This window comes from Micrasema longulum, unplaced genomic scaffold (assembly GCF_059751315.1).
Source record: "Micrasema longulum isolate JH-2025_06_02 unplaced genomic scaffold, ASM5975131v1 h1tg002568l, whole genome shotgun sequence".
Classification (NCBI taxonomy): Eukaryota; Metazoa; Arthropoda; class Insecta; order Trichoptera; family Brachycentridae; genus Micrasema; species Micrasema longulum.
The window spans coordinates 46,678-108,534 of record NW_028279706.1 but is presented as its reverse complement, the minus strand read 5'-3'; the positions used below and the strand labels follow the sequence as shown (position 1 = coordinate 108,534).

The 61,857-nt window shown below is 31.7% G+C and overlaps 1 protein-coding gene and 1 long non-coding RNA gene across 3 annotated transcripts; one reads left to right on the top strand and one right to left on the bottom strand.

The window, feature by feature from the left end:
* The first annotated feature begins 5,520 nt into the window (after positions 1–5,520).
* Positions 5,521–41,517, top strand: LOC148271949 (clavesin-1-like). Its single transcript, XM_088240714.1, has 4 exons — positions 5,521–5,619; positions 34,793–34,984; positions 36,143–36,395; positions 39,435–41,517. Exons 1-4 carry the CDS (start codon positions 5,534–5,536, stop codon positions 39,795–39,797), a joined length of 894 nt encoding a protein of 297 aa, XP_088096840.1. The 5' UTR covers positions 5,521–5,533; the 3' UTR covers positions 39,798–41,517.
* LOC148271950 (uncharacterized) lies at positions 5,883–9,114 on the bottom strand. Of its 2 annotated transcripts, none has more exons than XR_015824980.1 (2): positions 8,124–8,779; positions 5,883–6,833 (listed from the first exon to the last, which is right to left on the bottom strand). It is a non-coding gene; the product is annotated as an uncharacterized LOC148271950 (long non-coding RNA). The 2 variants fall into 2 exon arrangements; XR_015824981.1 differs by having other exon boundaries at positions 6,245–6,833; positions 8,128–9,114.
* Positions 41,518–61,857: the final 20,340 nt, after the last annotated feature.

Below are 61,857 nucleotides of genomic sequence, written 5' to 3'. Positions count from 1 at the left end.
CTACGCTTGTTTATATTCTACAGGCGTTACAATTTTAAAAACCTTACTTTGCTTGTTATCATGAAAATGCAGCTTCACCGAAAAATTTCAGAACAGCATCTCAATTGTTTTAGGAAAAAAGCTTACAAAACTTTTAAATTTAATTAACTTAATGAAAATTGAATTTGAAAAGTTAATCAATGTCATCATATTTCATCTGCAGATACGCTGAATTGAAATTTAAATTATATGGGATAGATAAATATAAAAAAAATTGAACGTATTTTATATGTCTGAGATATTTCAAATAAATTAAGCCGGCAAAATTTCCTAATCATCTTTTGAGATTGAATCAAGTCGAGCCGTGCGATTGAGATCTACCTATAAATTACTGTTTCCTTGAACTTCGCGACATTGTCCTACTTATGAAACCGGAATTCAATTGCAAGCTATTTGATTAATTCAGCAACATTCACTTTATTTATACTTGATTAAAATTACCTAATTAAATAATAAAAATCACCATTAAATGTACGTGTAAAACATGTTTACCTAAAATTTTTTAACAAATATTTTTTTTTTTTATAAAAAGGCAAAACCCGTTAATGAATTAATATCTATTCAAGTATTTAATTGACAAAAAAAAATTAAAGGAGAGGAAAGAGTATAGATGAAGAAAGAGAAAGAAAATTTTCTTTTATGCGTGAATTTAACCGAGCAACTGTAAAAAAATAAAAACACCAAAGCAATTATACGCTAAAACAATATTCGCCTACAGATTCAAAAACTATTCGTACTCAAACAAAAGACATAACCCCAACAATACAAATAATATATTCACTAAATTCTCAACACAAAGACAACATAAACAAATACAAACTAATACCTCTTTCGGACAAAGGGATTTTGAGTATTATGCTATTGAAATCTATGACCTATTTCCACTGTCCATAAAAACAATTAACGACAAGAGAATGTTTAAAAAGGCTATAAAAAATAGATTGTAGAGTTGAGTAGAAATAAAATAGATTGTTTTATTCGTCTTAACCAATATTGAATCACCTACCCCACAAACGTATAGTTTATGTAATGTTTTTTTTCTTTTATTGTGCAGTTTATAATTTTTTTATATTATTGTTTATGTATTTATTTAATATACGGCAAAAATCCCTTCTACAATATAAAATATGACAATATAATGAGTAAGTAGGATATACAAAAATCAAAAAACAGTATTAAAACATGGCTATAAAAAGCAAAATATACAAAATATACAAAATATATATTTGAATATAAAATGAGTAAACACCATATCGTTAGCATAAGTAGCCTTTGCAAATAATTCGTTAATCGTTACTATAAAACATCATAAAATATTCATAAAAAAATTATTTGATTTACAGAGACTCGAGTTAAAAATGTCGATATGAGCGGTACATTAATTTCCTTGTCTGTGTTTACGCGGTATGCGTGTGACAAAGATAGTTGGTTTGAGAAGGGTGACAATAATGAAGAGTATTTTGTTTAGTTCTACGTGTTGGTGTATTAATATTTATTAAACCCAGGAGTTTGCAACAATTGAATTTAGAATGAATGATTTTATCTAAAAATATTAGGTCAGTTATTGTCCTGCGATCCTCCAGAGTAGGTATATTAAAAAATTTAACGAAGACATGTAGTTAATTCGTTTTTTAGTAACATGCAGTTTAAAATAAATGAATCTTTAAAAAATTCGTTGGACTCTTTCAACATTATTCTGTGAATTTTGTAAAAAGGGAACCATATTGAAGAATTGTACTCTAATTGGCTTCTAACCAAGGATATATACAAAAGTTTCATTATTTTAACTGATTCCAAATCTTTTACGGTTTTCAGTTATCAAATATAAACATACACGGTTTTCAGTTATTAAATATAAACATACGCGGTTTTTCAGGGCCAGACCGTGAAACTACAGAGGAACATTCCTCATGTTAGCTTCAAAAAATCCCAATGAAATTTTTCCAAAAAGTCATTAAAAAAAAAAAAAAAGATTTTTTTTGCGATAAAAACGTATGTTACCAACGAAGTGATAAGCACCAGACGCGTACAAGGGAAGCGGCTGGGTAGAAGAGGGGTAGGGGTTTGCGGAGGGACTGCTAGTCCGACAAATTAAAGATTTTTTCCGTTGTGAAATCATTAAAAAAAAAAGTTTTTTTTTAAATGACTTTTTGGAAAAAAACTAATGAGATTTCCTCTGAAGTTTCGCGGTCTGGCCCTGTACAACCGTGTATGTACGTAGTGTTAAAATTTAGAAATTTTTCTCCGTATATTTAGTCTTCTTTGTATATTCTCATGTGTAAAAAAAAGTGTTCTTTTTGTTTTGACTTTTTTTTTTTTTTTTTTGCACCACAACAGGCCAGGAGGCTCAATTACAGTGGTGAATTACATTACAGAACAACCAGGCTGGAGAAAAATCACATTTTAATTTTTGTGTTCTCACCGGGAATCGAACCCGGAACCTTCCGTGCGTGAGTCAAGCGTCTTGACCACTACACCACGGAGGCCGCCAGTTGTTAAGTGTTATCGGCACGGGCAGCCCACCCCAGTGAAGTCACATGTTTACTTTTATGATTACAATATGAAAAAAAAATATTTAAAAAATAAAATCAGTATTTGATAGTGGGTGAGAGATGGTGGGTGCACATGGACACAGTTGAGATAGATAAGAAAGAGAAAAAATGGATTGGAATAAGAGGGTGCTTTAAGAATGCAAACGAAGAGGTAAAGATAAGCGTTTGGAAGTTGGGCATAGGAACCCTTACTTTTAAAAAAAATATACTTTTTGGCTTTTTTGACTTTATGACTTTTGGATTGGTATGAATTACATGATTATTACATGAAAATTCCTTTCAAATTATTCTACGACTTACTAATAAATAAATATATATTATTTAAATAAAAAAGGAGGTTGAGGATTATATAAGATAATTTTTTTATGAATGTGCTGACGAATAACATGCTTGCAATTTAGCAAACTTTATTTAAAAGATAAATAAAGAATAAACCAAATATATATTTTTATAAAAATTTTTTTGGCAGGCTGTAAAAATTAGGGTATTTGATTGTACGGTGTAAGTTTCTTATATCAAACATTTTATAAAAATGGTATTGATAAAATTTAACTATTTTAAATGACGTCACGAGTTTTAGTGAATTAACCAATTGAAAAGTGTCGTGATAAATTTCCGGTTGACGAAAGCCCAATCCATCAATCAGCAGAACTCACCGTAGAGAATTTGTGACGTCACAGGCGAAGTAATTTTAAGCTACAAAACTTTAAAAAATCATAGCGCTGATAATGCAATACATAAAAAAATTTAATTGTCAAGGTTTTAGATTATATTAACAAATTAAATAAAAAAAACAAACCACTGAACTTCCTCAATTTTAAAATGAATATAAAAAAATATACACAAAATATGAATTCACCATCTCAAAGACGCATTTTGTTTTTTTTTAAATCGTTAATTTATGAGCGAATAAAATCTTTAATCATCACAAGTTTTAATCAATAATAAAAAAATGAATCAGTACCCGTTTAAAAACTTGCCTTTTTTTTACTATATTGTACTGTATCTTCGTCACTTTTAAATTCACAATAAATTAAATTGTTTATTTTTAATGTTTTATTTAAGTTCAGTATTTACCTTTGGGTAACCTTCTTCCTTCAAATCTAAAGACACCAGTTAATTCAAGCGTGCGCAAAGAAAATGAGGTTTACCTTGTAAAAAACTTAAGATTTCTACTTGAAAAATACACAATAAAAGATCCACAGTGTACTGGATTCAAGCCGACCTTAGGAAAACGAAATTCACGATAAATATAGGTTCTTATTTTGGTATTATTTCGCTTTTCGTAACCAAGAAATCATTTTTAGTCCTGAAAAATATATCTTAGGTAGGTATTTAATAATTTCACATTCACCATTTTTCTTAAGTTTAGTCCTTTTTAGGGCAAATTTTGTAAATATATTTTAACTAACATATTTTTTTACTTTGACATACCTACACACATATAATACTAGACAATAATCACACTACCACACAGGGGCGAACCGTGTATAGAAGCGATTATGCGCAGCGTACCATTATATTTAACCAACCATTATAATCTTTTACTGTAACTCTATTTACAGAAAAACAAATAAATAATTACTATTCATTTAAAATCATTTCCTGGGTTTGTATTTTTATCCTCATATAAATATAAATATTAATAAAGCGCGCCCAGCGCCTGCGGGGAGCCAAGAACCTAGCCGATTATTCCAGCTTATTTTTTCGTAAAAATAAGTATACTCTATTTTGAATGTCTTAACCCTAGTGCGGGTTTTTTCTCCTAGATTAAACAAGCAGATTACACAAATCATTTGAAGATTCTTGATTTGGAAAACAGTATCATATTGGTCCAAGATATTCTTAACATTCTACGGTGGATCCATATTTCAAATGCTTTAAGGCCGTTTATAATATTTACTTTAAGAGTCCACGCCTTTACACCGTACAGTAAGACTTACCGTATAATATATCATTTGACCATTTGTTGTCTCAGCTTAAGGGTTTATATTATTATCGTCACACAGAAGATTTTTCATTTTGTTAAATGCTGTTGGGGCTGCTTCTATTTTGCATTTAATCTCAATTGAGACCTAGATTTCCATATTATTTCTTACTCTAAAATGTTCTCCATCTCTGTTGTAATACGTTAATCTTTTTAACTCCCTATGGGGTTGAATCCAATACTTGTCTATAAACATTTGTACGAACTCAAAATATTGTTATTTTTTTTTCCAAATTTACAAATGAGCACTAAAAGTTAAACAAAATGGTAATGTTTATACGAAAGGAAGGTTTCGGTTCTACAAGATATTGTGTTTGCTTCGACGCTATATATATTGTTTTATTCGATTACAAACTTTCAAAAACGGAAATGACTTTCAAAACGGAATGTAAAGTAGACGAAAGTGAGCAAATTATTATTTTATTATTTTTTAATTTTTTGCACCACAACAGGCCAGGAGGCCCAATTATAGAGGTGAATTACATCACAAAACACCCAGGCTTGAGAAAAATAACATTTTAATTTTTGTGTTCTCACCGGGAATCGAACCCGGAACCTTCCGTGCGCGCGTTCTTAGCTGGTTGGTTCTAGTTTGGAGGCGCCAGAAACTCGCCTTTTATCCTCTCGTTATCTCCCGTGATCACACCGTAATGAGTGTGATCCCATTGCTCAGGGTTCGCGACGTGGACGCTTATGAGTAGGACTAGTCAGTAGTACAAATAGGCGTTTGAAGCATTTTATAGGAACACACCTTCCAGCAAGATGTTACTCACTGCGACTCTACTGATAGTTTAACCCCCGTCATCAACAATATTAGCCCTGTTAAATTTAAGTAAGTTTTTACTGGTTCCGAAGCTGTGCCAACTAAAGTTGTATGTTATTCTCTTTTGTTTGAAATACAATTGTGTTGTTAACGTATTTATTTTTTATTTTTCAGAATCACAATACTTTCACAATGAACCAATTTCCACATCCATTTCTCAATGGTTTGAAGGATGTTCCAGTTGGCAAGGAGAAAGAACTGGCAAACATAAGAGATTGGTATGTCCCCTTTTTGTGCTGTGAAAAATAATCTTAAATATTTTTGAAAAATATTTTTAAATTTTTTTATTTTATAAATACTTAATCAAAAACGTCCAATTTTGACTAAGTCATCATTATTAACACTTTGTCCTCTTATATTTATTTGTATCTGATAATATTATTCGGTTTATTAATGATACTTTTGCAGTGTACAAAGGTTCAGACTAGCTCGTACTTTTCTGTGTATAATCGGGACATTTTTTTGCTTTTGATATTTTATTGGATGATAATACGAAATCAGAAACAGTCATAAGAATAATTAAAATTGGAAGACGAATAGAAATAGAATTTACAAAAATAACGCAATATAAATAAAACAGACAAATTGTTCACCCAGATGTACACTTTCGTAAGTCTGAATTTGGCTGTTTTGTATTATGAATGCAGTTTAACCACATTTTTTTATAATCATTCTTGAGAGACCAGTCACGTATCTCTACGATTTGTTTTGAGGGAGATATACCACAAATTTTAGTTTTCTTTGAAATTAGTCGAGTAAAATATCAAGAAGAATTGCGATAATCATGGTGCTACTCTTCGCACATTTTAACAGTCAAATAAACAAATATCACAAAGATATTAAGGAACGAATAATTATCGGCTTAGTAAGATTAAAATAGTTTTGAATGTAAGATGTATGCAAATCGAATCTTTGACCACTTCGGCTATATCCTCCACTGCTCTACGGCTCCAGTCAAGAACCTGCAGACTGGATCTTCACCCCGTTGGAACTAGGCCGAAAGTGCCTCCCGCTTGACAGACCGCCGCGCCGTGTAAGCCGGATCCTACAAGGGGTGTGTCAAGACGGTTTAGGCGAGATAGTATTTTTAGAAGTTTATTTTAATGTTGAAAGAGAAATTCTTGCCTTTAATTACTACCGTATTTGTATTGTGCAGGTGCAATGGCACACCTTCTTTAAATCGGAATAATTCATCTCAAGTGGTTAACCAAAGCTATTTTGTAAGCTAATATTGCAACATAGAGATAAGTTTCGCCTTACATCTGACATTCTTTTACGTCGAAGCATTACGAAAAAAATAATCTTGCTGTCATAAAATAACGAAAGAACTTTTTATTTACGAAAGCTGTCGGCGTGATCATACCAAATATTTTGTCACTTAAAAAAACAATCCTCATTGTATTAAAAAATAGCCCTTTACTTAAACCCTTATCTGGATTTAGAAATAAAAATTCTTGTGAGTCGGCGATCAACATTGTGATAGATACATGGAAAAATAAAATAGATAAAAATAAGTTTATATTAGCTGTATTTCTAGATTTTAAGAGGGCATTTAAAACAATAGATAGAAAAAAACTAATACAAAAACTAAGAATACTTAGACTATCTAATAGTGCTATCAAACTGTTTCAAGAATATCTAAGTGAAAGGAACCAAATAACAAAAATAGATAACTCAGAATCGAAACCGATTGAAAATGAACTAGGTGTCCCCCAAGGATCAGTGCTAGGACCAATATTGTTCATTATATATATAAACGACATCACACAGATAATAAAGCACTGCAAAGTACGACTATTCGCAGATGATACCCTTATATATATAGCGGGAGAAAACTATGAAGACTCAATTAATAAATTGAATGAAGATCTACAGAACATATCGTCATGGCTAAAGATAAATAAATTGAAATTAAATGTTAGTAAAACAAAATATATGGAAATAGGTAATAAAGCACATGGCATAACAATGAATGTAAACATTGATGGTAAAATTATTGAAAGGGTTGATGAAATGAAATACTTAGGAATTATTCTTGACTCCAGATTAAATTTAACATCACACTTTGAATATATACATAAGAAAATTTCAAAAAAGATTTTCTTCCTAGGAAGAATTCGAAAAAAAATAAATAAAAAGAGTGCAGAACTTATATACAAAACAATAATTGCCCCTCATTGGAACTATTGCTCTACTATATTATATTTAGCTAACGAGGGAGACATAAACAAGTTTGAAATACTACAAAATAGAGCAATGAGAATTATACTGAAAAAAAGCAAATATAATAGTGTTGAAAAAATGAGAAAACAATTGAACTGGATAGGAATAAAGAAAAGACTATTGTATAATGTATTTGTATTTATATATAAAGTGTTTAATAATCTCATGCCAAAGTATTTTATAAGTGAAATTATATTAAATAGAAATGTACATAAATATAGGACAAGAAATAGAAATAGGATAAGACTACCACTTAAGAAAAAAACAAAATAGCTTAATGTATAAAGGGTTAAAACTGTATGATGAGATGCATGAAAGTATGAAGAATGAAAGAAAACTTACGGATTAAAAAAAAAAATGTTATGTTTATTGTAATAATGTAGTTATGTAAGAAATATTTAATAAGTATTTGTTATAATTGTAAATATATTAGTTAATATACAATGTAATATTAACTAACTTAAGTAAATAAATAAAAATAAAAATAAAATAAAAATACTTACAACATAATAATAACGAAAGATCATATTATTGAATAAATAAAACCCGTTACCACAAATATTATGGTAATATTTTTTTTTTATTATTTTGTAAAATAATGTTTCACGATCGACTTTTATACGACTATATTTTTTACATGATACACTTAACGTTTCTATCTCTCTAAAGAAGCAAGATGCTCATGTTTAGTGAGAGAGAATGTAACGAAATAATAAAGTGTAATTTATTTATTTTTCTTTATTTATTTCAATGTACAATACAGCACTACTGCCAATTACATTGTACATAATTTTTACCATTAGGTATCCACAAAAACATTATAAAAAAAGCACAATAGATTATTAAGGTGCAAATAAACAATAGTAAACTAAGACTAATAAGTCACTAATACACATTATGATACATTGTTAGAGAGAAAGAGTCTAAAACTGGTAATCTCAGCATGGAAAAGATCTACCTCTCTCGGTAGGTCGTTAAACAAACCAATCATTCTTCCCACAGGTATCAAGAACGGTAAATTTGTCCTGCATTCTGGAAGAACAAATAATCTCTGTTGCCTAGCTCTTAAATAGTTTCTCGGTACATATTATTTTAGTTTAGCCTTATTTTAAAAACGGTGTCGTCATAATAATACCTATATACTACGAAAAAAAACATGTATTAAAACTACTCTTCATTTAACGAAAGAACCTTCTTTTAAAAACACCACCGTTACTATATGACGAATAAACCTTTATTTAAACACTGCCTTTATAATAAAAAGATTTTTTTTAAAATTAAAAATACGAGTACCATATTTATTATAATAACAATATAACCTTTTATAAAAATATTGCTTTCATAATAAAATAGCCGCAGTTAAAAATTAGTATTGTTTAAAATTGTTTAAATTGTTGTAAAAACACCGGTTTATAAATATATACCTATTTTCATTCAATCAAATCATGTAAAGGTCGATTATCGAGTGCTGGCGCTTCCGCAAAAAAAAACTTACTTAAATACATCATTAATATACAAAATAATAATTTTTAAAATGTTGATATCCTATTAAATGTTTATAAAAATCTTTTTTGGATAAGAGTGAAAAAAATCAATCACTTATGAAAATCTAATATATTTATTTATTTTTAAACCATTATGTTTTTTATTTCATTTATTGTGCTAATTTTAATAATAATTAATACAGTGTAATTAAAATGCGCAGTACAAATTATATAAGAGAAAATATATGTACACAGTTATTAATAAACAATAAAGATAGCACATTTGTTTGAAAATTTTAAATATAATTTTTAAATCAACATCTTGTAGATTTTAAACGCTTTTCTGTGAGTTTTGTGAACGCGCCAGCTTTAGACCAGTAAAACACGTTAATGCTGAGCTGGAAACGGAAAAAATCATTTTGGTGATCTGAAATCAAACTTTAACGCGCGGGTAAGACACGAATCTCGGAAATCTAGTTCGTAAAGAATTCTTAAACTTTGTCTATTATTGAGTTAATGACATTTGTAATAAAATGTTATCGTTTAAGTTGTAATAAAAGTATATATAAAAAGTTAAAATATAAAAGTGTATATTTCATTTTATTTAGATTCAAAATTATCTTAATTACAGTTTTGTGCGAATTAATAGAAAAAAATTCCGTTTGATCAAAAAACATTTTTTATTAATATTTTGAGTTACAGGTGACGTATAATCATATTTTTTTTTATGTATGTCCTTCTTTTGCTTTAATTACTGCCTAAACACGTTTTGGCATGGAATCAATTAAACAATGTTTGAGTATGTCCAAATGCTTGCAGATTGGCTGGATTTCTTCCCTAGGGAGTTATTCATATTTAAATTTATTTCAACAGAGAAGGAAAACATTTTCGAGAAGAGAATATGGATGTCTTTTTAAATTTATTTCATCAGAGAGGGAAAACATTTTAGAGAAGAGAATATGGAAGTGTAGGCATTTACAGGGCTTTTGACCTGTCATTGGCTGGTTTAAGTGGCCACTTTACACACTGTCTAATATTCACCATTCTGCTCATATTCTATTCAATTCAATTCAATTTATTTATTTTAGATATAACATACACATTTCAAAAATATATTCAATACGTACATATTATAAAAAATAAAAAAAATACACAAAAGAGACTCATGTCAAAGTAGTAGAAGAATCCTGCTCCGGAAAACCCCTTCAGATACATGGAACAAATCAATATCCAGAGCGATGTTGTTTAGCATAGCGGTAGCCCTTCCAACAGGCATAACCATAGGCAGGTTGGTCCTGAATATCGGAATATGAAATAATCTATGCTGACGCTGTCTTAGGTAAAATGAGTCCTTAATTGAGAAAATGTAAAAAAAAAAAAACAGATAGTACACCAACAAACACCAATATGAGCTCCCAAAGGGTTATTGAACTGTAAGTCACAATTTTTGGCGCCAAACAACTGTCGAATTGACATACAAGTGTTGTTATAAGTAAAAAATGACAAAAATTACATTGATTCGCACAATACTGTATATCTGTGGCTTGGATCTGTAAGGGCCAATGTCATTAATCGTAATATTACGGGAAAGTAGTTATTTATCCATTTGTGGCGTTTTAATGAATTGTTTGACGTTGTTGATAACAAATATTGTTAAGAAACATGTATTTGTGTATAAAATAGTTCAATATACAAGTTTATTAATTGACATCGCCCCTCAACAAAATGGCGGCAAGAAAAATATTAAATCTGACATTGGCCCTTCTAGAGTCAAGCCACCGATAAACGAATCTACAAGTTTCTGACCTACTTTTTTGCATAGAAAGTACTTTTATTTTTAATCGAACTATTCCGTAGTTTAGAGTTGAATGGTAGTGACGTTTATGTTGAATCTTCTCTTCTCTTCTTCTTCTCCACATCCCCTCCTAAGTGGAGCATGTGGACATCACCAGTTGTCTCCGTCCAGCGCCCTTTAATTCCGCCGAATAAAGTCTAAAGATCGCCATTGACGGCCTTCCTGGACGGCGTGAGCCCGCAAGTTTAAAGAAGAGGCAACTTGGGTTTAGGTTCTCCTGAAGCATGCGCAGCACGTGTTCAAGCCAGGTCCACCGCCGCATTCTCAAGACGCTCGTTATAGGAGGCTGCTGCGTCCATTCTCGGACTTCAATGTTAGTTATAAAATCGAACCTTATACCAAATATTCTTCTTAAGCTCTACTCTAAAAACTCAGAAGTTTGGTGTTTTGAGCTTTGGTAAGGTGCTGAGATTCGCACCCATATAGGAGTACTGGCATTATACAAGAGTTGAATAATCGGATTATGTTGGAAAACAAGCCCCATACTACAATAAAAAATAAGGAATTTATCGGTGCTTCGATTTCCCCAACTTTCTCATCTGAGACATCGTTTCAATTTATGAATACTGGACATTAGACATTAAAAAAAAGAGTTATTATTTTTATATTTGTTAAATTTATATAGCGTCATTTTCGCGAAAATCATCTCAAGAGCGATTTGACGAAAAACGATGTAGGTACGTTTAGCGCATTTACCTGTCATGTTATTTGTCTACGATTGTCTGTGTCCAGGCGGATGAAGAATACACTTCTATGTGTGAAATAAACCAGAGCTCTGAAAGAGTGTTTTCGACTCGATGGCAGCTCTCAAGTAAAAATCCTTAATAAGGATTCGAGTGGAGATGAGTACACTTCATTGTGTAGCCATAACGAAACCTCAAGCGTAATAGGAGAACGTGCTCACAACTACACTACGAGGCGAACTTTTCTCCACTCGATTTTGTTTTTCAGGATTTTTGTCTGAGAGTAGCTATCGAGTCAAAAGCACTCCTCCAGAATTCTGTTTCTACTTCACACACATCTGTATTCTACATCTGCCCGGATTCAGATAATGCAAAAACTTATAATTTACAAACGTTCTTAGATTTTGATTATTCACTGGACCAAACATCTTCTTTTATGATTTTCGTCATAGTGACGTCAATACATCTACCATAAGTTATACAAAGCTTATAGTATACGTATGTTTAAATTGTGACTACAAATGTACAATAAATTAAACTTGAATCAATATTCACATAATCAAGCTTTTAAATTTAGTAAATGACGTAAGTCCTGTTATTTATTTATACCAACCTTTTTTATGTTAATTTATTGAATACAGAAATATGAATGTAATTTTTACATTTTTTTTTAAAGTGATACCCTAGAAAAAGTGTCGACCTAAAACAAAGCGTTGATTTATTTTAAATATTTTTATTAGCTTACACGTTACAGCGTGTTGTGCGCTAGTTCGTCACCAGCCGTCTACCGCAGTCAGACTTCCTGGTGTAAAAGGCAGGGGCGAATCATGTATAGAAGCGATTATGCGCAGCTTACTATCCTTTTTGACTATCCATAATAATGTTTTACGGTGGCTTTATGTACAGAAAAAACAAACAAATAATTACTATTTCTTATAATTCATTGCCACCGTTTGTATGTTTCTTCAAATATGAATAAAAATATGAATAAAGCGCGCCAGCGCCAGAAATGAGCCAAGTAACTAGCCGATTACTCTAGCTTATTTCTTCATACAAATAAATGTACTATATTTTGAACATATTAAACCCCCCGTAGCGGGATTTTTCTCTCAGAGTTAACTTGCAGATTACACAAATTCTTTGAAGATTCTCGATTTGGAAAACAGTATTTCAAACATTATTTCTTAAGGACTATTTATCTTTGAGATAATACTTTTGACATATGACTCGCAACACATGTGGCGCTCGACGCCGCCATTTTTAGCATTGATCATTTCTAGAACAAATCAGCCAGTTAACATTTCAATCGTAATGAAAATACCTAATACTGGCTGAATTATAAGCTTTTATATAAGTTATGTGTTAAATTAATGGATAATATACCCACACAATATAATATACTGGATATGTAATTTTAATATTATCATAGAAAAAAAAAATGCTTGCACAATTTCTTTCAAACTTAGATGGTATTATTTAAAACAAAGTTTTGATGCCGTAGATCTGGATTTTGACTATTTACGTTTATAATAAGTGTACGTACGTTAGTATATTATTAATACAATTACATTTAAGCGTTTTTTAGAATAGGAATATTGGTGTTCAAGAGATGTCATTAAATACATGTTATCTTTACTAATGTAATCCCCATTCCATGCTTGAATGTCTTTTGTTTAGCTCTGGTAGACAAATGGCAATTGTATGAATTTTGTTTTGAAGATATAAAATTTAATGTTAATCCTGCTGCGGCATACGTGTTGTTCAAAGTAATATTCTAGTTGTTGTTATCACTTTACATTACCCTTGTCTTTTCATCATTATGAATATCTATGTGTATAATTATTAAATCTAAGTTAAATATATCACCAAGTTCGTTTGAGTTGATTTCATAGATGAGAGTTGTTGTATCACACAGATCCACAGAAAAAAATAGTAATTTATAGTGACTATACGTACATTATATTTTGTACCTACTCTGTATTTACAAATAGGTGATATTTTTTTATAGCTTACCTGTAAATAAAATCACCGTTTGCCACTGGTAAAAAGGTGGCTGCCCTCCCAAGCAGAGCTAAAGGCAAAGCTGGAAGGTACGAGCATGACTGCGCCGACTGCAAGTCAATTTCAATTGCCCTGAAAAGGACTTTTTGCCCGTTCCAAGTAGTGTAGAGAGACGAAGGCAGTCGTCGGGCAGAACGGAGGCGAAGAACGGGAAAACGGAGCCAAACTTTGGCCAGATCTAGAATAGAGTAGAAAATATATAAAGCATCGCGTTGAATTATCATCTCTCACGGTGTTTTATCATCTGCATTGAAGAACCTAAATATAAACAGTTCAGAAAGATCCATTCTAGCAAGGTGTTTATTAAAAATGCAGTGCTTTCTAAGGGCTATAGTGATAATCTTCACTTGGTTCGGGCTTCGTTAGGTCGAAAGCAAACCTTTGCTAAAACAACATCAGTAGTTTTTTCGTTCGGTGCTGCCCAGGTCTTGCCAGAGCATTATACTCTGCTTCCGGGCCCATAACCTAAATTCATTACGAAAAGCACATTCGGGCAACCCACACTAAGGCTCTGAGCCTATTGAGGCTGTCTCAGCTGCCAGCCTTGCCAATTGAGATGTCGTAACAGGGAAGCGTGTTAAAAAACATTATTTTTGTTTAAAAATATAAGTTTAAGTAATGGCATCACTACATAGCCTCTTCTACAAAATTAAAGATTTTATATCAAGAAAGGAAAAAATTATGATGTACAAAGCCTATGTCAAAAGTAAATTGAGTTACATGATCGCCTTCTGGGGAACTGGTAACAAGTCAGACATAACAAGAATACAAAGACAACAAAATAAAATTCTTAAACTAACATACAACCTACCCAGGACCCTACCTGACCTCTACGACTGAACTGTACAAAAAAACACACCAGTTTGACATAAAATACTTGACTAAAATTGAGACCTTAAAAATTGTGCACAAAATAACACTGGGAAACATACAAGACGACGACATAATATTAGTCAAAAATGCTGACATACACAAATATAACACCAGACAACAAAAACACTATCATATTAAAAAAGCAAAGACAAACACAGGACAGTCAAAAATACTACATAATGGACTTAAACACTACAACGACCTACCTTACTACTTGAAAACTTTAAATGGAGACAAATTTAAAATCAATCTGAAAAAGCACATGATGACTGAACTAACTAGACTAGACGAGACATAAAATGACTAGACAATATTAAATTTCTAATGTAACCCTAACGGGTTTTTTTAAATTTTAAATAAATAAAAAATAAAAAGTGTTTTTATATATAAAAGTGCATCTTTTATAAAACTACAACCAGCATTGTTCTATTTTAGGGCAGCATAAATTAATGAATTATAAATGAATACAACGCACTTTGTAACAATAGTAATTATTACTAATATCTAGGTCGTGAAACCACACCGCGTGAAGTTATATCATGCCGACAGTATACACAGGTAGACTGGATTAGAAAATAATTATTGCCATATGCTTCATTACCCGAACAGTGTCTTGCGTGAGAAGAATTATTGAATTCTTATTGCGATTATCCATAAACGAATTCTTCGTTTCAAGCACGAATCATTAACCCTTAAATGCATAATGCACCTCAGAACTGTTCATAAACCTAACATGCTGTTAACTCATTGCCAAATAAACATGAGATTTGAAGTTTCAATTGACCTCTTCCATATTATGGCGCACGTATGCTGCAGTACGAAATCGTGCTAAAAAGATTATGGCCGCAAGTTGCGGCGATGCATTTACTTTGGTAACTGTCTAAAATTATGTCAAGATTTTGACTTCTAATGAGACCTGTGGGTCGAAAAAGGCATGTAATATTTATTATCCTAATTTGATTACAGCTTTGACGCTTTTTGTCATTAATATCATACAACATAACTTATATTTAAATTAGTATTTTTTAATATGTGTTTTCTTCTTTAAAAAAAACTTAATCCTCAACGCACAACTTTTCTTTCAAGATCTTAATGTGGAAGAAGTTAATAACGCCACCAATAAATAATCTTATTTATTTCATATCGAACTATGCAAATTAGTTATGTAAACAATAATAAATTACAGAACAGGGAGTTGAATAATATTCTATAAAATATAGGTATTTACAGGACTTGCGACCCATCGACCGCTGATTTAAGTGGTAACATTACACACTGTGCACTATGTTTGAATTGAAATCTAGACGCGAGTGAGATTCCGCCGAATTATTTCACTCCTAGAAAAAAACTAAAGGTTACGACCAAAAAATTATTTGCATTATTATTTGCCTAAATATTTTATTTAGCTATTTTCTGTTAGTCGTAAATAAACATGTTAGAAAATATTTTTAAAAAATGGTAAAGTGGATTCGTACCGCAGTCCGCAACACTACCACAGGACCACTTCTTCTTTTAAAATATGGAGCCACTCCACGGTCAGTTTTCATTTTGTCCATAGTCGCTCTAAATAAGGATTTGAAGCTGCAGTGGAACCACTCAAGTTTTTAAGCCAGGAGATACGTCTTCTTCATACACTGCGGTTTCCTTAACGTTTTCCTTGTACTCTGATACGGACTAATTGATACTTCTCTCCGCGCATAAAATGTCCAAATACTCTAGTTTTTATCTTTTTACTGTATTTATTATATCTCTTTTTTATTTCATGCGCCTTATCCTTCTTTGCCGCGAACTCTGCCTACTCATGATATATAAAAAAAAAAAAAAACGTCACAAGAACACAACCCATCTTATTTACTAATTTTACTCCTATTTTTATTTGTGTACTTGCAATAGTTAATAAAGTGGTATTTTCTTTTTTTCAACTTAATTTTGTATTTAAATAAATACAACATGCATTGAAGGGTTTTGTAATCATTATTGACTGCCGCGTTGCAAATTTGTACTACGCAACCTTCTATCATTGTAAAAACGCTTTTTAGCGATTTTCGTGTTAACATGTGTAATAACGACAGTTCATTTAATCTACCAAGGTAATTCATGGCAATATGGCAATTCATGCAGTTTCAAAAAAATTAGCAGTCCAGTAAAAAAACCTCATAATTAAATTCATGTAACGTTCACTATAAACTTGTACTTCGTTTTTATGTTTGCCATGAGAAAATAATAATTATAAAAAATATGTTAACATTTCCTTTTTTTTATTTATTTTTTAATTTTGTTAAAACTGTAATACCTATGTATTTATTTGAATAGAGTTAATAAAATATACAATAACCTTCATAAATATAATATAAAGGCTTTAGAATACATTCGTTAGGTACTTATATATTTGGTATTATGAAATGTGACCACCTATTTGATTATCGTACATGGGATTGCCCTGAACTATTATCTCTCACCAACTTCAGGGTGCCTGGAAGAACGACTAGACAGGTGCCACCGTTTTGTAGCAACAATTCACGGACAGTGTATACTTGTAATGCCGTATTAAATAGACTTCATGAACTCGGCAATAGTTATTCCCACGTATCTGATATATTTAGTGTAGGGTATTGTTCCTATAGAACAAACCTTTTGAACTATTTCAAAGATGGTGAATGGTAATTATATTTATTTATTCATGCATTTCATAATATATATATATATATATGTTTACAGTTTTTTTTTCACTTTACCTAGCTGTGTGAAACAGTACTTATGATTTTCTTGTTGTTTTACTGTAGAATGTTTTATTATTTAAACTTTCTACTGAATTTGCTGTACAATTATTAGGTTATTTTTTAAAATATGAATCTTGTATAATTTTTGGTTTAATTTTTTTTTTGAATCTTGGGTATAATAAGGTTATTCATGTTTTTTTTTAAAAAAAATAAAAAAATATTAAACCAAAAATGTTAATATTATAAATGTTTGTAAAAGGCAGATTTGCCGTTTATGCTTATAAAACAAATAAATAAATCACACTTGACGAGACAAAATGACACAAAAAAAACTTTGACAAAATGAGTTTCTTTCGAGAAACGGGCCCATATACGAAAGGTTTGGCAAGCCAAAAAGTTTTATATGCCTCGAGTTGCAATCAGTTCCTTTATAGGCAATAAGGGACCAATTTGTTGCGGCAAAATCCGTTCTAGGTATGTGTATCGAATATCCAATATACCCCCGTGAGAAATTTGTGGAATCATCTCCCATCCATCATCGAAGATGTTTCTCTATTTAAATCACGCCAGAAGAAACTTATTCTTTCTTTCCCTTCATCTCTCCTCTTTTCCTTCGTCTTTATTCCCCTTTCTCATTGAAGACTTGTTACCTGCGCGCACACGCGCTTGGACCGAAAGGGTACCAGGGCTAGTATTCTGAATTGAATTGCGCGCGAAGTAATTGCTTTGGTAGCGTGTATTTTGTACGTAAATTCGCGTTAAAAATGCGTTTTCTACCCGCGCTTTTGCGTTCAGAATACCACCCCAGGCGGATACTGACAAACGAAATAACCGCCAGTCCAACTATTGCTCTAGTTCCTAGCCTCGGGTTGTGCTAGACCAGACAGCACGTAACTAGCGACAACGGGACCCTTTGATACGTAATGAGACAAATACAGGGACCGTACGCTTAGCATTTCCTTTGACCTTTCCTTTTGGTGTTTTATCCGTGATAGAGAGGTCTGCGGCGCTAAACCTCCTCGCTTACCACCTTCTCAACACTACGTCTAGAGCCTGGCTTACATAACTGTCTTCTGGCAGGAGATACGATCGGACGATACCTCTTACTGCATCGAAGTTACTGCTCCTGGAAGTTTTCAGGGTCCTGAAAAACATACGCGCCATCCTGCCTCCTATATATGGTTCAAAATTTGTATGGATTTCCTTTAGTAAATTTTGAATTATTTTATGCTAAAACTTTAAGAGCATTAAGAAATGATAACAGCCAAAGATCAGAGTGAGATCTGCCGATAATCTGCCCCACAATTGTGCTTTAGGTGATTATTTAAGAATATTCCTTACATTTCGATTTCTACGGTAATTCAAATTTGTTCGCGCACTCCTGACCTGTTGTAGCTGGTTAGGAATTCTCCGAAACACAATTTTTGTACATAGAATTGGCCTATTAACGCTCCAGTAACCATCAGTTTTCGTAAATGTTCACTGATAACACCAACACCAAACATTAATACCCAGTGGTCAAATCAAATGTAAAATATCAATAAACACAATGAACGGAAATATTCAAAAATGGCTTCTTTGCCCAAATAGTAAAATCAATAGAAAAAATAGCGAAACAAACATTATGTGTATTTCTTACAAGTGGGGTAAACCAGACTTTTTTTTAATGAAATATTTAATAAATGTGAAATTCTATTATGGTGTCCAATACAAAATAGTCGATATTCGTTCATTCACGTACACATACTTTGAATTTTATTCTGCCTTGACCCCTTAATTAGTTCCTTCAATTTATAAGACAGTGAGTCACATTTTGTCAATTTTGTGTATTTAATTTTGTTTAGGAGAAAACGATGGCATTAATATTTCTAAAATAAAAAAAAACGCTAAGAGCCCATTTTAGCCGTGTACCCTTCAATTGTATTTCTATAAAAGAGAAAATTAATTGAAAAAATATTAAATAAAAAATGAATAAATAAAAAGAGCCAGTTTTAAACCTGTCTTAAGTCATAATGCATTATTTTACGACCACAATATCTTATTTTCTCATTATTTAGTACATTCGGACAATTATTACTATCAAGGTTGGGAGGAGAAGGTGTTATATTATGTGGGTCAAATTTTAAGTATACAATTTGTTGCGCTCGCTTCGATTTAAGTGAATTAAATAATAGTTATTATGTACGACAACCTTGTCGGAGGCCTAGAACCGTAATTTATGTTTTTAAATGTGTTTTTGTTTTAATTGATAACCGATATTTTTTTTAAATTAATTAATTTATTCATACAAACATGTATTACAAAAAAACACGTATCCCTAACTCTATGAGGCCAAGATCCTTGTGTTGAGTTGGGATACAAAATAATGGAAAGTGGAAGTATACATATTATTAAACTATACTAAAAATAAAAATAAAAATATTGCATACATTAAATTGATAATTTTTTTATTAATTTACTTACATAAAATTATACATGTTTTTATTCCATTACAATCTACTTACATATACGAGTATTTAGTTAATCTCATAACTGTAACTTTCTAAAAGAGGACTAGCTCTTGAATAGCTCTCTATAACTTATACTCTTATAGTTATGTATTAATTTAAAGTTATATATTTTCGAAAATACATGAGAAAAAAAAACAAAATTAAATATAGAGAGAAAAACAGAAAACAATTTATTTATTTATTTATTTATTTATTCACACTTATTATCAAAATACAATTCCATATTCACTTTGCCCAGCTAACAAGGGTACATACCCCGTTCCAAGCTAGGCAATTACATTTTAATATATTATAATACTTAACAAATTAATATAGAGCACAGACAAACACAATATATACTTATTCGGATACACATTTTGATTCATATACATACAGACATACACATATATACACACATGTATATATAAATATACACATATATACATATGTACATACACACACACGTACATACACGCATGCGCATACACATACATACATTCATAAAAACATAGACAATTTATTTATGCGAAACTTCATGGTTGTCATCTATAAATATATATTTTTTAAATTATTCTTTATTTTTTATATTTTATTTTTGACATCCAGTAAGGTTCTCCAATCCGTGGCATGCATCAACTTTTCTGACTCCCTACGACCAATGTCATGAAAGAGCGAGGTCAACACCTTCCGTAACTTGACAACACTCCCGTCTTTCCACGATTCTGGCAAAAGGTTATGGACCTTTTTGCCTACGTTATAGTGTTGTCTCGATGCCAGAACAGTGTTGACCCCTTCACTTAGTATCAGATCCCTATTAGAGTATCTTGTGTTATCTATTATACAGTAATACTAATTAAAGTAGAATGCTGTTCTTACTCGGGTTCAAAAAAATTATAAAACATTTATTTTAATAAACATCTGGACTACACGCTTAATAGTATAAAAATCCATGCAATATCTCGCAGCAGTCTTCATAATACACATATTTTATAGTTTTAAGAGTAAGTGCTTGAGAAGAATATTAGGTATTTATTTTTTATGTTTTTACTTATTTATTCATATTTTACACTTACAAACGATAAACAATAATAAAAATAATGTGCCCTCACTGGGGTTACCCGTGCCGAGGAAACTTGACAATATACTTTTTTGAAATGTTTTCACATTTGAGAATAAGAATTGAGAATAAACAAAGAAGACTTACTTAACAAATAAAGATAATTAACAAAATATGCAGACCGTTTTAAAAACTAGGTATATATATATATACATCTATATTATTTATATTACAAAAACGCACAATGAAAATAAATATTGGTTTGGGCGAACGAGACAATTCATTTTACTTCTACCTAGCTCTACTATCCATTTTTTAATAGCCTTTTTAAACATTTTCTCGTTACTAATTGTTTTAATAGATAGTGGAAGTAGGTTATAAATTTAATGTTTAAATAGAATAATACGCAAAATCCTTTTGTCCAAAAGTGGTTTTAGTTTGTATTTGTTAAAGTTGTCTTTGTGTTAAGGATCTAGTGATTATATTATTATAAGGTAGTTTAATTTCGTAACCAAAATTGAAGTCCGAGAACGGACGCAGTAGCCTCTTATAAGGAGCGATTTGAGGGTGCATTGGTGGACCTGGCTTGGACACGTGCTGCGGACGCCTCAGAGCCTTCACCCACGTTGCCTTCTCTTCACACCCACGGACTTTCACCATCCTGGAAGGCCTTCGATAATGATCTCTCAGATTTTTTCCGGAGAACTAAGGTGGGTCGGGCGTGGGTGAAGGGTATATTGCTAGCTAGCGAAAAGGTCTACTGGAGGCATCTGATGATGTCCATATGTTTAACTTAAAAGCGGAGGAGGAAAAAGAAAATAATTTTAATTATAAAAACCAGTTTTGTTTTATAAACATATCGTAAGGTCAAGTAATGTCATGTCTCGTCTGGTTAGTATAGAAATCATGTCCTTTAAATATTGATCTTTAATTTGTCTTAAATATATCGCATGATGCATTTTAAAGAATACAAAGTGGTCCGACACGAACTTTAAGTGTATGCGTCCATGTACGTAGTCTATTCAAAAAGTATGGCGAATTTCGTGTTTTTTCAAAAAATAAGTATTTATTGATGAATATTTATTTTGTCCCCATCAAAGTTATCCCCACAAGATATTATAAACTTGTGCCATAGTTTTTTCCAATCCTCGAAGCACTTCGAAAAATCATTTTTGTGATCTTGTTCAGCTCTTTTATCGATGCCGTCTTTATCTCTTCAATCGTAGTGTAGCGTCGTCCTTTTACGGGCCTCTTCAGCTTCGGGAACAGTATATAATACGGTGGCTGCGGCATTATTAGTGTGTTGTTTTTGGCCAAAAATGTACCCACAAGCAACGATTTGTGAGCAGGGGCGTTATCATGGTGCACAAGCAAATTTTTTTTCTTCCACAAATCCGGGCGTTTCTGGCTAATCGCTTCGCGCGAATTGCGCATTACTTACAGGTAATATTCCTTATTGACCATTCTACCCTGTGGCAAAAATTCGTGATGCACCATGCCCCTGCAATCGAAGAAAACTGTAAGCAAAACCTTTACATTCGAACGAACTTAATGCGCTTTTTTCGGTTTTGGCTCGTGCGGCAGCTTATTTTGGAATGGTTTCTACTTAATAATCATAAACCTATGATTCATCACCAGTTGTGATCCTCTGGAGCAAATTTGGGTCGTCACTGACAGAGTCTAACAGCGCCTGAGCAATGTTTTTGCGATGCTGTTTTCGGTCGAACTTTCGCGGCGACCCGTCTTATGCCCAAATCATTGGTAAAAATTGAATGGCACGAGCCAATCGATATGTTTAAGTCCTCAGTAATTTTTCTAACGGTGATTTGACGATTGGTCTATACTATTTTCTTCACTTCATCAATGTTTTCGTCTGTTGTTGACGTGCTCGGGCGTCCGGCACGTTCTTCGTCGTTCACATCTTGTTGGCCCTCTGAGAACATTTTTTACCACCGATAAACGTTGATTCGGTCCAATTTACTTTCACTTTATGCCACAGTCAACATTTGAAATGCGTCCGCGCACTTAATTTTGTTTTTCACACAAAATTTGAAACAGATTCTTTGATCCATTTTTTGGAATAGGTAAAAATCGAAGACGAGTCAAAACACGTGCAAGCAAAGCAGCAGTCAAAAATTAACTGAATATCCGAAATGGCCAAACTTTGGCATAAGTAAGAGACAAAAATGCCAATATAACATTACAAAAAAATCGAAAATCAAATATACGTAATCCGCGGAAATTCAAAATTTGCGATGCTTTTTGACCTGATTTCGTACAGTTTGGCAATACGCAGCCCAGTTTTCTCGTACACCGCTTGAATTACCTCGAAACCTATTTTTAAAATATTTATTATACACGACCCGCCGCCTTTTATAGATAACAAGAATTAACAAAATTAAATATACCAACAAACATTTATGCAATAAAATCTGCTTTCTTACAATTACAAAATTCAGTTGTAGAATCATGACTCTCTTCAAAATATTATCAAATGCGGGATATTATATATTATCTCTCATCAACTTCAGGGTCCCTGGAAGAATGACTAGACAAGTGCCACCGTTTTGTAGCAACAATTCACGGACAGTGTATACTTGTGATGCCGTATTAAATAGACTTCATGAACTCGGCAATAGTTATTCCCATGTATCTGATATATTTAGTGTAGGGTATTGTTCCTATAGAACAAACCTTTTGAACTTTTTAAAAGATGGTGAATGGTAATTATATTTATTTATTCATGCATTTCATAATATATATATATATATATACAGTTTTTTGTTCACTTTGCTTAGCTGTATAAAACAGTACTTTGTGTGATTTTCTTGTTGTTTTACTGTAGAATGTTTTATTTTCTAAACTTTCTACTGAATATGCTGTATAATTTTTGAGTTATTTTTTAAAATATAAATCTTGCATAATTGTTGGTTTAGTTTTTTTTTTATAAATCTTAGGTATAAGAAAATTCATGTTTTTAAAAAAAAAAAATATATTTAGACAAGTATGTTATTAAAAATGTTTGTAAAAGGCAGATTTGCCGTTTATGTTAATAAAATAAAATAAAATAATGTTTATCAACAGTCACAAGATTATCCAATGATTCAGTTACTTGCAAACATTTAACAAATCCATGAACAAGATCAGAAGTTACCAAATTACAGTTATCCTTAGATTAAATTGTTTTAGCATTAATATGCTAGTACTAATGTAGTAATGTACTTCAGAGTATTAGTTTTCAAGCATTTGCACGGGGAGATGTGCTATTTATGTCAATTACCACTCAACCTCCCCTTTATTGTATACTGATACTTTGGTTTCTGTCAAATATATATATTAAAGAGTTGGTTAAACCTAAGCTATTCTACTATGTTTCCGTTTGAAATATAAGATCAGTATCTGTATATTTTTTTTTTATATAAATATTATAATATTGTTATAAAAGCACCATATTCTTCAAATCCCAGTGTTACACGGATCGCTGTGTGTAAAACTCTGTAACAGATATATAATATATTATATAATGGTAAAGCAGACATCGTATTACATTATCTCGCAGAAAAGACAGGGCAACTCTTTGCTGGTATTTTCCACAAGAAAGTGGTTTATCTCGTTCCTTGCATCATAGTTTCCGAGAGGAGAGAGAGTTGCTGGTGAAGTGTCTTGATGAGTTTGTTTAAAACAAAGTATACAAATCTTAAGAGACAAGTTTTTTGCCTGACAAAAATCGACATTACAGAAAACAGTCATTTAATAAATGTGTCGGGTTGTAGTTCCGTGCGTACGTATTTAAAAAAAAAGTACAAAAAAAAACTTACAAGCACATAAACCGACAGTACATACAACGCATTTGAAAAATAGGATAAAATAAATAAAAAATCCCACATATGCATAGGCCTGTGCGAGGGAATACTGATTTAATTAACACACAAATACACATATATACATGAACATACATATACATATACACACATACATTATAATTTTGAAGATGTTTTTTAAATTGACTTAAATTTATTGTCTTATATTTCACTTAAAGATTATTCTCATCGTTTCTTTGAATCCCTTAAAACAAATATGTGTATATTTATGTTTTTCCTTTTTTTTTTTTAAAATGTTACTACTATTTTATTTTATTTTTACATCTGAGCATGTTTTTCATTCTTTATTTCAATTCTTAATTTTTAATTACTCTTACTAATTTTCTTCATTCTTAATATTATTTCCATTTGTTAATACTCACTACAAACTACAAACTTTAAAATATCTTTTTTTACTTAAATTTTAATTTTCAAAGAACTTTCATTAGTGTTTTTCTTTTTTCTTCTCTTTTTTATACTTTCATAATTAACCTTACATATAATTGCTTTATAATATGGAAACTTCACTGGTCCATTAGAGTTAATTCTAATTGTGTAAAATATTAAACTTTGTAACTGTACTGTATGTTTCCCAAATAAAAGAAAATAAATAAAAATAAAAATATATACACGTACATACATATACACACACATACATATACACACGTACATACATATACACACATACATATGAACATACATATATCTACACAATATTTATATACAGGTGATTGTAGGTACTTCATTGTTGATATGATAACCAGCAATGAAGTATTGCGTAGAGCCAAAACGAATAGATAACTATTCACCACCGTTAAATATCCCATTCTTGCCATGTTTTGAGAGGTGATAAATACACATACATACATATACCCACACACATATGTACAAACATATGTCTTAACAATATTTATATACAGGGTGGTGTACTTCATAACCAACAAAGAAGTATTACGTAGAGCCAATACGAATAGAGAAGTATTCACCACCGCATAGCTCGTTTTGGCTATGTGTTAAGAGGTGATAAATATGCCATACTTCAACTTGTCATGAAAGGAAAGATCGAGAGACGTAAAGGGGTCAGAAGAAAACAGCTTTTATTGCCTCGAAACATCCAAGAATGAACCAGGAATAGAATTGTGGAGGAGCTGTTTCGCACTGCTTAGAATGGGAAAGCTTTTTCCCAAGTGTTCGTCAACTTTGCGCGTCGTGGAGAACCCTACATGCAAAGTGAAGAAAAAAAAATATAAACTTATAATATTAGAAATCAAACACTGATTTGAGTCTACTGAATACTTTATTTTATTTCTACAAATATAAAACATTCGTTTGAAAATGCCTTGATGTTTGATAAAAAGGTTTGAAAATGCCCTAACAATGCGAAACAATTGACACGAAATTTTTGTTTTTATGTTCTTTTATATTTGTAAAAATAAAATAAAGTGTTCAGTAGACTCAAATCAGTGTTTGATTTTAATATTATAAGTTTAAATATAGAGTTCTACAAAATAAACACCAAATCAATCAAAAAGAAAATATATGTTCACATACATAAATACACAAACATACGTATACACATTTATAAAAAGTAAACAATATAAATATTTGCATAAAAAAAAATAATAATCTTAGTATAATAATATCATAGGCTCCGAAAAAGATTTCAGGGGTTCTCGCCTCCCGTTTATTTAGTTGTCCAATATGAATGTAATATAAAACAAACATGCCATCCCGTTTTTTCTCTGTCGAATAGACAGATAGGCTAAAACACCATACCACTCTATCTTTGAATACAGACCTCGCTTCCTCTACACTCATACATCTTCTCATGCGCGCGCATGGATTATTCCGATTTCTGATATGTCCATCTTCAAGTATTTGTTGGATTTGTTCATGCCATGTCTTTCTCGGTCTTCCTTATTTTCTACATCCGTCAACATTCGCACTATTAATCTTTTAAAGCGTTCTTAATATTGAAAATGTACAGAATTCACATTACATATTATATGTTTGAATATTTAGTTTTACCCACTTTTTTGTGGATGTAGCCACTCCACCGGCCCGGCCTATAGACACGTTACCGAGTGTTAAGTGATTTTTTATTTATTCGTTAGTTTACTTCCACATAAATTATGCAACTTTATTGCAGTTGAGCACTGTTGCACAAAATGCATAGAAAATATTGTGTTACCTGTATTTCTTAAATAAAAAAAAGTGTTCACGTTCTTATGATTTACCTAAATATCAAATTTTTAACGAGTTGTAAATAACTAACTATTAAAAGGCTAACTGTGAAATTGCTCTTGCGGGTTCGATTCCTGCCAGTTGCGAGAAACAAAACTTTGAAAAAAAAATTGTTTTGGCTGTGTACATAACGTGGTGTATTTTTTATAATTTTATTTCGTATTCTCTTTTTCTCATCCGCTAACATGACTCTTTAGTAGAGGCTTAACCAGTTAAATTAGTTTTTAAATTAATTTTATCACTAAAAAAAGTATTGAGATATGTTTAGATACTAAATTTCATGCTTATTTACAAACAAGAAAGACATGAATTTAATTTAAATAGCTAATGACAGGTCATAATCCCTGTAAACACTTTTATATCCTTTTCTCTATATTCCCTTATCGGGAAATGTGGTTACATATTGACCAAACTCTAAAGTGCCTTTTACTTCAAATGTTTTTTTTTTTTACATAATATGCAGTAAGAAAATCAACTCCACCCTTAAAATGCTACTCAAATGAATATTTACATATTATCGTAATTCTGTTTTGAAATGTTTTTAAACGTTTAATTGCATTACGAATAATGTTCCGACTAGTGACCGACCAAACATTCGGTTTTGCTTTCTGCCGATTTCAGCCAGTAAAACTAGTTTCGGCCGCGGTTCGAGTTCGGTTTCGGCTTTCACCTGTGAATGTTGTTGCACGTTGTCAGTTCGCGCGCATCAAACAACGGTAAAATGACTAGTTATTTTATTGTTATTGTCTAACATAAAAAATACAAATTAGACTTTTTTTATTAATTTATTTACATGTACATAATACACTGTTTGCATAATAATTTTTACTATAAACTTAACTATAAGGAGCCAAAAATCTTTTTTAATAAGTACAAAATTAATGATATACAATGCTTTTATACTTCTACACTTTGTATACGGATTAATAATATGGTTGCAATGTAGTAAACAAATGCAAGAATTAATACAAAGAACAACGAATAAAGCACTTAAAGTAACATTTCATTTGATTAAATATACTAGAACCACAGATTTGTATAGAATAACAAAAATGCTCAAACTAAAGGAATTAATCTACACAGAAAAAATAAAAATAATATTTAAGATGAAAAAGAATAAAAAAGAGACAAATATTTAATTCAATTTTAACTACAACATACATAAAATAAATACAAGAGCGTAAAATAATTTAACTTGCGAACAACCTATGACAAAAAGAAAAAGAAACAGTTTTGTGTATACAGCAATAATTTTTTACAATTCACTTTCTAATAACCCAAAAAATATACAAAACATATATGTACTTAAAAATTCACCTAAATAAATCAGTTCTTAGAGCCCGTGTGACAAGGGATATGTGATGTTATTTTATCGACTTTTTATTTAAACTGTTATGTTATTATATATAATATCCCCTCATACACTTTTGCTGATTGGGAATATTTCGTACAAATAAAATATGTAATGTAATGTAATATGTAAAGTTTAAAAACCTTGTATTTTGTCATAAATAAATTAATCAAAATCTTATAAGAATAATATTTTTAAAAATAAAAAAATACACGATATTGCAACTTAATTTGATTTATTTATTTACTTTAATGTTGTTTGTTACATATTATTTGTGATATATGTCCCAAGTCCATGGGACTTAAAGTCCTGTGTTGAGTTGCGACGAGAATTATCAGATTTAATAAAAAAGGAATACAAAACAGGAATACAAAAATTTAAAAAAGAATTGTACACATAATAGGCATAAAGCCTTTTTTTAAACACTATTTTCATATATATTATATTTTATTCATATATAAACTGCTAATCGACTAGCCATTCTCTTATTTTCCTTTTTTTCTTTTGGAAGTGCCATTTCTAGGATCGTTTGGCAACAAATTGAACACAACTGGAACCACATGTTTTAGTGTTCTTTTGAAATATTTGGTGCATGTTTTTGGAATCACTAAACCTTAATTATGTGTGAATCTCGAATTATAACAACGTTCTAATATATTTATGAATTCAATGTTTTGTTTTTGTTCCGAAATGATACGAAATTACTTTTCCTTAACCCATTACTATCACTTTGTATCCCGGAGCTGTGTAAACACGTGATTATATAACCATGCGCTGTGTCCCGGTCCCGTGTTTTTACGTGGTTTACCAGCTGTCTAAAAAAGTGCATTTTTTTGACATTTAGTGACTTTTATTAGTACTTTTTTGCTGCCGGTAAACCACGTGAAAATACGGGACCGGGACACAACGCATGGTTATTATAATCACCTGTTTAGACGGCTCCGGGATACAGAGCAAAAAAAGGGAGTGTGACTCTGTAAATGTGCGAACATTGCAATGTGGCTCTCTATAAAGGCCAATATTGACTAAACTATCATACAAAAATGACTTATTTAATTATTTTAAATAAATCTCAGCAGTTTCAATTGATTTAACTTAGTATTTTCATAACTATAACACTTTTAAGAAGCCCTTTACAAAGTATGAAATCTCACAAAAATGGGCCGGGCACAGGGTAAATTCTATGTGTATTCGGCCGGTGCTCAAAGAGTTGTTATATTTCACTGGATTCTACTATTTTTCTATCAGTTTTTACCTTTTTGAATTTTATTATATTTATTTTTATAAGTTTCTTTGACAGTTTGATTTTTTAAATAAAATTAAATAAATTGAGTAATCATAATGATTTACCAAATAAAACGCGATTTTTTTATTTATTTTTTATATTTTGATCAAATAAGATCGCATTATATTCGGGTTAATGCGATAGTATATAATACTTTTGAAATATTGTTATTAAATTTCTAACTTTAATATTTTTATCACCTCATAAAATGTCATAAATGTCTATTTGAACGTTCATAAATTTCCTGGACTTTAAAGCCTTAAAATTATTTTATTGATTCCTATGCGGTCACTACGGTCAAAGTCGTAGAATCAGAGAATTTTTATAATATATGCAAATAAAATAGTAAAAACAACTCTATTTTAAATATTATGAATGAATATGGACGTTTTATGAACGATAAATATATAATTTTAATATTTTAGTGATAAAAACCGTAGCAATCGAAAATATCGTCGGTATACCTACAATCTATTAATAGTTATAATAGTTGCAGCACTTATCATCGTCGTCATTCCTCTTTCCACACCCGGTGGTGCATAGAGCACTCAATTAGTAAACGAAATGCAGCGTACTTCGACCATTTGTTACGTTATAGTATGGTAATCAGTCCTGCGCATCACGTGCCAGTCAAGAAACAACGAAATATTGCAGTTTAAATCACCTTTAAAATCTTTTATTTCCAGTCCACCAGACAGTGACAAGTCAGAACATCTCAAGCAATCAAACTATTTTAAGCTAAACTAGCTTTAATATATAAATAAAAGACGAGTGATACTTTAATTCACAAGTTTGGAAAATCCAGTGACCGGTTTTATCGCTTTCGCGACATCTTCGAGACTGGTATCTTTATTAAGGAGTTTAACGTATTTATAAAAAACAGAGGTAAGGATAGATAATTCAAAATTATATATAAGTAAATTAAATAAAGTTATTTGTATCTCAAGGATCATTATCAAAAAAAAATTGGGCGAATTAATGAGTTGATATAATGCTATTTTAATGAGTTTAAGTATTTTGTTTTTTGTGCCCCATCCTTCGTGAGTGTGATTTTTGTCAATTACGATTTCTGAAAAACAAATATATTACAATAGGTAAAGTAATCTCGTATCAGTTTTCAATAAAGTATCACTCGTCTTTTATTTCTCTAATAAATTACAATGAACTTCCATCGAGAATTTTCACTTACAAACTTAAATGTTTTAAACTAGCTTTGTTAATTTTAGTTAAAATTTTAATGTCGATTATTAAGTTCATTTGTCAGCCTTGTACAAAACTTAACATGATTAACCTAAATTATGAAGTTTTATATAAAAAAATATCTATCTAAGATAGTTGCAAAATGGTACCAAAAATATTATAATGCGGAAAAACATCCACAGAATTAAACGGTGATATTCTTTGGGTCACTTCAAAATCATCATCATTCACATTTTCACTTTCAGTGGTGCATTAGGGCATTGCATCGGTAAACAAAAAATCTGTGACTTTTCTAGTCTAGGCATTTACAGGGCTTACGAGCAGTCATTGGCGGCTGGTTAAAGAGGTCACTTTATACAATGTGCAACATTCCCTTTTCTGCCTATGTTTGAACATTCTTCAATTAATCCATCTGCTAATATTTTTGAAGATAAAGATCTGAAACTTTTATTGATGTGGGTAAGATTCTAGGCAACATACCAGACAACGCCTGAAAATATTTGTCAATTTTTAAACTTCTTCTTGAACCAGTTGGTTTTATCGCAATATTTTTAGTTTTTTCAATTTTTTGTAGACAAGGACTGTATTGAACCTCCTTGGGACTTAATTATACTAATATATTAAAACAGAGACGAAGAACATTTTAAAGAAGAAGATATAGAAGTCTCGTCATTTGCAGGGCTTAAGACCTGTCATTTATTGGTTTAAGTGGCCACATTACACACTGAGTAAATTTTACCACTTTGCCTATGTTTGTACACCTATATTCCGTATCCTTCCATCTGTTAATATTTTTACTATTTTTTTATACGTTTTCGAGGAAGTTCGCCGTACAATAAAATGCTCTAATCTTTACCGCGTGTAAGTAAACATTTTTATATCCAATTTTCTGTAGCATTGAACTTTTCTATTTAAAATATGGTTGACACTGTTGCTCAGTAATAAAAAAATATGCAGTTTATAAGGTAATCAGCTATTATAACAGCGGTCAATGACAGGTCAAACCATCAGCTTTACCTTTTTCGAAACGATTATTTCATTATTTTCCTTGGAATAATGTACCATTTAAAGTCCATTATATTTTATTTTTCAATTAAATTATTACTTTAATACTTTTATGTTTATATGAAAGACGAGTCTGTTATTTGATTATCCTCACGTGCGCAATATGTTGTGGCCAAGTTGCTGGAAATCAAATCAGGTTTTAATGAGTAGGTATACAAATACGTGCAGATATGTAGGCAGTAAAATTATGTATACAATATGTTCATTTCGTTCGCTAAGAGGAATTTCAGTAAAGAATAAACATATTATTATGGTGTTATATACTCTATTTAGTATTATTTGATTTATTGAAAAACAAACTTTGAACCTCAAAGGTGTTAAATGACTTATAAAAGAGTGTGTTACGTCATCTTACAATACACAACATTGAAGCGAAACATCTTTGTTAAGAGGAAAAGTGGCGTGCGGCGTCTGGGAATTTTGGTGAATACGTATTTAGACATTGTTTTTCTGTCACTCTCTCACAAATGCCTCCCCGTTACTGCGCGAAAAAGACAACTGCACGTCGGACTGATTTGCCTATCTAAAATCGACAATATTGACGTTTGCTGTCCCGTTTTCCGCACTTCTTTTTTTAAATTTTATATATATTTGGACCCCTGTATTGAGTAGCCTTACGTGTCATGTACAAGGCTAAGGTACTCGGAAAAAATCGTTTTGTTTGTCTTGGAAATGGGATATTCGATCACTGATTTTGGTTTATTACCTTTATGAGTCCAATCACCATTGTTGCAAAGTTCAAGAACAATGGCGCGTGATAACTTCTTTTAACTACAGTGTGGATATCTGTTCAGGATATTCCATCTTTCCTTCATTATGCTTCAAGATTATGGCGTTTCAAACTGAAAAATGGGCACTGAAATAACAGATGTTCGATACTGATACTCGTGAAGAAATATCATCGCATAGACAATAGTCATCAATCCTTAATTTAAACCTATATAGATAACTTCTCATAGCTCCGTATCCGGTAAAAATTTGGGTCGTTTCGAAAGTACTTTGGTGATGATGACGGAAGTTTGCTGCATCAGCCAGCGTTGGGAAAAGCATTTTAGTGATTTTATCCGTAAAATAAGCGCGGTAATGATCCTTCCAACGCTGCTGCGTATTTTGTTTTATACAGGGCAAGGGAAATTCTGAGAAGAAAGGTGCCGTTCTTTTACAAATTGCGGCTCTTGCTCGTTCATCCGCTCTCTCATTTCCTACGATACCAGCATGTCCTCTTATCCAGCATATTTGAATGATCATTCCTCCTATTTTTAGATGCTTAATTTTACTCTGAATATTTACATCTAATGGATTTACCGACCGAGTATCAGTTATAGCTTGAACGCCCGAACGACAATCTGATAATTTTTTTTTCTGCACTTCAAAACTGAACCGACTCAATTGTTTTTTGAAAGAAAAAATGTCGTAATGCAATTTTCTGTGTCGGTACTTTTTTTTCCTATTAATATTTCATTTTTGTATATTGTACGTCCGAAAGTGGCACATAAAATTAGGCACTTTTTTGAGGTAATCCTAGCTCCCATAAGAAACAATCCATTCAAAAAAGCAAAACAATAAAGACACACCAATGACAAATATTTATAGTTTGTAAAATATTACTGCTGTAGTGCCATTATCCAGAGATAAATTAGGGAAATACGTTTGTGTGATGAAAAGTCACTCCGCCTTTCCTCTTAAAGCTGTCAAACATCCGTGCAATAAGCAATTACATAATATTAACATTTTCTGTAGGCAAAAAAGCAAGCAAAAAATTAATTCGTGGTTTGTGTACTATGAGAATATAAGTAAAAATGACCGTAAAATATCCGTAACAAGCTGACAAAAATATTATTTTCAGATAATTTTTTTATTTATAAATCATATCACACAAAGTATTTTACAAGTATAACTCATATGAATTACATTCACAGGAGTGACGACAACTCAATTCGGGATTTAAATAATTTATATGTATTTTTTTAAAACACGTATTGAGAACAACATATTATGGATACAATTTATATTAATATGTTTCTTTTTTCGGTGATGCCATGTGTGTTGAATTTGTTCCGACGTTTCGGCTACCATTGCAGAAGCCATCTTCAGGGTAAACTGAGTGTTTTGTAGAAAACAGTATGTGTTTAACTACCAGTAATTTGTAACGTGTCGCAGTCGGCAGTAGGCACATTTCTTTTCATTTTTGTAGTATGTAGTGTTGGGAACCATGCTGAGTTGAATTTCAGCCCGTCGTCATTGTTTATGTTATTTGGGTGTCTGTATTTCAATCGCCTCTTTTATTATTCGTGCACAGCAATTACTGGGTTTATGCAAAATTTTCGGTGCAAAGGCGAAAAAATGTCAAGTGTCAACAATTCTTTCAAAACTGAATGAAACGAAAAACTTTGAAGGTTGGATAAATGTAGTAAATTTTTGTTTATAATGAAAGGTAAGCCTTATTGAGGTGACTTTTCTTCCATCATCTTTTTTTTGTTGCAGCGTCTATTATCTGTGCTACGTAAACCAGCAAATGGCAGGTCATAAATCTCATAAATTCTTAAACGTCCATATTCCATTCTCTGCAATGTTTTATATCTCTATGTTGTAATATGTTAATGTGAAATTTTTGGCTTGGATCCTTAAATACTCCAAGGCGCAAGTGAGCACAATAAGATTGGTTCGATCAATATACTTTGATTAATAATGATAATTATTTTATTTCGTAAAACAATTGTATCAAAGAATTTAGTACACTTATGATGTGACCGACTAGGAAGGCAAAACCCGAATGACACGAGAGCTCGACCGCGCCGCACTGCTCGCACCTTATTCTCACATTATACATTGACTATAAATATAAATATGTTAGTGCCAATACATTAACATATTTTGATGCATGGACACTGCAGTAATTATATTATAAATTAAGTAAACACATATTTTTCTTTTCTTCTAGGCTCGCAACCCAACCTCATCTCCCTTCTATCTCTGACGAGTACGTGTTCCTTTTTCTGCATTCCAACTTCTATGAGACTAAAGCTACCAAGGAAACCATAGAATGCTACTTCACCTTGCGCACAGCGACCCCGGATATATTCGCGGTGCGCAACCCCCACACCGCCAGACTGAAAATGGCTTTAGACATCACGTGAGGAACAATACTTTTAAATTTTTAATAAACTTTTTTATCTGTGTACATAATTAACATAACATTAAACTATTTATTGATACGGTGCCAAAAAATATATTATTCAGTTTCACTTCCAATAAATTAACAGGAAAAAAAATTCCAATACATATTACATAAAACATAAAAACCCCCAATATAGGTATATTTTTTTTTTTTTTTTTTTTATTTATTAAGGAAAAACAACAGTTGTTATATAAGAATACAAAATATAAAAAATAGTATATACATCCACTTAAAGTTTTTCACAAATATAATGAGAGAACATGTCACACAGTAAAGAGAAAAATAATATATTATATAAGACATGCGAAAAAAAAAGAGCCCATAAGAAGGTTAAGGGGTGAGGAAATAGAGTAGAGAAGTGGAGGAGAGGGATTTTCATAATATAGTTGACCAAATCTAAATTTTGATATTATAATAAAATAAACATAATTAAAGGAACATAAACTTATTACACAATGACAAATGTTTTATTTTACAGTGTTTCAAAAAGTCACAAAATTTTGTATTAAAAATACCTAAATGGGGACAAAGTCAATTAAATTTGGAGCTGCTACGATAAATAAACGAGTTTTCAAAATATTTTTTTGGGCAGTAAATTATTAAAAAAATGAACTTGTCATGTTGACTTTACGGGACAATTGATTGAAATACGATCCAAGAGATATGGACTATCGATAAAATTGTTTAAAATTTTGAAGAGGAAAGACAGATCAGAAATGCTTCTACGTTTAGTAAGGGAAGTTAAAATATGAAAGGAAGAAGAGTCTTCATACGAGTCAAAATATGTATGTAAGAGTATGTGTTATGTGATAATATGTTATCACAAAGCATATATTATGTGAATAGGTTCTGATAATTAAAAAATTGAAACATTATTGAATTATTGGCCAGAATTTAAAAACATACTTCACTAGGTAACAAGATATACCTGTTCTGAAGTAACTTTTTACGTAATGTATTTGTTCATGTTAGTGAATCACTTGAAAAACACATGAGCCAGACTCCGTTTTTGGAACTTCTCCCTGAATTGATTATACTCGTACGAATTTAGTTTTTTTATGTTTTTGTGATTTTTTATTGAATAAAGGTTTATGTTCAGTTTCTGGTTCCCAGGCACATGGTCGCCCTCCCCCAGAAAACAGCGGAAGGCTACAACATCCTTTGCTACAGACTCGCAGACGCCGACTATACCAAACTGAACTTCTCCGACGCTGTGAGACTGTTCTGTATGTTTAATGACATCAGATTGTCTGAGGATGGACTCAGTGAGGGCTACATTGTAATCTTCGACATGAAGAACTGTTCTTTGGGACACCTGACGAGAGTATCACTCCCTGCGTTGCGAGCCTTCATGATGTACATACAGGTAAATAATTGTTTAGTCATTCAAGCTTGTTTTTGAAAATTCTTGGTGAATTGTATGAGGTATCCATGTTCTGCTTGCATTTTTTTCAATCGCAGTTTTACGCATGCGTCGTACTTACCCTGACATATTGAGAAAGAGTTAATGCCATTATGAGTTAGCTGATTTTTGTGTACGCTTCGAGATGCGCGTTGAGATGCCGAATAAAATTTTAAACCCTAATAATAAAAAACAGCGTCGATAGTTTTTTAAAAATTTATTTAAGAAGGTAAACATGAACAGAAAATATAAAAGTTAACATATTGAAACCCACTAAACCGCGAAACCATTCGTTTTCTAAATACGAAGAACATTCAAACAGTCTACATTCATCAACAGATCTGCGAGGTGTAAGGAGAACATGTGGTAAGTGATTAAATTCAACTTACACACTTCTGGGCTGGTATTAGCCGCAAAATATTTTTCAGTCTGCACTCACTTAGAAGGTTGCAAAAATTCTTACCCATTAATACTAAATGCGCTCTTGTACAAGCATTACCACTATCCATTCTAGATTACGCTGATGTTTGATGTTACATTTTTGGTCTTAGGAAATATGACCACATTTCTGATTATTGTAGGCAACTGAAATGGCTCAAAATCAGACAGCGGAGAGACTATCACTCCCTCTCACTTATGTTCAATGGACTTCATAGTCCTAACGCTCCTATATACCTGCGTGAAAAATTTCAACGCTTATCAGTTTATGGTTAACCTCTTCGTTCTAATTCTCAAGGCACTCTCTTAATACCCATCCACAATTCCTCTTTCTTCTCTAACTCATATAGTGTCCATGCGGCTCGACTGTGGAATTATCTCCCATCCACCATCAAATATGTTACTACATTATCTCTGTTTAAATCACGTCTGAAGAAACATCTCCTTTCTCTTCCTTAATCTTTCCTCCTTTCCTCCTTTCCTCTTTTTTTTCCTTTTTCCCATTGAGTAATAGTTTTGATTTAAGGAATTTATTACGTTTATTTCTATTAAATATATCTTTAGCTTTATATATTTTTTTCCTAGTGAATATGTTCTGTAACTTGAATTATAAAAAAAAAACTTTTGTTTTATTGGTTGGTTGAAAGAAATTGCCATTTGGCAATAAGCCCGCCAATGTACAAATAACATTATGTACAAAAAGTTATATAAATAAATATTCCGAACGCAAGTATGGCGCGGTATAGCGCGGTATAGCGCGGTATAGCGCGATTTTACGTACTAAATGCGCATTTTAGCGCCCTGTAAAAGCGTTCGGAACACCAGCCCTAGTTGAAACAATAAGGAGAGATTTTGGCACAGTGTTCATACAAGATTTTCCCAGAGCACGAATTATGTCATACCCAAAACCGGTACGAATTTTGCTCAGATGCATCACCCATTTATCGCAACGAGAGTGTTCAATACTTTGAAAGAGTGTATTAAGCTATCAAGGAAAAAAACTATTTTCAAGAGAGGAGTTAAGGATTGGATTTTCCTTAGTGGGAGGGATTTGAGTGGGAAACTCCTTGATGATTTTCAGAATGTTTGAGTTGTTTGATATATTTATGAGCCATTTATTAAAAAAAAAACATTATCATGTTTCTGATCCTATACAATATTTGTGGTGATATACTCGTATGTCAGTGTTAACTAATTACTTGTTCTAACTCAACAAAGATTTTTAGTCCCATGGAGTTGGGACTTTTGTTTAGTAAATAAATAAATGGTAAGGAAATGGATCAGACTATTTAATGAAGCTCATGATAATGTCAACAAAGTTAGCGTCCATCTTTGATTAGTGATAAACTGGTTCCTCAAATATGGACGCCAATGGACAGCGATGGTAAGAAATATAAACGGAACTTACTTTCTGGAAATACCTCGTATTGGTGAAATAGAAGAGTGATACTTGAATTCAAAAACTTAGAATATCCAGTGGTACGTTGCATCGCTTTCGCGACTTTTTCTAGACCGGCCATCTTTATTTCTGGAATTATTTTTATACGAAGGACCTTTTAACAAAGTTTAGATAACACTACAATATTTTGAGTTTGTCCAAATTTTTCTAGACAAGGAACTCTCATTTTCAACTCTCTAGGTAGTTGTTTATATTAACATATTACAACAAAGATGAAGATTTTTTAAGATAAGGTAATATATAAATCTAGGCATCTACAGGGCTTATGACCTGTCAATGGCTGGTTTAAGTGGACAAAATACTGTTGATAAATCCACCTGGTCTATGAAGAAGTATAGAAATTAAAAAAAAAACATTTTCAGGCCCAGTTGCCTAGTATGTAGGTGAAATAATTAAATTAGATGAATCTCACCCGCATAAATAAAGGTATCAGCTCTTTAACTTCACAAACATCAACAGATGAAAGAATTGAAGGAATATATATGTTCAAATATAAGCAGAATGGTGAATGTTACACAGTATGTAAAGTGGCCACTTAAACCAGCCATTGACAGGTCATAAGCCCTGTAGATGCCTAGACTTCTATATTACCTTCTCTTAAATGTTCTTCATCTCTGTTGTAATATGTTAAAGTGTAGATACTTACATCAAGTACGATTTCGCATATTTTTAATTTTATAATAAATAATCAGTATGTTTTAATGCATATTTATCTTTAAGAAACCTCGCTCGTTTGTCTTTCAACCGAATCTTTAATTTATAATTTGATCATTGTTGACTGCATGATTCTATAAAATAAATAAATAAAATAGGAAGTTGACAAAAAAATGTCACATGTAAAATTTCAAGAAAATATGCTTCACCAATAAATGTAGATTATGTAAATAAATGAAAAATGCACTGCTCTTATCTGCGTAGTAAAAAATCGTATTTGGTCGCTATAACCACCCCTATAAATGAGTCCTGTAAATTTCCATATTCTCTGATAATATCTTCATCTCGGGTGAGATGTCTGGCGCAATTTTTTACTTCATCTCTAATGAGATAAAATAATATTTAAATGACAGTAAACAAACGTAATTATAATACGCTGTTTCTTTATCTAGGACGCTCACCCTTGCCGCCTGAAGCGAATACACGTGGTCCACACCGCCTTCTTCATCAACCAAGTCATGTGCCTCATCAAACCCTTCATCAAGTCTACCCTCATGAGTCTCCTGCATCTGACCACCAACGGGCCAGCGTCCATTGTGGACGCGGAGTTGCTTCCTTCGGACTACGGCGGTCCGCTGGAACCATTGGAAGACATGCACAAAGAACAGAGGGTGCTGATGGAGAAGATGTACAAGGACTGGCTTATAGACTCTGAGACCTTCAAAGTTGAAGAGAAGAAGAGGATCAAGAAACCCAGCCGAGGCATTTTCTCAAGTTTCACCGGAAATTCGTTAAAAAATCTAGAAATCGATTAACGCAAAACGTACTTTGAAATTGTCGACTTAGTGTAAAAAGTTACAAGATGACAAAATATTGATTATAAATAAGTTAAGTGATAAAACTTTTTGAAAACGCGTCCTTTTTTAGAAAAAAAAATATTTTTATAGTTTTTCCCTTAATCAAGTCGTATATAGGTACACAAATAGTGGGATAACCCTTTGCTCACTAAAAATTTGTCCTGGTGTAAAATAACTCGTTTATCTCTTATATGAGAATCCATTTAATGTAACTAATCAGCGTTGTTACATATTTGGTATTTTTTTAGTAGTTTCGGCCATTTCGAAGTAATCAGTTCCAAAAAATTACTCCTAGGGATCAGTTTTACGTAGAGCTATCACATGTTTGGTTTTGTAAAATTACTACTCATTTTCAAACCCTAATATTATAATTAGGATAACGAATAAATTCCGTCTGTTCGGGTATTTTTATGGTTTGATTAGAATCGTGTTGGAAAAATAAAAACTTTTTTTACTGCAATTCCTTGTCGGTACTTGTACCACTATTTTTTTTAAATAAAGAGATAAAAAATTACAATAAAAATGACTAATTTATAGTAATTTTCAAGCGATAAATCATATAACTTGAAAACAAAAAGTTCAGAAACTACTAAATCTATGTTCAGGGATCAAAGGGTTAAACAAAAACATTTTAAAATTAATACTTAATTGATCATATTAAATAATTTGACCACGTATTTAGTTTGTGTAAAATCTTTAAAATAAATAATATTATGCCCACCGGTTTCAGAACGCGATTATTCTTAAGTCAAAGCTTAAAATTAGCTTACACTAAATATTTTAAGTCATACCAAAGATAACACCAAATTACAAGCAAAAAGCCTAAGATTCATCTGCTATAATCAGTGTTTCACGTCCAGACTACAGATTCTCAGAAAAGTTATAAGGGGTACTTAAAAGGCTGATAATTACAATATCTTTTCATTTTTTTTCTTCCTTCTGTTCTCCAGAGGGTTGCACCTGCTGCGAGGTCAATTCCTACCTGTCCTTCCATATTTTAGGAAGTCTTCCACAAGGAAGAGTCCTGTAAGCTTGGTAACATAGTACAAGAGGTCTGGTGGTATCCAATTTTTGGCCTTGCCCGTACCAGTCTCTACATTGCTGTCTGCTCCATCTTACGATTTTTTCAGTCTCACCTCGTGGCGGTTATTACTACAACTAGGTTAGTTCAAAATCAGGATTTTTTAGTTAACTACTGAAACACATATTTATACCTTCCTCCATGAATGCTAAATATAAACAAGTAGTGCATTCAAATCTTCAAAATATTATTGGATAGATACGAAGATGTTTTTAAGTACTACTAAATAAATCCTGATTTTGAGGTTACCCAGTTATAGTAATTAGCCTTTCTTATTCTAGTGTTCCTTACGCAATCTCTTGGAGTTTTTCCGCCATCTTCCTCAGTGTTTTTATCTCGGAGTTTTATCAAATACCCCTTATTCCTACTTTAATGATTTTACGCAAACTAAATAAGAACGTACATATTTAAAGTAAAAATTTCACCTTTTAAAAATAAAATGATTTTTAGGTAAACCCGTATAGGATAAAATAATTGAACGTTGCTGTGCAGAAAGCAGCCAGACATATAAAAGTGAAACTGAGATAATGGCACTTTTGTGAAAAGAGAGAATAATCGAAACTACACAACAGTTGGAATATTTTTGACTAAAACAAATGATTAATAATGAAAACGCTGTTTTTTTTTACATTACACATAATAATCTAATTATGTATTTGACCAGTTTTAATGATTTTTAAAGTACAGTAAGATTTTTCTAGTGCTGTGGGTGTTTTTTTGGAAATTGAGAATTGCCGTTTTTGTGATCGACACCATTTTCAAAAGATGATTAATACAGTTTTTTGTGTGATAGCGTTCTGGCTGTTTTTAGCAAAACATAGGATTGACCTTACTGCGCCCGGATAACACAAATATCTAATTTATTTTAAATTGTGGACTGGCTGCTTTCTGCATAACTACGTTAAATTGTTCTTACGCTTTGGCTTATGATGAAGAGTCCTACTTAAGGGTGAATCGTAGTTCATTTTTTATTTATTTTATTCATTTAAACACTTTATATACATATAAAATTTACATACATATGCATAAGGGCGTATCTTATTAAATTTGAATGGAATTTTTCTATGAAAAACAAAATAAATTATATAAAAAAATGAATATTAAAAATAGTACATACATTCAGTTAAAGTTTTTCAAAAGTCGAATTTTAACATGTTGCGCACTAAGCAGAAAATATAAAATATCATACAAGAAAATGGAACGATGCAAAAAAAATAAATAGAGGGGAGTAAGATTGATTTTTATAATATAACTGACCAATTCAGAATTCATTAATAATAAATAACGTAAATACATCAATATGTACAATTAATTTATAGAAAAACATTTTATTAATTGTATTTAAAGTGTTTCATTTTTGAAAATATTTTTTTAGCTCTGCATTTTTTTATTAACAATTTTTAAATAGTACACACCAAGTGAGTTCAATTTGGAGCAGCTACGATGAATGTATTGGTTTTTTAAACATTTTTTTAGGCAATGGATTATTCAAAAATTAAACCTGCCATGTTGATTAAAGTTTCAAGATATTAATGGACGATACGATTAATTATGATTATTTTAGTTTGCGATTTTTTGCACTAAGCCGACAATGTACGTTATATGCATAAGTGATACGAGTTTAATTAGGTCGAAGCTTTATTTTAAATGCAGAATGATCTACAAAACCAAACAAATTTCTTTAATGTGGAAACGTGCGCTTTTGTTCTAAATGTCATGGCATTTTTTTTTCTGCCTTTATTTGATCGACTGTTTTTCTTTTATTATTACATGTGTTGGTTTTGTGATCTAAAAGAACTGAAAACTCAGTAGATGTGAGTGAGATTCATCTGGCTGAATTATCTCATCTACTAAAAAATACATTTAAAAACTTTTAAAGTATCATTTTATTTTCTACTTCTTTTTGTGTTCAGTCAATCTAAATAAACCCCTCAGTCTTATGTATAAATTCAGTTATTGTCTTTAAAAACACACTCAAAATATTGTTTTATTCATTATTACGCTACTGGAGAATTATTATTGTGTGACCCATATCTCGGCAGAACGAAAACACATTTTATTTGTCACATTTTATGATTGAAAAGGCTTTATAATCTTTTGTTTTTTATTTTAATCAAAATTTATTATAAATTGTTTATATTTAATGCTGTTTTACTCGTGTTTTAGAATAAAAAAGTAGTATAATAAAAATATATTGAATATATTGAAAAGAAAAAAGTTAATCAACAATATTTTGAGTTTGTCCAAATGTTTATATACTGGGTTTCAACCCCCTTAGGAGTTATTAAATTTAACATCTATGGACTACCATATTTCCTTTTCAAAATGTTCTTCATCTCTGTTGCTACATAGTAACTTACTGTTGGCCGAAAAAAGGGCAGTTTCAATTAATTTTTTTATAAAACTAATTTTAATTTTAATGCAAATATGTAAATATGTTTAATGGTAGTTTATAAAACAAAATAAAAACATATTTTTTTATGATTTTTGTGATTAAAAATTTAGGAATGTGGTAATTACAAAATTAAGCGGATTTATTCATCTAGTAAGACTGGTTTCATACAACGTTTTAAAATATCATATTATTTTTAATTCAGTAATAATTTATCTCTTTAGTAAAATTCTGTATTTAATTAGATATCTTTTATTATTTGTGTTTACTGTAACGAAACCTATGAATTAAGGTCTGAAGAAGAAACAAACACTTAATCAGCAATCTCATTTTAGACATTAAAGTACATATTTAAAAACGATCTTTCAAATTAATTAAAAAATAAAAAATATAGCTTATCAATAAAATCAAAATAATTGTAATTAATTAATACCGTTTTTTTAGCTTTAAAATGACACTATTCATTCCAATCTTATGATAACCAATCAAAATCAAATATAAATATTGCGTTTTGACACCTTTTTTAAAAGTTACATATTACAAAAAAATATATTTAAACTTTTTTTTAAAACAAAACTTATTTATCGGAATTTAACTGTTATTTTCATCAAAATCATTGACTAAGTAGTAATAATAATAATCAAGAATTATCTACAAAAACAATTAATATTATATATTATTATTTGTCAATTAATAAAAATATTATTGTATTTGCAATGATCAAGTTGATTAATGCTCTTCAATAAAATTACGTAATATTTTTGCCAGGTCACATGTATTGACAACATTGAAGTTTTTGCCATTTTATATTTTCACTTGTAAATATTTAATGAAGCCATTCCATAGATTCATTAGAATTAAGTTTAATCAATTTTGTAAAATATGAATGATAATAATATTGTTATTCCTGTGCACCATGTTTCTGAACCAAAATTTTCTGAAAAACATTTCCATCCAAGGCGCAAACCTTGCGACTAATGCCATCTATCGGTACTTAACTTAATATTTTATCCAAAAGTCAATAAGTTTTGGTTTACGGTACATTTTTTCAAAATCGCGTACAGTGCGTTGAAAATTTAATGACCTTCCTTTATGTGTGTTGACAGAAAGTTTTCAAATAAAATATTCTAGTGTGCTTTAGTAAGTAAGTAATAGTTTACTTTGCTCACTGACAGGCACTAACACATTATTATATGACATTAAAGATTGGAACGCGCTGTATCTATTTTAATAATTTTAATAAGTTTTTCTTATTTTTTGGCTTCCTGCACTTTTTTGTACTTATATACATTTAAACACAATACAATTTTGTAAATATATCAAAAATAAAATGTATACCTTTTTGTAAATGTGTGTTTTTTTCACCTTAGAATATGTATGAGTAAATATAATATATGCTCCTATTTTTATATTATGTTACGTAATATCAACGACATACATACTTTAAAAAGTTTAATCGGCGCGAAACTATAATTTATTTCAATACAGTTTATAGCATTTTATTTGGTTTGTATTTCAAGACTTAGAATGATAGCGTTTTTGATAAAATTATTTTTGTTATTTATTTCTTAAGATTGCTTATATTACAATTAGTATATAAACTTATATTTATGCTTACTTTAATAACATATCTATTTACATCATCTTACATTATTTTTATTATTATGAACAACTTATAAAGCGCGCTTTACAAAGTGATTCTAAAGATAAATAAATTTAATTGAAACATTTAAATTTGTAATTTAAGTTTGTTACGCCATATTACTCTCTGTGTATAGCACATTGACTAGGTTAAGGCGTTCAAATTTGTTTGCTACCTACAGGGCCCTGGTTAGGATGTTGCAGTGCCTACCGTGGGTACCAATTATTATACCGGCTCCATAAAAGAACTGAACTGTCATCGTGTATGCATGTGCCTTTAATGTTCTCACCGCGATCGCGAATAAGTTATTTTTGCGATCAATAACTCGTTAAATCCACTGTGTCGTGTAATCGTCAAGCGCCCCTCCTTCCTGACCTCAAGATTTGATCTGATCCTGACTGCCGTGACAGAAGTTCTAGACAATAAAGGTGACAGAATCTAGTACAAGGTAGGTAATTGCATTCATTGTATTAGGGTTTAGTGGAAAAGTAAATAAGAATAACGCATCCCGCAAACTAGAGCATTTCGAGCGTTCATCTGCCAACAGGTAAGTGTGGCGTGATCATAAGTTAAACGATTAATTTTGTTATCACATGCTACGGATTTATTAATATGAACTAGAGAATAAGGCGGTTTTTTTTTTTGGAAACATCGCTTCACTCTCACAGCCTCACACCTTTGCTGGGAGAGCATTCCATGCCATAGGGCCTGCGACCGCAAATGCGCATTCAACGAATTAACTGCGCTGTTTGCGTAGAGGTATTATAGCGTTTTCTATTGCCGTAAACGAAGTTGATCTAAGCGTAAGATGCCTGTCGGCTAGTTCATCTAGAATGCATAGTTCCCTTAGATACTCCGGAGTAGAGTTGCGGAGTGACTTATACATAAGTCAATAGAGTTTGTATTCCAACCTCTGTGGAAAACGAAGCCAGAGTAATTCCCGAAGTAGTGGAGTGATCTGACTGAACTTCGAGATTCTGAAAATAAGTCTCGCTGCGTCATTTAAAACAAACTGTAGGCGAGTCATTTTGTTTATTGGTAGACCTGCGTATAAACCATTACAATAATCAGCTCTTTACACTACAAACGCATTTATTAACTGACGGGCAGCATCAACCATTCATCAACCAATTTGTCTCAGCTGATATTTCTTTAATTGATTTTAATATTTGTTTTGTGACGTCACACTTCGAGTTGATATGTTGTGTGCTGTTAAGACGTAGTCAATTTTATTATCATGATTTGGGAGCGACACGGTCACGTCAAGCAAATCGCTATTGTCACAAGGTCCTGCCCACACGTGTTTATACGAGGACAAAGCGGCCGCACGCGGTGGTGGTGGTAATGACTGTTCCGCGAATATAGTCTGCCCATCTATCTCAGTGGCGTTGTCTCAGGACATTTTTATGTCCTACAAATTACTGTTTTCACGTGAAAACTAGTCGAGACTTGGGACAAAAGTATACTGCATTGTCTACGTGTAATCGGCTATTTACTCAAAAAAGTCTAGCAGGCTTACTCTCTCGCAATTTCGTTTTATAAGTTCGTTCGTTCGTCAAATATTCATCTCCCTCTTCTTCTTCTTCTTCAGCCTTCTGTTCTCCACTACTGGATATAGGCCTCTTTCGTATTCTTCAATTTTTCTCGGTTGGTTGCTACTACAACCAATTTTTACCCCCTACAGCAGCCATGTCGTCGGACAATCTTGTTTTAGGTCTTCCGACGCCTCGTTTATTCTCCCAAGGTCACCATTTTAAAATTTTAGGGTCCATCTTGTGGGATCTTGTTTTGCAACATGCCCTGCCCATTGCCACTTCAGTCCTGCTATACGATCCATAATATCCGTTATTCTGGTTCTGTTCCTAATTTCTTATTTTGTCTCTTAGGCTTATACCAAGCACGGATCTTTCCATGATCGCTGTGTGCATTTGAGCTTTCTTACATTCCTTTGTGTGAGAGCCATGGTCTCTAATACATTTATAGTCACTGGCAGTATACATGATTTGTAAGTTTTCTTTTTCAAACAGATCGGAATCTCTTTATTTTCGGGTATGTGCCTGAGTTTTCCAAAAGTAAGTTTTCAAAATCGTATTTCGCTCTCGTTTCCACTCATACGACGCTTATGAATTTACGAAACGAATAAACGAGTTAGTTACAGAATAGGGACACATACTTGTTTAGGATTTACAATACGACACAGTTGGGACATTAGTGCATGTAAACTGATGCAGATCAAGAAACAACACATCATTATTTTGCAACCAGCGGGTTGCAACATTAAATACGAATGAAAATATAATTAAAAACATCTTACAATTGAAAAAAATACTCGGAAGCTGGTAGTTTTTTTCCATCTTCATTTTTGTAAAACAATTCTATTAAATTATATTTTAAATTTGCCAATAAACATGGTGAAATATTATATTTCATTTTCGGTATTTTCTTTATGATTCAAGTTCCGGCTTACATACGTATATCTTATATAAAAGCACCAATAATAAAATGATTGCCAACTGCGTCCTTTGATGACGCTTAATTAAAGACGTGAATAATATAATATGTTTTACACGTGGATGATAAGCTCTTTAAGCATTCAATCAAAATGGCATTTATAAAGAAAAATCCTTATTATTGAATACTTGCTAGTGAACGGATTATTATTTATTTATAAATGTAAAAGTTAATAACTGAAATTCAAATTACACGTGTAAATAATTACAAAAAAATAGCCTTTTCGAAAAATATCAACCATTCCAATTGGCTGTGCTTTCTTTTCGGCTGTGTTAATTAAACCTTCGCTTATAGTGACATTTTTTTAAAATTAGTGTAAAATCACAACATTATTGGCTTTATTTATCATTTGTTGATGAATTCTTTGTGTACAAGTATAACCATTTTTACCTAAATTTAAAACCATCATTTTCATTATACAAACACACCAAAACAAGTAAAAATAATTCATGTCTTATACCATCGGCTTAACTTGTAAAACTCGTAAATTCCAAACTAACTTTTATTCTGAAAGAACTGAAAGATTTAAAAATGGGAGCAAAAATGAGTGATATAACTGTTAACCGTATTTTGTCCGCTAATGATGCCGTGCTTCTTGCTAGCGTCAAAGAAGACCTGCAATTCTTGGTAATAAAAATCTACGGTGTATGCAAGAATAGCGATTTGCTAATGAATAATGATAAAAGGGATGAAAGTATAACTTAATGTGAGATCAGCGAAAACGCAGATATTCTAAATCAGGTCGAAGAATTTGTGTATCTGGGAAGTTTGTTTACTAGGGTTGGAAAGACTGAGAAAGATATTGAAAGGAGGGTGTGTGCCGGGAACAGGGTGAAAGGTGAACTGAAATCTACCTTGGCAAACAAATGTTCGTCTCAGGAGGCAAAACCAGCAGTTTACAATAAAGTTTTGGTGCTGACCCTAATGTATGGGAGCGAAGTATTAAATTATGTCAAAATGTGATTTCTCCGGCGAATATGTGGTAAAACGATGTATAATGGGTGCACACAAGTCAAGGTTCGAGAATTCAGCATTATCGACAAAATCAAGAGAGGGGTGGTGCGTTGGTTTAGACATGTAGAGCGAATGGACAGCGAAAGAATGGCCAATAGGATCTACGATGCGAATGTTGATAAATGCAGAAAACGAGGAAGACTAAAAAAGACATGGCACGAACAAGTGCCACAAATACTTCAAGATGGTCATGAATATAGTAGGAATAACAGGCGTGCGTATATAAGAAGATGTATGAATGTAGATGTAGCGAGGTCTGTATGCAAAGACAGAGTGATATGCCGTTCTATCCTCTCTGCCTATTCCTACGGGAAACGGCGTGATGATTTTGTTTGTTTGAACTTTTTTTCGGAGGCGAGTAAAAACATTCAAAGCAACATTGTACGAATATACAAAATTTAAACATATTATATGAATAATTTGAAGTCGTAAAAGATAACGCCTAAAAATCATGTTTTACCATTTGTGGAGTTACGAGTTTTTTTTATTTTAGGACATGTGTGTGTCCAAGCGGATGAATAATACAGTTTTGTATGTGAAATGAAACCAGAATCCTGAACAAGTATTGTCTACTCGATGGCTGCTCTCAGGATATAATCCTGAAAAGCGAAATCGAGTGGAGAAAAGACCGTCTCGTAGTGTAATGATTAGTGCGTTTACCTACTATATTTGAGGCTCTGGGTTTGATCTTTCGGAGGGTAGACATGAAATATTTATTTATAAGGTAGCCATCAGGTGTAGATAAGGGTTTGATAAATATGATGATGAATGTTTTATATAAACTAAAAATGTTCCCTAGGTACCTACGATTTACCAAAAATATTATTAATATTCCTGTAAACGGTGGTCAGTGCTAAATAAGATCTTGGCGTCTCCGCGACCAGCACAGACCTGATCTATTGTGACAGGTCGCTTTCTATGACCAGGTCTTTGAAAGGCTAAACTACTGAGTAAAGAGCAAGTCTTTTCAAATTTATGGCTATAACTCCTCCACGCCCAAGTCCTTAAAGCATCAGGCAATTAGATCACCCATAGAAATGTATTTTCGTCCGCTCGGACACAGTCAATGTACAGTCTTAACAACGAGGAAGTTCATTGCTACAGGGAATTGGATATAAAAAATGTTTTCTTACTTCTCGTAAACGTGCGAAAAAATTCATAAAAATGAAATACTTTGAACATCGTCACAAATTCGTAAAAAATAACCAACGATTGTGATGTGTTCAATTTCTATTTTTCGCGAAGCCAACTTATTAATCAGCAGAACTCGCCGACTGGAAATTTGACGTCACAAATGGAGTAGTTTAAATATTACAAAACTTTAAGAAGTTATTCTTCTTCTTTTCCATATCCACTCCTAAGTGGAGCATGTGGACATCACCAGTTGCCTCCGGAAGACCATATCGCCAGCCAGTACTCTCGCCTCTTCCCACGTCAATCCAGTGCCCCTTAATTCCGCCGAATTAAGTCGAAAGATCGTCATCGACGGCTTTTCAGGACGGCGTGAGCCCGCAGGTTTGAAGAAAAGCCAACTTGGGTTTAAGTTCTCCTGACGCATGCGCAGCACGTATCCATGTCCATTAAAAATCATAGCGCTGACAAAACAATACATAAAAGTATAAAAATGGCTTAGTTTGATAATAACAAGTAAAAAAAAAAAACACCAAATTTCCTCATTTATTGTAATCGTTTTGAAAAACAACGTGATCCCGTATACGAGTAAATATCATATTATGCATAAAAAGTCGGTTCACAAAAAAATAACTTACGAGCACTGCTGCGCTTATAAAGACACATTTTGGTTTGTTAAGTGCCGATTCAAATTATCTGACCTGTTCTACCGTTACCGAGAGGATCGACGGACTAATGTGTACAGCGTTGTCAGGTCTGCTGTCACTTTCCCAAAACCATTTTGAATTTTATAATATTTACCATTGTTCCTTATCTGCTTCCTGATTGAAGCAAATGGCGTCCATAAACGTTTCAGGCCGCATATTATAACGTATATATTTCATCTTGATCTTGCCCCGTTTTCAAGCACCGCGCAAATTCTTACCTTTTTCGTTATATTTTGAGCTAATCATCGGTTTCAAACATTTTTGTTGCCAGATTGCGGGACGATGTTTACCGACACTACAAAATATACTGTCCGAAATGTAAGTATTTGCACGGCGCTTAAAAATGGGGCAAGATGAAATATATACGTTACAATATTAGTAAATATGACGCGTTTTCCATTTGAAAGTTTATTGTATAATTTTAGTCCCTGGTTTATTAGTGTCAACTGTCCTTTTCTCGTTTTAGAATGTTGGACGTGATATATATTCTGATATTTTTGTAGTGTCAGTGTTTATAACAACTTTTACAAATTTCAACTTTAAGCTCTTCATCTACAATTATTACACCAGTGGCTAATTTATGAATAAATTTTAAAGATGCTAGTTGAAAAAATTATTTACGTTTCATTGTTTAATTGATTTTTTTTAAAGTTCTTTAATTGGTGTTATATTAGGGAGGTCATATACTTACTTTAATATTTTATTTTGCTGTCGTTGTACTCTGTTTATGTCATTTTGGTTAACTGTTCCCCATAGTGGTTGCATGTTATATATTTTAGATTTGACTAAAACTTCGCATTTAGAATTTTTCCATTTTTAAAACTTTTTTTGATTATTGGGATGAATTGTCCATTTCAAATGTCGGTCTATTATTAGTTCTAAGTATTTTACATGTTCAATTTATCAATGACCTATTAGGGTATTAGTAGTAGACGCCCAGAACTAAAAATCCCGGGGGCGATTACAATCGGAAGATACGGAGGTCATACCTGAACTATGACGATATAGTTGAAGATAAATTCTCCTGTATTAATGAATCGGGTTGTGGTCCCGTGGCTATTATTTCAGACTCACAGGTTAGAAGTCCGTTGTTCGAATCCCACTCTACTCCATCTTGATTTCCATTTTCTAATAGTGAGTTATTTACAATTCATTAAAAATGCCCCTCAAAACGAAATGTTTTAGTAAATTATAAGAAAGCAAATGTTTTCAAAATTTTACTACTACTTCTACTACCATCACGTCATTTCTCCGTAGAGGTACGCAGAAAGGATGAACTCCCACACAAGTCTATTCTGTGCATGCATTCCTAGCTTCTTCTGCATTATACATCATGTCATAAATGCCCTTCGGTTCTGCCTGCTTTTAATATGACCAGACTTAAGATTTTGATTTATTTGATCATGTCACGTCTTTCTTAGTCGTTCTCGTCCAGCGTTACCGTTAATTCTCACCATAAATATATGTTTTACTATTATTTCGCTATCCATTCATTCTACATGATCAAATCATCTCAGAGACCCTTTCCCAACTTTAATAAATATAACCTGTCGCAGATTTGCACTCTCACCTGATTTCATCATTTGTAACTCATTTTAAATAAGGCAGGAAAAAATATGATGAAATGGAAATAAACATACATGAAGGAAAAAAAAACAAATTTCTCAAGATTCATATTATATTAAATATATGTACATTGTTGTTAATATTAGATCACACATAAGAATGATATGTTTATGTGTGTTCTATTTCAAGATTCAAAATAAAAAAATAATAAAAAAATATATTGATTTCTCACACATTCGTCTAAGAGGTCGTATTTCGACCGCGTTCATTGTACTTTCATCCATTTTTTTATCAGTTCCATGTTTCACTTCCATACATGCGTTCTTGCTCTAACCATAATGCTTTTTTTCATCTATTGATATATTTAACACCCCCCTTAATTTATTTAAAAATAAATTAAGATTCATTCTTTCTGGCTGCGATACGATCCCACTTGTTTTTTAATGATGCTCACATTTAAACACACCTAAACACTTACTCCCACTCAAATACACGCAAACACACCCCTTTGTTGTACCACAATTTAATATGCATGATTTTTATTTAGAAACTTCGCTGGTCTGTCTTTAAATCGTCGACTGTTTGTTTCTGTAAAATAAATATAAAAATATTTAAAAAAAATATTGGGACTAAAACTCCGTTGAGTACTGCCAGTTTAGTTTCAATTTTTAAAATTATTTCAAAAAAATCAAAATATATATAAGCTAAGGAGTAACTAATTATTAAAATTAATTTTTAACATCTAAATAAATTAATTACAATTACAAAAATAAGCTTTGTTAATGCCTAGACTCCTATATTCCCTTTTCACAAATGTTTTTCTTCTCTATTGCAATTTATTTCTAATGTATTTGAAACATTGAAAAATATGAATTGTGATCTGTATAAGAATATCTTATATTGCCTTAATATTAATGTATGATAATTTGTTATTGACACTTGGAGGTAAAAAAAGTTTAACATTTCCGCAAGTATCGTAGTATTTTTCAGTAAATTTATTGGGGTACTTTTTTGACTTCGTATTGAATTGATGTCCCGAGTACGATTACTCAGGGTATATATATAGAACAGCAGTGGGTAGTAGGTAGGCTCTTGAATCAACCGTAAAAAAATACTGGTTGGCTAGAAAATAACAAAAAAAATCAAGCATTAAGTATTTGATATATTCAAAATGGAATGAATTTGAGTGAATGAATCTTCGAATGTAATTCAATAAACAACGTTGCTATAAGCAATATTTTGAGTTTGTCCAAATGAGTGAACATGAGGATTTATAAAGACTGATATTATTGGATTACAGTAGAGGTGAAGACGTCGGTGCGGGCCGATTTAGACTATAGTTCTTCGAGATAGACAGCTGCCCATGCGACGATGAAACTTCTCAAGATGTCCCTCACCTGTTGATGCATCGCCCCCTTTTCAGCTTTCAAAGGCAACAGCTGGAGGCACGATGCAGAAGCCTGGGTGAGGATCTACGCAACATCCCATCGGTGATAGGTAATAAAGAACTCACACGAGAGGTAGTATCATACATGGTCAATATAGTGCAGGCAATTGGTAAAATAAACCAAAGTAGGTAAGAAAATGCCGAACACTCCTCTAGTGGAACGGAAGGCCTGTTGACTACTGCCAACAGGCCGGCTTCTCCTGAAGAGTTTTAAGTGGTTTCCTCTCCACATGAGCAAATGCTGAGAAGTTCCCGATTGGTCCACATAAGTATATCCCTCCTGATTCTAACAGTTTAGATAAATTTAAAGCAATTTAATTGCAGAAAAATCCACCTTTTTATATATAAACCTTGTATATTATAAGCAAGGTAAATAATAAAGCAACACCCATAAAAAAAAAGACTATAGTTCTATGTGTGAAATAAAACCGGAATACTAGACGAATTAAAAAAATTGGAAAGTAGCTCATGTTGCCCCAGTTCACAAATTAGGTGACCAATCATCAGTAAAAAACGATCGGCCGATAAGTATAATATCTTGTTTTGCAAAAAAAAATTAATCCCTGATATACAAATTAATATTTAATCATTTCAAACCTCAACTTTGCCCCCAAACAGCATGGATTTGTTCCCAATAGGTCGATAAACTCTAATTTATTGGAATTTAGTTCTTTTTCAATTCAATTCAATTATGTGAGTCATTTAATACAAGAAAACAAGTAGACGCCATTTACACAGACTTCCAAAAGCGTTTGACAAAGTCAATCACAATATATTATTAGTCAAATTAAAACGTATTGGTATACATGGTGTTCTTCTACAGTAGTTGGAGTCTTATTAAAAAAATGGTCGCCAATCGGTACTTTTTAATGGCTATGTATCAATTTCTATAGTTGCAAGCTCAGGCGTACCACAGGTTGCAATTTGGGACTTTTGTTGTTTTTGATATTCATAAAGGACCTTGGTTCGACACTACAATGCGATTATGGTTTGTTTGCTGATGATTTGAAAATATATCGCAAAATCGAATTTGAATCTGACCAAACACTATTTGCAAAATGACTTGGATACACTGAGTGACTGGTGTAATAAAAATGACATGTTTTTAAACATTGATAAATGTTATGGTATACAGTTTACCAAAAATTAAAAAAAAAAAAAATCGTATAATATAGATAATGTTTTGTTAAAAAAATGCGGAGACAATCCGTGATTTGGGAATTACCTTAGATTCAAAATTTATGTTTGATAGTCACATAGCTGATATAAAAAATAAATCAATAAAAATGTTGGGATTCATCCATACGAAACCATTTAAAAACCATCAATCTTTAATAAAATGATACACCTCTCTAGTAAAAAGTAAAATGGAATCCAGATCAACCATTTGGAATCCACATTACAATAAGTATATATGTGTTGTTGAATCTATACAAAAAAAAATCTCAGACTTTTATCACAGAAATGTCGATTGGTTTCCACACTAAATAGTTAAGAAAAGAAACTCCAACACTTAAACTTCAAAACTTTAGAAACTAGAAGAAAGGTAAATGACTTGTAATATTTATATAAGATTGTAAATGGTAGATTGGAAATTTCAAGATGTTTAAGTACGATAAACATTTGTGTTCCTAATGGTCATACTTAAGGAACCCAAAAACATTCCACATAGATTCATTTAAGAATAATGTGTCCTTCAATCCTGTGTCAAGAATGTGCAGATTATACAACACCATTGAAAATTTAGAGATCGACATTTTTGACGCTGGATTGTTTAGGTTTAAGAAATGTATACAAAATGCGTTTTCATATTGATATATTAATTTTGTACATTTAATTTTGATGGATTACATTGCTGGTTTTGTTTCAATGCATATTTTGTTTTTTGTTTTTATTAGTATTTTATGAATTGTTTTTTTTTAGTTTTGTATTGATGAATGTTTTTTTTTTTTTTAATAATTTAATTTTGATAATTTTTAATGTTAAGGTTATTTAAATGCGTATTTTATTCATGTTTATTTTATTATTAACTCGTACAATTTTTGCAATTTTATTTCAATTTTTACAATAACTTAAATTCAATTTTATTATTTATTTCGCTTATTTTATATAAATATGTATTTAAGTAGTGTTTACATGTAATTGATGAAAAACAAGTAGTGTTTATTTTTTTTTGTTTTAATATTTATGTGTATTATGTATTATTTTTTCATTGTGGTAAGAGAGCGACTGTTTGCTAGGAGAGACAAATCTAGAATGACTTGCTAAGCTGTGTGGGTATGCAGACGACTGTGGATATATTGTTGTCACCAACAATATACCTACATTCCTTACATAAACCAAATAAATAAATGAATTAATTCTTTCAAAGCGTTAGCTGCTCTTTAGTAAAATTCTTGAATAAGGAAATCGACTTAACATAAGTCCACCTCGTAGTGCAATGGTTGGCTCGTCGCCTACTGTCACCACTGTCACAACTGCTTTATGTAGTTGGTAGGCAGAATTATTTTTGGGAATGTGAAACAAATCATTGTCATCATCATTATACCCTTAACCACACCCAGTGGTGCATTAAGCAGTCCATCGGTACACCATATGCAGTGTAAATTGATCATCTGTTACATGAAGGTAAGGTGATCAATGAAAGTATTCGTCCCGTTCCTAAAACTAAAAATTTTAAAAAGTCTCATTAAGAGAAAAATTAATATCTCTCTACATTCAAACCGCGTAAATAACAAAATAGAAACGTTAATTGTACCCCTCACTGCAGTATTGTCAATTTGATCAATCAATTACACTTTGTCAGATCATTCACCTTATTCTAGATTCCATGCATGACAGTAAAGAAATACAGTATCAGTTCTAAATTGAGACCGCGGCCATACGTCCTATATCCCGCTTCAAAAAGGAAGAAGAACGTAGTAATCATAGAATGAGGAACTTCAGCCCTACGGGATATTGGATACAAAAAATGTTTTCTTGCGCTAGGTAAAAATTATTATTATAGTATTTTAAGACTATAAGACTAAACTGAAAGCGCCATGCAGAAGTCTAAATGAGGGTTTACACAATGTTAATTAAGTAATTAGTCATAAGAACTTGTCAAGAGAGGTAAAATTATACACGATAGATATGGTAAAGGCAATGAAAGGTATCGCTGATAGCAGTACACCGAATGCCGAACACTCTTCAAGTGGATTGGAAAGTCTGCCTTCTCTTGACAAGCTTTATGTGGTTTCCTTGTCACTAGAAAGAATGCGGAGAAGCTCCTAAAACAGGCCACAGCCGAAACATCCCATCCGATCCTTACATATTTTTAACATATTGTATCAACTAAATTAAGTCTCTCATCAAAGTAAATTTAATATAATATTTTATTTGGAGTAAACAAATAAATAACTATCTTTTTGAGGTTAATATAAACCTTTCAAAACAAGGTAAAAAATAATGCAACTTCCATATTTAAAATATATGTATATATGCAAAACGTATTCTTAAAAATACTAAAGCCTTGAAATAAAATGGCCGTATGAACTAGTAAATAAAATCATTTAAATATTTTAAAGAAATAATTAAATTTATTTACTTGCCCTAGTGCGATAGAAAAATGGGTAGTGAATTGTGATTGAGTAGGATTCGAACCTCGGACCTTTGATCCATAAATCTATAATACTATCACGGAACCACAACCCATTTCACGTCCGTTTTGGCTTCAATTGTTAAAACCGCAACAAGGACATTATTATTTATTACCTTATTTTTATTTGGTCAGAATTCATTGTTTCTCTTAACTTATTGTTTTTTTTGCAAAATTGTCCAATTTCCTCAATTTTTTGTTTACATTGGTGAAATGGGTTTTAAAGTATCTGGCGTTTTAACTGGAATAAACTATTACTTTTATTTATTATTATATTTTATATGTTTTTACAAATATAAATGCAAAATATACATCATCGTCGTTCTGGAATGCAAAAAAATCATTCCGTGTATTCAGAAAACGAGGAAGACCGTGAAAGACATGGCATGACAAAAACAAAGAAATACTTGAAGATAGACATATAAAATTTTTGAATAATCGGCGCGCGTGCATGGAAAGACGTATGAATATAGGGAAAGCGAGGTACGTATGCAAAAACCGAGTGATATGGTATCCTCTCTCTCTACGCCTGCGGAAAACGACGTAATAGTTTGTTTGTCGTCATCGTTCCGTTTTCACAGATAATGATGCATAGGGAACAGAAGTTGTACACAGAACGCAGCGTATATTGATCCCACATATGTTTATGCGCTTATAAAAGAAGTTCTTAAAAAAATATATTCTTATTAACTTTTAAATATTTCTACCCACCCGCTACATTAGAAATAGGAAATCGTCGCTTGACTCCAAGGGCTGTACTACGAGCGACGATTGTATGACTACGGAGTGGCTGCGCGCGTCCGCAGGTTTATGAATGTCATCTGACGTCACGGCGGAGGCTACTGCGCCTGCTCCGTGCGCCCTTTATCGACCGGACGCAGACGTCTCGTGCGGGCGTCGGCCATAGGGATGTGGCGGTCCAATATCGATATTTATGGACAAATCGAAATATAAAAAAAATGTTTTCAATGAATTAGTAAAAATTATTTTTACAAAACGAACTTGTGACTTAACATGGGTTTTATATGTTTTGTACGTATGTGTTAAAATAATAATTTGTTAAATTTCACTGGAATTGAGCCTCTTGACCTATCGTAGTACAAAAAAAATCAGATGTTTGTTTTTTTTATTTTCCATTAATATTTACGCTTAACGCCTTTTTACACATTTAAATTTAAATTACGTAAAATATCTACTCAATGTATTAATTTTTTGTGATGTAGAATGTTAACTATATACGTCTATTCTGTTTATATTAAAATGAATGCGTTGTTTTTCATGAACAAATAAAGAAAACTGATTTTGTTTTCAAGAAAACTTTAAATATTGATGAAAAACTTAAGGTTCTTATTTTTTTAAATTTTTTAAAAACAATTAAAACAAACGATTTATATTTATTTATTATAAATACTTCCTAAATTATATTGAGAAACAGGTATACAAGAATCTGAACAAAAATAATGTAAAACTATATGGCAAAGACAAACAAGGGCAATAAAATTATATTAAAAAACATGATTAACAAACAAGATTTCGAGATAATCTATGCCGATCCATCTTCATCCCATACTCTGTTAATGGCAAAAAGATCTACGAAAAGCAGAAAGATCTATTCCAAAGAATTCCAAGTTTTGCGAAGAATTAATAAATCTACACATTCTGGACATTGCGGCATAAAAACAAAAATTGCTCTGAGAAGATTTGATAAACATAAATTTATTACAATAGAGATCGGACATAACTTATAGCATTAAGTATTTCAAAAACGCGTATAAGGTCAGATTAAGAGATTGCTTTATTTCAATATAGTAATAATTACCCTTTTGCGATTTGCTCAAACATGCCACTTTTCTATGAACACGGTGTTGGACTTTTATAAATCAAGTTTTATTTTAATCTCTAATGAACAAATGTCATTCAAAGAGAAAGCAAACATTCAAAGTAAGCTGATGTTGCCACTTAAAATCAATTGATATTATGATTACTGGTTTGTACTGATTGAAAAAACCAGTGAGCACTTCTTCAAATTTTCTTGATATGATATTGTAAAACCTTGATAAACTTATAAATTGTTTGTTCGAAAAGTTGTAATGCTTAAGTTTTACGATTTGATCACTAAGAACTGTTTTAAAAATAGATTTATCTTTATTTGAACTTTTCTTTACTGGCGAGGTGAGTAAATATGACAATTCGAGTGGGTGGAATCGATCACCATTCCGGACATCTCTAGGGTTGGAATCTGTTCCCTCGGAGTCAGTCGGTGTTAGCTTGTCGGCTCAGCTGATGGTCGCCGTCAGCGCTAGAAAACTAAGAAAATACACTTTCCCGATAAGTTTCCAACATGGCGACCAGCCTAAAATCGAGTGACGGGATTTAGTTTTCTCAAATGGAGATACTTAATCACACCCCTGAGTAAATTTTACGTAAATATTGTTAAGTTTCGTGTATATATTTATACCGCGTCGGAGACGTGTCACAGTTAAGTGAGATAAAACATGGATTTAGAACGAGAGTTATATTGAGGTGAGTTTTGCTCTTTTTAAGGGTGGTTGGTTGTTTTTATTCACTGAGATTACTCGTTTTTGCACACATTCACCCATTTCCTATGTGATCTATTTTAAAAAACACCGTATATTTCAAAGTGTATAGCATGTTTCTTTAAGATATTGTGAAACTTTCTTAAATATGATTAGTTAGAGATTCGATTCGTGCGAACAATTCTGCTGATGTTTGCCATAATTTTACGATTCCAAATCACTTTCAATTTATATTTCAGTACATTAATGTATTTATTTATCAAAAAAATATACTCTGATTTCTTTTTTCCGCGTTGTGTTGCAAATTTCAAATAGAAAACATGTTTTTTTAACATCGCTCAATAATCATAAATCCCTTGAAAAATAATACGTATTTGATATTTCATTTAACACGGTAAATGTATCTCCAATTGGGTCTCGAGAATATGTTGCTAACTTTACAAAAACACGCATTTTAAACATTATGTTGAAGTACCAATATTAATTCTATTTAAATACAGTTCAAATAACCTATAAAACAAGTGACTTAATATTTCACCATACTCGTATTTCAATAAAATTAAATACGACAGATATTTATTTACGTTTTATTTTTTAACCTGTTATATTCTTATGAGCTTATCTAATAGTAAAAAAACATTTTTAAATATCCTGCTTTATATTTTTGGGGCATTTGTGTCAGTACCATTTTTTTTTCATGGATTGATAAACATGTACTTTATTTTGTTTACAATTTCCATAAACACGATTTTGTGACGTTCTAAATATGATTATAATGATACGCCATATAAACTGTTGCTCATCCCATTAAGCCATATGATTGGACGATTATTTTAAGAGAAATGGTGCGACCATACCTTATCTTTGAATTCTGGGTAGAAAATATATTTTTAAATATAATTTATTTATACGGTACGTGAAAATATATGTTTTAACGACGGTGGAAAGGAAAAATCTCATACATACGTATTATTTAGGCATACTTGTATAATTGAAATAAAAATTCAAAATACGAGATTATTTATTTATTAAAAAAAAAAAAATGGCACTTTTGTAAAGTTGCTGTATCCCGCTTATTAACTTTTTCCTTTCCATCATCGGTAAGTTTTTACGATTACTTGTATAAAAAGCAAAATGTATTTTTTTATTTAAAAGCATAATCCCCTTTCCGCACCCAATGGGGTATAGGGCATTGCATTGGTATTCCGATTGCAGCGTATCTTATTATTTTTTTATTTATTTATTTAATGCACACATACACAATTTTATCATAGCAAATTATATTTTTTTATGTCCCGACTTGTTAGGAAATTCCGTGTTACGTCGAGACTCTTCTTTATATAAATCAAAAACGTTTATAAACATTTTAAACAATCTACAAAATAATCAAAACAATATGCAAAATAATAAAAAAACACAAAAAAAATGAAAATTTATCATCATCATCATCAATTCCTTTTCGCACCTAATGGTGCATAGGGCACTGGATTGCTACACCAATCGCAGCATATCTCGATCATCTTTTCTTACATGAAGGTAAGGTGATCAGTCTTACGCTTCAGGTACCAGTCCAGGGATTATTTGAAAACATTCTTTTAAATAAATATTTAATGTCAACCATGTCGAGAATCGAACCTGAGACCTCTTGCATGATAGGCAAACGCGCTGACTATTACACTACGAGGCTGTCAAAAATGAAAATTTATACATGTCGAAAAGTGGAATGCAGAAAAGTTATTTAATCGTACATGGCAGTATGTAATTAATTATTTATTGTAATTTTATAATTCAATTCGGTAATTGATAGTAAAAATAAATACAAAATTATTAAATGTAGGAATAATAACACATCTATATGGCGTAATTACTACAACAAGGTAACTTAAAGATCAAGATTTAAAAATTAGCCGGTAAAACACATATTTGAAAATATCTCCCTCCATGAATTCTACAAATAGAAAATTCGTAATGCATTTAAAATATATTATGATTAACATATTACAACAGAGATGAAGAACATTTAAGAGAAGGTTATATATAAGTCTAGGCATCTACAGGGCTTATGACCTGTCAATGGCTGGTTTAAGTGGCCACTTTATCCAGCCTTAATCCAGTCCTTGTCTACAAAAATTCAAACTCAAAATATTGTTGATAAATTACCTGGTCCATGAAGAAGTATAGAAATTAGTATAAAAATAATATTTTCAGGCGTTGCCTGGTATGTAGGTGAAATAATTCAATTAGATGAATCTCACCCGCATAAATAAAGGTTGCAGCTCTTTAACTTCACAAACATCAACAGATGAAAGAATTGAAGGAATACAGATGTTCAAATATAGGCAGAATGGTGAAT

Excerpts from the sequence above, each read along its gene's own strand:
- LOC148271949 (XM_088240714.1), top strand. The coding sequence starts at position 5,534 with ATGAACCAATTTCCACATCCATTTCTCAATGGTTTGAAGGATGTTCCA. Across the intron at positions 34,985-36,142 it reads AAAATGGCTTTAGACATCAC|GCACATGGTCGCCCTCCCCC; the intron begins GTGAGGAACAAT and ends TCTGGTTCCCAG. Across the intron at positions 36,396-39,434 it reads CCTTCATGATGTACATACAG|GACGCTCACCCTTGCCGCCT; the intron begins GTAAATAATTGT and ends TTCTTTATCTAG.